The sequence below is a fragment of the Salvelinus namaycush genome, chromosome 22 (genome assembly GCF_016432855.1).
Source record: "Salvelinus namaycush isolate Seneca chromosome 22, SaNama_1.0, whole genome shotgun sequence".
Taxonomy (NCBI): Eukaryota; Metazoa; Chordata; class Actinopteri; order Salmoniformes; family Salmonidae; genus Salvelinus; species Salvelinus namaycush.
In genome coordinates, this window is record NC_052328.1 from 31,568,821 (window position 1) to 31,640,909 (window position 72,089).

Sequence of the window (72,089 nt, forward strand, 5' to 3'; positions counted from 1 at the left end):
ACCACCACCACCACCACCACCCCCACCATAACCACCATCACCCCCGCCATCACCACTAACACCCCCACCATCACCACTAACACCACCACCATCACCACTAACACCACCACCAACTCATAATAGCTGATGAAGGGGACATTGTTATTATCATAATAGCTGATGAATTAGATTATTTTATCATAATAGCTGATGAAGGAGATAGTGTTATCATGATATCTGATGAAGGTGATAGTATTATCATGATAACTGATGAAGGGGATAGTCTGATGAAGGAGATAGTATTATCATGATAGCTGATGAAGGGGATAGTATTATCATGATAGTCTGATGAAGAGGATAGTATTATTATCATGATAGCTGATGAAGGGGATAGTATTATCATGATAGCTGATGAAGGGGATATTGTTATTATCATGATAGTCCGATGAAGGAGATAGTATTATCATGATAGCTGATGAAGGGGATATTGTTATTATCATGATAGCTAATGAAGGGGATAGTCTGATGAAGGAGGTAGTATTATCATGATAGCTGATGATGAGGATAGTATTATCATGATAGTGTTATTGTTATTATCATGATAGTCCGATGAAGGAGATAGTAGTATTATCATGATAGTCCGATGAAGGAGATAGTATTATCATGATAGCTGATGAATGGGATAGTATTACTATCACTATAGCTGATGAAGGGGATAGTATTATCATGATAGCTGATGAAGGGGATATTGTTATTATCATGATAGCTGATGAAGGGGATAGTCTGATGAAGGAGATAGTAGTATCATGATAGCTGATGATGGGGATAGTATTATCATGATAGTCTGATGAAGAGGATAGTATTATTATCATGATAGCTGATGAAGGGGATATTGTTATTATCATAATAGCTGATGAAGGAGAAAGTATTATCATGATAGCTGATGAAGGGGATAGTATTATCATGATAGCTGATGAAGGGGATATTGTTATTATCATGATAGCTGATGAAGGAGATAGTTTTATCATGATAGCTGATGAAGGGGATAGTATTATGCTACTTTAGTTGAACCTTAGTCCAACACCACTCCAGGACATAGAAAACCCTCTCACAGATTATATGTAGTGGGAGAATAACAGTAAAGTGGTTTAAACAGTAACATTATATCTTACAGATTATATGTAGTGGGAGAATAACAGTAAAGTGGTTTTAAACAGTAACCTTATATCTTACAGATTATATGTAGTGGGAGAATAACAGTAAAGTGGTTTAAAACAGTAACATTATATTTTACAGATTATATGTAGTGGGAGAATAACAGTAAAGTGGTTTTAAACAGTAACCTTATATCTTACAGATTATATGTAGTGGGAGAATAACAGTAAAGTGGTTTTAAACAGTAACCTTATATCTTACAGATTATATGTAGTGGGAGAATAACAGTAAAGTGGTTTTAAACAGTAACATTATATTTTACAGATCATGAACATTCCAAACAAGCCACCAGTCTGATCACCTTCTGTCCAGGAATACCATCCAGACCTGGGAAGCCAGAAACACCCTGGTCACCCTGAGGGAGAAATATAACACACACGCACAATTAGGATTAGGCATGCACGCGCACACACACGAAAGCGCGCACACACACACACACACAGTAAAAGGGTTGGCCTTAAGACATCTCTAAAACAGCAAAACAGTGCTCTGTGGTAGCTAATACAGTTAGGATGGAAACCACACCAACCACACAGAGTAGGCCAAGTCACACCACCATCAATCTCAATATGAATGTTATGACACTTGATATAGACTTTGCATGTCATGTGCAGTGTTGAGTAACGCAGACCAGCTTTAGCCAATTCTCAAACCTTATCAAGTATAGGACAATGTTTGGGTGGGCCGCGCCTTTTAAGTGTTATGTCATTAGATTGGATCGAGTTTCATAGGCAAATATGTCCCTGTGTGTGTGGTGCGTGGTGTGTGTGTGTGGTGTGTGTGTGTGTGGTGTGTGTGTGTGTGTGTGTGTGTGGTGTGTGCTGTGTGGTGTGTGTGTGTGTGTGGTGTGTGTGTGTGTGGTGTGTGTGTGTGTGTGGTGTGTGTGGTGTGTGCTGTGTGGTGTGTGTGATGTGTGTGTGTGTGGTGTGTGCTGTGTGGTGTGTGCTGTGTGGTGCGTGCTGTGTGGTGTGTGGTGTGTGCTGTGTGGTGTGTGTGATGTGTGTGTGTGTGGTGTGTGCTGTGTGGTGTGTGCTGTGTGGTGTGTGTGATGTGTGTGGTGTGTGGTGTGTGCTGTGTGGTGTGTGGTGTGTGTGTGTGGTGTGTGTGTATGGTGTGTGTGTGTGTGGTGTGTATGGTGTGTGTGTATTCTTCAACGTCTAAGGGCCCTAGAGGAGGGTTTAGAGGGTGATGATGCTTTAGAGTGGTCCTGGTGAACTGAAGGTACTAGACCATGTTCAGACCCAGCTGACAGGACACTCTCTGACTCTCTGTTATGTTTAAAGGGTTTATCATGTTCAAACACATATGTAAGTTGTGAAATATCTCATATATGGTATATTGTATAAATATAAAATATTTCCATGGTAACATACTGTACCTTCTGGCTTGAGTTTCCAGGGAACCCATCTTTCCCGGTCTCTCCCTGCAAAGGAAGACATGATACAGTCAGTAGCTGCTGCTCCCTTATTGGTCATTTAGTTAGTGACTGCTTGTCTTATTGGCTGTACAGTCAGTGGCTGGTCTATAATTGTCTGTACAGTCAGTGGCTGGTCTCTAATTGGCTATACAGTCAGTGGCTGGTCTATAATTGGCTGTATAGTCAGTAGCTGGTCACTAATTGGCTATACACTCAGTGGCTGGTCTCTAATTGGCTATACAGTCAGTGGCTGGTCTCTAATTGGCTGTACAGTCAGTGGCTGGTCTCTAATTGGCTGGCCAGTCAGTCACTGGTCTCTAATTGGCTGGCCAGTCAGTCACTGGTCTCTAATTGGCTGGCCAGTCAGTCGCTGGTCTCTAATTGGCTGGCCAGTCAGTCGCTGGTCTCTAATTGGCTGGCCAGTCAGTCGCTGGTCTCTAATTGGCTGTACAGTCAGTGGCCGGTCTCTAATTGGCTGTACAGTCAGTGGCTGGTCTCTAATTGGCTGGCCAGTCAGTCGCTGGTCTCTAATTGGCTGGCTAGTCAGTCGCTGGTCTCTAATTGGCTGTACAGTCAGGGGCTGGTCTCTAATTGGCTGTACAGTCAGTGGCTGGTCTCTAATTGGCTGTACAGTCAGTGGCTGTTCTTTTAGTAGCAGCTTGTCTCTCCCACGTCTATGGCAAGTAAGTATGGTTAAAATGGTACTTTTTCGAAAAATTCCCTGAACAAGTCACAGACATGGCTATAATATTTTCCTGAATGTTGCAGCCAAGGAATGGTGGTATGATTGGGACAACATGAATAGGCCTTGATTAAGCTTAGTTTGTAGCAATAGTTCCTTAATTGGACTAATTATTGTCATATTGATACAGCATACCACCCTGCATCCCACTGCTGCTTGCCTCTGAAGCTAAGCAGGGTCAGTCCCTGGATGGGAGACCAGATGCTGCTGGATGTGATGTTGGAGGGCCAGTAGGAGGCACTCTGGTCTAAAACATAAATGCAAATGTCCCAGGGCAGTGATTAGGGACATTGCCCTGTGTAGGTTTCTGTCTTCCTGATGGGATGTTAAACGGGTGTCCTGCCTCTCTGTGGTCAATAAAGATGCCATGGCACTTATTGTAAGAGTAGGGGTGTTATCCCCGGTGTCCTGGCTAAATTCCCAGTCTGGCCACCTAATCATCCCCAGCTTCCAATTGGCTCATTCATCCTCACTCCTCTCCCTTGTAACTATTCCCCAGGTCTTTGCTGTAAATGTGGTAAAATAAATTCATGTTTATTTGGTTGACATAGAACTACAATGGTTAAATGTCACAATTTTTTACATATTCTAATGAGACCATGTTGAAGCAGCTAGCAGAAATGATGTTTCCCCTCGTCAAACAAGGCCCTAACACAGTGAAACAGGGTTACTGTAGATCTGGGACTTGTAGCTTGCCAATTATCGGGTAATACTATCCACCTCTCTCTCTGCAGCTGTTGGAGCGCTGTGTTGAATACAACAGGCTCAGAACAGGTGTAAGGGAAGCAGGATGGGACCCTAGCTTAGCTCAGTGAACTGCTGGACCTCCTAAATCCTCTGGCTAATGTGTGAATAAGACACTGACGGCCACTGACTGTAGCCTACATTAGTATAAGGACATGCCCAGGGCCATAATGGTTATAATAACTTTGAGAAAATATCCAAATAATGTTTGTTTTTTACATTTTTAGAGTGTGTCCAAGCTAAAATCCTTAATTGCTACATTTTTGTACATATACATTAATGATATTGTATATACCTATAGATTCTAGAAGAACAGAACTCATAAATTAATCATACTGTATACACCCATAGATTTTTGAAGAACTTATAAATGCCTCATGAGCTTAGTTCAGCTGTCATACCCCATCAGAACCCAAAATATAACATGTGTAAACAAAGTAAATGTAAACAAACACTGTATAGTGTCAAAACATGGTTAAAAAACATGGTTACTTTTCTGGGGCGGTGGTTAGAGAGTTGGGCTAGTAACCGAAAGGTTGCTGGATCGAATCCCTGAGCTGACAAGGTAAAAATCTGTTGTTCTGCCCCTGAACAAGGCAGTTAACCCACTGTTCCCCGGTAGGCTGCCATTCTAAGTAAGAATTTGTTCTTAACTTACTTGCAACGTTAAATAATGGTTAAATAATTTTTCCCAATTTTCTATTATCCAGGCCCATCCCTCAATTGCTTACCAAAATAGAAACAGGCTTGTTATTGTTTCAATTGAGGACTGTAGCTTTAAAGTAACTGTCCAGGGAAAATCTCACTTTAAAAGCTAGACTCAGCAAAATGACGTTGCCACGAGCAGCACTGCAGATATTGAGATGAGTGAGATGCAAGACTTCGCTCTCACACAGTCACACACAGTATCTGCGCACGTGCATGGGTTCGCTTCACGCTTTGCAGCGTGGTATCCAGGGCGCCAAAACAGCGAAGAAGTTGAGCCATGCGCTTTCATGGTTGTTGCAGAAACTGACCCTCTATGCTGTTTACTTTCTGTATGTATGTTGTATTGCTGAGTCTACCTTTAAAAGCTTATTATAGCTCACACACAAATAATGTTGTTGACTCGTCCTATACTCGTATTTGTGGTCAAAGCAAATAAGTGAAGAAGAAAATACTTTAAAAATCCCACCTCAAACTATTATCTCAAACAGACCATTTAAAAAATGCTTGCCATTTCCTCACAGAAGGTCACGTCATGTTTTTGGCAGACATGTCTCATTGTCTGAGCTGGCCAATCAGCTGTTTACTTGTCATTTATTTTTTTATTGAATGGTACATATCCACACCATGTTGTTGTTGGGGTACGCCCACACCATTGTAACACAGAAAATATGTTTTTTAACATACTAAATAAGGAAAACTATTTCACTCATATTGTTAATTATATGTAATGGCTCATAGAAATCTGGAAACACTGGACAGTTACTTTAAGAACATGTCCATGTGGCCTACTAGTGATGTAGGAGATAGACAGTAGCCTATGGAATCTATAGGATAACTAGTGATGTAGGAGATAGACAGTAGCCTATGGAATCTATAGGATAACCAGTGATGTTGGAGATAGACAGTAGCCTATGGAATCTATAGGATAACCAGTTATGTAGGAGATAGACAGTAGCCTATGGAATCTATAGGATAACTAGTGATGTAGGAGATAGACAGTAGCCTATGGAATCTATAGGATAACTAGTGATGTAGGAGATAGACAGTAGCCTATGGAATCTATAGGATAACTAGTGATGTAGGAGATAGACAGTAGCCTATGGAATCTATAGGATAACCAGTGATGTAGGAGATAGACAGTAGCCTATGGAATCTATAGGATAACTAGTGATGTAGGAGATAGACAGTAGCCTATGGAATCTATAGAATAACTAGTGATGTAGGAGATAGACAGTAGCCTATGGAATCTATATGATAACTACTGATGTAGGAGATAGACAGTAGCCTATGGAATCTATAGACTAACCAGTGATGTAGGATATAGACAGTAGCCTATGGAATCTATAGGATAACTAGTGATGTAGGAGATAGACAGTAGCCTATGGAATCTATAGGATAACTAGTGATGTAGGAGATAGACAGTAGCCTATGGAATATATAGGATAACCAGTTATGTAGGAGATAGACAGTAGCCTATGGAACCTATAGGATAACCAGTGATGTAGGAGATAGACAGTAGCCTTTGGAACCTATAGGATAACCAGTTATGTAGGAGATAGACAGTAGCCTATGGAATCTATAGGATAACTAGTGATGTAGGAGATAGACAGTAGCCTATGGAATCTATAGGATAACTAGTGATGTAGGAGATAGACAGTAGCCTATGGAATCTATAGGATAGCTAGTGATGTAGGAGATAGACAGTAGCCTATGGAATCTATAGGATAACTAGTGATGTAGGAGATAGACAGTAGCCTATGGAATCTATAGGATAACCAGTTATGTAGGAGATAGACAGTAGCCTATGGAATCTATAGGATAACCAGTGATGTAGGAGATAGACAGTAGCCTATGGAATCTATAGAATAACCAGTGATGTAGGAGATAGACAGTAGCCTATGGAATCTATAGGATAATCAGTGATGTAGGAGATAGACAGTAACCTATGGAATCTATATGATAACCAGTGATGTAGGAGATAGACAGTAGCCTATGGAATCTATAGGATAACCAGTTGTGTAGGAGATAGACAGTAGCCTATGTAATCGATAGGATAACCAGTGATGTAGGAGATAGACAGTAGCCTATGGAATCTATAGGATAACCAGTTGTGTAGGAGATAGACAGTAGCCTATGTAATCGATAGGATAACCAGTGATGTAGGAGATAGACAGTAGCCTATGGAATCTATATGATAACCAGCGATGTAGGAGATAGACAATAGCCTATGGATTCTATAGGATAACCAGTGATGTCGGAGATAGACAGTAGCCTATGGAATCTATAGGATAACCAGTGATGTAGGAGATAGAACCCTATAGTCTACTGGTATAGGAATGTTCAACATCCCTTTAGACAAAGCAGAGTCACCCCAGTAACACTATGTATTGTGTACTGCATGAACTGCAGGTATGTATAACTGATGTTGGGGATAGATAATAGCCTATAGCTATTATGTTCTACCTGATCATTAATAGCACCCACATGGTGTCCCAGATCTCAATCAGTCCCTGATTAGGGTGAGCAGTGGAACTGGCTTCAAGGTATAGTTTGGAATATAAGGTGCCTATAGGGATGTTTGCATTCTCTTTAGAACAAGTGGACTCTTCCCCAGGGCTGTTATGAGGCTTAGGTCCAACGCTCAGCAGAGCATTAAACCCCAATCTGTAGCAGAATCACAGGGTTAAAGGTTACCCCGGTGCCTGTAACTCTACATCCACTCCCTGTGTGAACTGAAACATTGTCCTGTGGCATTCTCCTTCATTCTTCCCCTCTGACTGTCTGTCTGCTGCCATGTCAAGGAAGGGCAGATCATTAGTCAAATGTCTTTCACACCGATGCACGCACACACACACCACACACACCACACACACACACACACACACACACACACACACACACACACACACACACACACACACACACACACACACACACACACACACACACACACACACACACACACACACACACACACACACACACACACACACACACACACGTCCTCCTCTAAGTGACAACATGTTCTCCTCTGTTAAATCCATTAGAGTTAATTATGGCACACTTCAACAGGGTAATTAGTATATGTTGGGGCTCCAACGTGCATAATTGAGCTTATCTCTAACTAGCTGAATGTTTGCTGTGTGATCATGTATTGCCAGTGGTGACATTGGTTTTCACCATCTACAAAATTAGACATGGAAAGCAAAGCTAGATTCGGTGGTGAAGGTTGCTGACGAGCCCTTCACAAGTATCGCGTTACTCAGAACCCACGCTGTTCTCGGGGCAGGTCTGCCAGTTTTCACTAGCAGAAGGGACTTTCGTAACAGGTTAGGAGAATGAGGTTCAGGTTAGGAACAGGGTTAGGGATAGGGTTAGGGATAGGGATAGGGTTAGGGATAGGGATAGGGTTAGGAACAGGGTTAGGGATAGGGTTAGGGATAGGGATAGGGTTAGGAATAGGGATAGGGATAGGGATAGGGTTAGGGATAGGGTTAGGGATAGGGTTAGGGATAGGGATAGGGTTAGGAACAGGGTTAGGGATAGGGTTAGGGATAGGGTTAGGAACAGGGTTAGGGATAGGGTTAGGGATAGGGTTAGGAACAGGGATAGGGATAGGGATAGGGTTAGGGATAGGGATAGGGTTAGGGATAGGGATAGGGTTAGGGATAGGGTTAGGGATAGGGTTAGGGATAGGGTTAGGGATAGGGTTAGGGATAGGGATAGGGTTAGGGATATGGATAGGGTTAGGGATAGGGATAGGGATAGGGATAGGGATAGGGATAGGGATAGGGATAGGGATAGGGTTAGGAACAGGGTTAGGGATAGGGATAGGGTTCGGGATAGGGTTAGGGATAGGGTTAGGGATAGGGTTAGGAACAGGGTTCGGGATAGGGATAGGGTTAGGGACAGGGTTAGGGATAGGGTTCGGGATAGGGTTAGGGTTAGGGTTAGGGATAGGGTTAGGGATAGGGATAGGGTTAGGGATAGGGTTAGGGACAGGGTTCGGGACAGGGTTAGGGATAGGGTTAGGGATAGGGTTAGGAACAGGGTTAGGGATAGGGTTAGGGATAGGGTTAGGGATAGGGTTAGGGATAGGGATAGGGTTAGGGACAGGGTTAGGGATAGGGTTAGGGATAGGGTTAGGGTTAGGGTTAGGGTTAGGGATAGGGTTAGGGATAGGGATAGGGATAGGGTTAGGGATAGGGTTAGGGACAGGGTTAGGGATAGGGTTCGGGATAGGGTTAGGGTTAGCTAAAATGCATCAACAAAAAAATTACGTGACTGGAACATATCTAGCTACAACCAGGCCTGCCCTGAGAACACCCTCCGTTTCCACTAATGTGATTCTTCTAAAAAACAACACTGTATCTCTGACCATGTTTACTGTCTGACAATGTGGTGGCTAAACATTTAGGAATCTTTGAAGTTCGTTGTTAGCATCTGAAAGAGAACGCTGTCTGTTGCTTTGACCCGCGTTCGGAAAGTATTCAGACCCCTTCAATTTTTCCACTGCTGTGTCACGTTACAGCCTTATTCTAAAATGTATTAAATCGTTTTTTTCATCAATCTACACACACAATACCCCATAACGACAAAAAAAGCAGGTTTTTAGAAATGTTTGCAAATATAAAAAAATATGAACTAGTGGTTAGACCGTTGGACTAGTAACCGAAAGGTTGCAAGTTCAAATCCCCGAGCTGACAAGGTACAAATCTGTCATTCTGCCCCTGAACAGGCAATTAACCCACTGTTCCTAGGCCGTCATTGAAAATAAGAATTTGTTCTTAATTAACTGACTTGCCTAGTTAAATAAAGGTAAAATTAAAAATAAAAAAAAATTAAAATGTACATAAGTATTCAGACCCTTTACTCAGTACTTCCCCAGATCTGTGCCTCGACACAATTCTGTCTCAGAGCTCTAAGGACAATTCCTTCCACCTCATGGCTTGGTTTTTGCTCTGACATGCACTGTCAACTGTGTGATTTTCCAAATCATGTCCAATCAATTGAATTGACCACAGGTGGACTCCAATCAAGTTGTAAAAACATGGGTGATCAATGGAAACAAGATGCACCTGAGCTCAATTTTCAGTCTCATATCAAAGGATCTGAATACTTATGTAAATAAGGTATTTCTGTTGTTTAGATGTAGTAAATGTGCAAACATTTCTAAAAACGTGTTTTCGCTTTGTCATTATGGGGTATTGTGTGTAGATTGATGAGGATTTTTATTTATTTAATCCTTTTATGGATTGAAAATGTGGAAAAAGTGAAGGGGTCTGAATTCTTTCCGAATGCACTCTATTTTCTATTGCGAAAGGCGAGCATCATAATATAAATGGATAAATAGAGACATTTATCTTTGGTAGTAAAACCATAAGCCCATTAACGTAGTATGTTTTTAATGCCTTAAGGGATTTTGTGGGCATCCTCCTGGGTTTATGTGCTGTCATTACTCCTCGGGAAGAAAACCTTAGAACACCACTGGATATCAAACACATTTCATACCCTCTTTCATCAAGGATATCATTTTATTTTCCTTCATCCATCCATCCATCCATCCATCCATCCATCCATCCATCCATCCATCCATCCATCCATCCATCCATCCATCCATCCATCCATCCATCCATCCATCCATCCATCCATCCATCCATCCATAATATGATTTTTACTGGACTGTGGCACTAAGTTACAGAAGCTCTTCAATAAATGCATAACATTCACTGAGTCTCATGCTTAATTCCCATTGGAAGTCCACTTCTACGAATGACTTTTACCCGACAGCCGACTCATTCAAGGTTTTACAGTATTACCTTAACTGAGCGTTAAGCAGGGGGATAAATGGGTCATATGGAACTGAATTACTGTACAGCTCAAATGAAGTAGAGAAGCATAGCCACTTCTTGAAGACTCCAACTGGACATGTACATACAATAGATGAATGTGTGCTAGAGGATAGCAATAGCAGAATGATTACTTTTTATAGAAAGAGGGAACAGAAATGATCATCACCATTCCAACCTTTTAATGCACCCTGTCACAATACAGAGGCGGATGCAAGATGCAAGCAACGATGGTTTAATGAATACAGTTTACAGCATCAACAGGACAGACAGAATATACTCAGACGGAATCCAACCCAGGGCCTAGGGCGCATCCTCTGATGATAGCGTGCTGAGAAATCCAAGGGAGTGTGTCCGGCTGGGTAGGAAGGAGCACCGCAGATAATCCACACAAGGGCGGCGAGAGAATGAGCACTGACACACGACACAACCTCAGGGAAGAAACAACGATCTGACAACAAGAAACACAGGTTACAGAACATATAAAGGGGAAGATAATTAATTCCAGCTGGCGCAGACAATCAGGCCAAGATTGGGAACCACGCCCACACAAACACGGGAGAGAGAGAGAGAGAGAGAGAGAGAGAGAGAGAGAGCGAAGAGAGAGTGAGGCAGTGGATTCATGAACCGTGACAATACCCCCCCCCCTAGGAACGCCTCTTGGCGTTCCCAGGCAAATTTACCTGTCGATTGAAATCATCGATAAGGGAGTGATCCAGAATGTCCCTAGCGGGTACCCAACTTCTCTCCTCCGGACCGTACCCCTCCCAGTCTACCAGGTACTGGAATCCGCGTCCCCTCCTTCTCGAGTTCAAAATCCGATTGACCGAAAAGGTGGTCTCCCCATCAACAAGTCGTGGCGGCGGGGGAACCGGGACCGGCGGGTTAATGCGTGCCTGAAACACCGGTTTTATCTTGGACACATGGAAGGTAGGATGAATTCTCCTATACGCCGGAGGAAGCTTGAGCCGGACCGCCACCGGACTAATGATCCTGGTGACCTTGAACGGCCCGATAAATTTGGGGGCAAGTTTGTTAGAAACGGATCGGAGTGGAATGTTCCTCGTAGAAAGCCACACTCTTTGTCCAACGACGTATACCGGAGGCTTCGACCGGTGGCGATCGGCCTTAGCCTTGGTGCGCGCCCCCACCCGGAGGAGAGTCTCACGGGCTCTGCTCCATGCGTGACGGCACCTCTGGATGAAAGCGTGAGCGGAGGGAACAGTGACCTCGGACTCTGTACTGGGAAAGATAGGTGGCTGGTACCCTAAACTACACTCAAACGGAGAGAGACCCGTGGCTGCCACTGGCAACGAATTGTGAGCGTACTCAACCATAGAGAGTTGTTGACTCCAGGAAGAGGGGTTCTTAGAAACCAAACATCGCAACACTCTCTCCAAATCTTGGTTGGCCCTCTCCGTTTGACCGTTGCTCTGGGGATGAAACCCTGAAGAAAGACTGACACTCGCTCCCAGTAACCTACAAAACTCCTGCCAAAACTTGGACACAAATTGGGGCCCCCGGTCAGAAACTACGTCCATCGGCAGGCCATGTAAGCGAAAGACATGATCCACGACCGTTACCGCTGTTTCCTTGGCAGATGGTAATTTAGGCAAGGGAATAAAATGAGCCGCCTTCGAGAACCGGTCCACCACGGTCAAAACAACCGTCCTGCCCTGGGAGGGCGGGAGACCGGTAACAAAATCTAGCGCGATGTGGGACCAGGGTCTCGAAGGGACCGACAGCGGTTGGAGTAACCCATCTGGGGGTCGATTAGAACTCTTCCCAGTGGCACAAACCGAGCAAGCCAAGACAAAACTGTGAATGTCACGAGCCATCAGCGGCCACCAAAAGCGTTGCTTCACTAAAAAGCTAGTACGGCTAACTCCTGGATGACACGCTACGTTGGAGCAATGCCCCCACCGAATAACATCGGACCGACATCCCTCCGGCACAAACAACCGATTAGGCGGACAACCGGGCGGAGGCGTTACCCCTTCTAAGGCCGTTCTGACCCTCGATTCAACCTCCCATATAAGTGTGGAGACCACTAGGGTCCTGGGTAGGATGCACTCGGGAGTGGATGGGCGTTCGGAATGGTCAAAAATGCGAGAAAGGGAATCGGGTTTGACGTTCTTGGAACCCGGGCGATACGAGAGAGAGAAGTCAAAACGTCCGAAAAAGAGTGCCCACCGCGCCTGCCTGGAGTTGAGTCTCTTGGCTGTTCTGATATATTCCAAATTCTTGTGATCGGTCCAAACTATAAAAGGTACCCCCGAACCCTCTAACCAATGGCGCCACTCCTCCAGTGCTAACTTTACTGCCAACAACTCTCTGTTGCCAATGTCGTAGTTGCGTTCCGCAGGTGATAACCGATGGGAAAGGAACGCGCAAGGGTGCATCTTGTTGTCAGAAGCGGCACGTTGGGAAAGTACCGCACCTACCCCCACCTCTGAAGCGTCCACCTCCACCACGAACTGACGCGAGGGATCGGGAGCTATGAGGATGGGGGCCGAAACAAAGCGGCTCTTGAGTTTGACGAATGCAGCCTCGGCTGTATCGGTCCACCTGAACGTCACTCTGGGGGAGGTTAAGGCGGTAAGGGAAGCGACTATCTGGCTAAAGTTGCGAACAAAACGCCGGTAGAAATTGGCGAATCCCAGAAACCTCTGTAGGGCCTTACGGGAATCTGGGCTTGGCCACTCCACCACAGCCTTAATCTTGTCAGGATCCATGCGAATACCTTCAGTCGAGACGATGTAACCTAGGAATGGAACGGATTGTGCATGAAAAATGCATTTCTCCGCCTTGACAAAAAGTCCATTCTCCAACAACCTCTGGAGCACTCGTCTGACGTGCTGACCATGTTCCTGGAGAGAAGAAGAAAAAATCAGTATGTCATCCAGGTAAACATATATGAACTGATCAATCATATCTCTCAGCACGTCATTGACGAGTGCCTGGAAAACCGCTGGGGAGTTGGATAGCCCGAAAGGCATGACCAAATATTCGAAATGCCCTCTGGGGGTGTTAAACGCTGTTTTCCATTCGTCCCCCCTCCTTATGCGAACCAAATGATAAGCATTACGTAAATCCAACTTAGTGAACACAGATGCTCCCTGTAACCTTTCAAAGGCTGAGGACATCAACGGTAAGGGATAGGTATTCTTCACTGTGATGTTATTCAACCCACGGTAATCAATGCAAGGACGCAGAGATCCGTCCTTCTTCCCCACAAAGAAGAACCCCGCCCCCGCTGGAGAAGAGGAAGGACGAATGAATCCAGATGCCAGAGAATCAGAGATGTATCTCTCCATAGCCTCCCTCTCAGGAACAGAGAGAGAATATAACTTACCCTTAGGCGGAGACTCACCTGGCAATAATTCTATTGCACAGTCATAGGGACGATGCGGAGGAAGAGAAGCAGCACGGGACTTGCTGAACACCTCCTTCAGGTCGAGGTATTCAACGGGCACGTTAGACAAATCCACTGCCTCCTCTAGAAACACAGAGTCAGACACAGATGAACAAGCCGACACTAAACAGGACTCAAGACACTTGTTACTCCATATGGATATAGAGTTCTGACCCCAGTCAACTCTGGGGTTGTGTTGGGTGAGCCAAGGGTGGCCGAGAACTAATGGTGCCAGAGGTGAGTCCATGAGTAGAAATGATAATGTCTCAGTGTGATTGCCGGAAGTGATGAGTGTGATAGGTTCAGTGGTGTGAGAAATGTTGGGGAGTTCTTGACCATTGAGAGCGTTGACAGATATCTTGTGCGTGAGTGAGGTGATAGGAATCTGGAGTTTGTGAGCGAGCTTGAAGTCCATGAAATTACCCTCTGCTCCTGAGTCCAGTAAGGCTTGGGTGTCGTGCGTGTGGGTGGCCCATCTTAGTCTTACCGGGAGGAGGGTGGATGATGAGGTCTTCTCTATGGTGACACCACCCGATAGTAGCCTCATACTTACTACCGGGCCTGATCTTTTACCGGGCAGGAGTGGATAAAGTGGCCCGCTCTACCACAGTAGAGACAGAGTCCTTGGGATCTCCGCCTCTCCCTCTCTTCCCGGGAGAGGCGAGCTCTCCCCAGCTGCATGGGTTCGTGAGCGGAGGCTGAACTGGCCGTGTTCCCGCCGCTGGCATGCCAGCCCTCCGTGTCGTTATACGGTCTGTTAGGGCATGCTCGGCGGCCAATACGACTCAGACGAGCGTCGACCCTCAAGGCTAGTTCCACTAGTCCATTTAAACTCCTGGGAAGGTCCAGAACATAAATCTCCTTCTGGATCCGGTCCTCCAGCCCATGCAGGAACATGTCCCACTGCGCCTCCTCGTTCCACTGACACTCTGCGGCCAGAGTGCGGAATTGGATGGAGTATTCCGATACTGAACGGTCTCCTTGGCGAAGGTCAGCGAGTAGTCTGGCCGCCTCCCTACCCGCCACGGCCCGATCGAAGACTCTTCTCATCTCCTCGGAGAGTGTCTGGAAAGAGGTGCAGCATGGGTCCTGGTTCGCCCACACCGCCGTTCCCCAAAGAGCCGCTTTGCCGGATAGCAGTGTGAGTACGAATGCTACCTTAGACTGTTCCTGGTTGAAGGTCCGTGGCTGCAACGAGAAATGCATGGAACATCTCGTAAGAAAAGCTCTACAATAGTCCGGATCACCTGAATAACCCTCTGGTGTCGGTAGCCGTGGCTCTAGCTGATAATCCAGCTCTGGCGGGGCGTGTGGAACTGCCGGTGTAGGTGGCGCAGCGAGACCCCTCAGATGTTGTAATTGTTGGGTCAGCTGGGATACCTGCGTCGCCATGGCTTGTACTGCCCGACCTGTGCTGGAGATGTTCTCCTCTTGTTGATCCATTCTCGTGATACTGCGGGAAATGAATTCGGTCAGACTCGTTGAACTCGCTGCATCCATGGTCTGGTCAGATCGTTCTGTCACAATACAGAGGCGGATGCAAGATGCAAGCAACGATGGTTTAATGAATACAGTTTACAGCATCAACAGGACAGACAGAATATACTCAGACGGAATCCAACCCAGGGCCTAGGGCGCATCCTCTGATGATAGCGTGCTGAGAAATCCAAGGGAGTGTGTCCGGCTGGGTAGGAAGGAGCACCGCAGATAATCCACACAAGGGCGGCGAGAGAATGAGCACTGACACACGACACAACCTCAGGGAAGAAACAACGATCTGACAACAAGAAACACAGGTTACAGAACATATAAAGGGGAAGATAATTAATTCCAGCTGGCGCAGACAATCAGGCCAAGATTGGGAACCACGCCCACACAAACACGGGAGAGAGAGAGAGAGAGAGAGAGAGAGAGAGAGAGCGAAGAGAGAGTGAGGCAGTGGATTCATGAACCGTGACACACCCCTTACGTAGTTGTTGGCAATTTAGCTTGGCTTTTACAGAGATGAATACAGAAGCTCCAATACTATTGAGACTTTAGAGCATTTAAACAGAATCATAATGAGAACTGTGGGTTAATTGTTATGACCTTACAAGGAAAACGTTGTGGGGAAATTGGGGATTACTTTGTGGTTGTGTTACTTCAAGAGAAGAGAAAGTATTAATCCAGCACTGTGGTGAAAGTTGGATGGAGGATCCTAATCCCGTTCACAGGGATTAAACAGCTGTGGTCATCCAGGGTTCTTCAGAAAATTAAACACATCAATCCTGGTATTATAAGAAGGCAGCTTCCTTGAAAGGAAATCCGTTTTTCCTAATGGCCTTGTATTATATTATAGGATTTACAGCCCTAGTACTATGTTATACGATGTATTAACACATTCACAGCTCCTAGGTGGAATAAAATCTAAACATTGACGTAGTCATGAAATGATATATTTTTATTATTCCTTTACAATACCCAGAATGTGTTTAGCACCGTACTACAGATGTATTCCATTCCTACCTGCTTGCCTTCTCAACGAGCTGTCACTAATTTAATTTAGTCCCACAATGCACTTCTTCTAAAAGTGATAATAATGCCAGGAATCCTATTCGGGGCAGTTGATTGGTTGTCACAGAGTCGCTGAACCCAGCTTGTCTGTCAAAATGTATAACTTCAACAGAGGTACAGTAATTAAATGACCCTTTCAGAAAATGACACGTCTTTGTATTGGATTCACAGTTTAATAGAACAAGTAAATGGTGTGCTCACAGGAATCTATTCACCTCAGTATGATACATTTGGAGTTTTCCCTACAATTTTTTGAGGCAACTAGTTACTTTGAACCTGGGAAAAAAAATGAATTATGACTTTAAAGATATTTATTTTGTGCTACTTTTAATATGATTTAATGGTAGCTAAAGTGCCAAGACTAGTTCAATAAGGATATATGGACTGAGGTGTTATCTTTGGTCCTAGTAGACCACTATAACAAACTTAATGCCACTTCTACACCAGGAACATACTAATTATAACAGAGAGTTTCACAAATAACACAATTCCCCCTCCTCTCGGTCGGTCCTACAGGTAGAATGATTTAAAGCTTGTGTAGCTGTTGTACTTTCTCTGAATTCCTAAGTGGTTTTAAGGGAAAAACAGAAGGTCTGCATCCCAAATGGCCCCCTAGTCTCTATATAGTGCATTTCTTTTGACCAGGGCCTATAAGATATCCCATAGGGCTCTGCTCCAAAGTAGGACACTATATTGGGAATATGTTGCCATTTAGGACACAGCCAAGTTCCTACTTGCTCTGAAAAATTACTTTACCCAAACTACACCACTCTATGGTAATTGGGTCAATGACCACAAAGACCATCTGGTCCTAATAGGCAAATCACCACCTGTTCAGAGTAATGAATTCCTATCATTCTTCATTCCCAAACACACTGGCTATTCTCTCTCTCTCTCTCTGTCAAACACACTGGTTCTTCTTCTCTCTCTCTCTCTGTCAAACACACTGGCTCTTCTCTCTCTTTCTGTCAAACACACTGGTTCTTCTCCCTCTTTCTGTCAAACACACTGACTCTTCTGCTCTCTCTCTCTCTCTCTGTCAAACACACTGACTCTTCTCTCTCTCTCTCTCTGTCAAACACACTGGTTCTTCTTCTCTCTCTTTCTGTCAAACACACTGGTTCTTCTTCTCTCTCTCTTTCTGTCAAACACACTGGTTCTTCTTCTCTCTCTCTTTCTGTCAAACACGCTGGTTCTTCTTCTCTCTCTCTTTCTGTCAAACACATTGGTTCTTCTTCTCTCTCTCTTTCTGTCAAACACACTGGTTCTTCTTCTCTCTCTCTTTCTGTCAAACACATTGGTTCTTCTTCTCTCTCTCTTTCTGTCAAACACACTGGTTCTTCTCTCTCTCTTTCTGTCAAACACACTGGTTCTTATTCTCTCTCTCTTTCTGTCAAACACACTGACTCTTCTCTCTCTCTCAGTCAAACACACTGACTCTTCTCTCTATCTCAGTCAAACACACTGGCTCTGCTCTCTCTCTTTCTGTCAAACACACTGGTTCTTCTCTCTTTCTGTCAAACACACTGGTTCTTCTCTCTCTCTATCTCAGTCAAACACACTGGCTCTGCTCTCTCTCTTTCTGTCAAACACACTGGTTCTTCTCTCTTTCTGTCAAACACACTGGTTCTTCTCTCTCTCTCTCTCTGTCAAACACACTGGTTCTTCTCTCTTTCTGTCAAACACACTGACTCTTCTCTCTCTCTTTCTGTCAAACACACTGGTTCTTCTCTCTCTCTCTTTCTGTCAAACACACTGACTCTTCTCTCTCTCTCTTTCTGTCAAACACACTGACTCTTCTCTCTCTCTCTTTCTGTCAAACACACTGACTCTTCTCTCTCTCTTTCTGTCAAACACACTGGTTCTTCTCTCTCTCTCTTTCTGTCAAACACACTGACTCTTCTCTCTCTCTCTTTCTGTCAAACACACTGGTTCTTCTCTCTCTCTTTCTGTCAAACACACTGACTCTTCTCTCTCTCTTTCTGTCAAACACACTGGTTCTTCTCTCTCTCTCTTTCTGTCAAACACACTGGTTCTTCTTCTCTCTCTCTTTCTGTCAAACACACTGACTCTTCTCTCTCTCTTTCTGTCAAACACACTGGTTCTTCTCTCTCTCTCTTTCTGTCAAACACACTGACTCTTCTCTCTCTCTCTTTCTGTCAAACACACTGACTCTTCTCTCTCTCTTTCTGTCAAACACACTGGTTCTTCTCTCTCTCTCTTTCTGTCAAACACACTGACTCTTCTCTCTCTCTTTCTGTCAAACACACTGGTTCTTCTCTCTCTCTCTTTCTGTCAAACACACTGACTCTTCTCTCTCTCTCTTTCTGTCAAACACACTGACTCTTCTCTCTCTCTTTCTGTCAAACACACTGGTTCTTCTCTCTCTCTCTTTCTGTCAAACACACTGACTCTTCTCTCTCTCTTTCTGTCAAACACACTGGTTCTTCTCTCTCTCTCTTTCTGTCAAACACACTGACTCTTCTCTCTCTCTCTTTCTGTCAAACACACTGACTCTTCTCTCTCTCTCTTTCTGTCAAACACACTGGTTCTTCTTCTCTCTCTCTTTCTGTCAAACACGCTGGTTCTTCTCTCTCTCTCTTTCTGTCAAACACACTGACTCTTCTCTCTCTCTTTCTGTCAAACACGCTGGTTCTTCTCTCTCTCTCTCTCTGTCAAACACACTGGTTCTTCTTCTCTCTCTCTTTCTGTCAAACACACTGGTTCTTCTCTCTCTCTCTTTCTGTCAAACACGCTGGTTCTTCTCTCTCTCTCTCTCTGTCAAACACACTGACTCTTCTCTCTCTCTTTCTGTCAAACACACTGGTTCTTCTCTCTCTCTCTTTCTGTCAAACACACTGGTTCTTCTCTCTCTCTTTCTGTCAGTCCCTTTGGCCCTCAGCCCTCCATTTGTGCATTCACACGCGCATCCGCCATATACACAAGTGTCCCTATGCTGAGGGAGTGAAAATGATGGAGGGTGTATTAGACCCTCCGATAGCCACTTCAACGGCTTCAGAGCGATGTGGAATCCCATAATGCACCACATTATTTTTGAATTCGCACAATTTCACGCAAAACAATGGAGAGGCGTAATGGAGAGCCACCTGTACTTGTTTCTGTCTGATTTCAAGGCTTGAAACACGTAGCAAATTAAATGTTTAACTTATACTGACGGTTATATATTGTAAAACGACAGGGGGAATCTGAATGCTCGTTCTATTACTTTAGTTTTAGTTGATTCATTCTACCATTTAAAAAAAACAATCACACCAAATGTGAAAATCCATACATAGACATTAGTAAATTCAGTCTGGGACATATTTCCATTGTTAAATCACGGAGGATAACACGCAATACAGTCTGGGACATATTTCCATTGTTAAATCACGGAGGATAACATGCAATACAGTCTGGGACTTATTTCCTTATTTCTGTCTCCGTCTGTGTCTGTCTTTTCTCTCTCTGTCTTTTCTCCATCTCTGTCTGTCTCCATCTCTGTCTGTCTTTTCTCTGTCTCTGTCTGTCTCCATCTCTGTCGGTTTTTTCTCTGTCTCCGTCTTTGTCTCTCTCCCTGAAATATGTGACTAAGGAAGCACAACAGCTTTATCTCTGTTAGAATTGTAACTGAATTCTACAGGTACAATATCTGTGTACACATGCACAGTCATGATGGTATTTATTGAGCCAGATAGATATTCAACATCTCCTTTACCTTGTCTCCTTGATCTCCTTTCTGTCCTGGAAGTCCTGCCAAGCCTGGTAGACCTTGATCACCCTACAAAGAACAAGAACATTTAATTGATGTAATTTACCTGAACTAGCTTGCTAATGACTGTCCGTCCACACATTAAAAACTCCCCAAAGACATGAGCAATTCCCCAAGGTACCGCTCTGTCTGAAGTCGGCTTTCAGAACACTTCCATGGACATTAGTGGAACCACCTCTGGAGACGGCGGCCATGCCTCAAACGAAGCAACTACATATTTGTGCCAAATTACTGCTAATAAGCTATTATTTCCTGCCTTTGGTTGGCATCCAAGAAAACGCATTGGCATAAATGTGCTTTAATTGGTTATTTATTTTCTTGTTTAATACGTTTGGTGGCAGCAGTGGGATATTTGAATTTGGAATTCTGAATGCATGGTTCCATTAGAACAGAACAGAACACTCCAACCCATTAGGATTCTAATTGCTGTTTGGACAGATTGTAACTGAGGATTGCTCAACTCCGATCTCCTATATCGAAGTTGAGTTGAGTATTGATAAGTGGTCGCACGATTTGCTAGCAACAACATTGAGTTGCCATCAGTCGATACTTGAAATTCTGAAAACGCTTACCTGTACCTATTTTTGTCCTGTACAACAAGAGGTCCTTCTGAAGGGTGCTGAAATTAATACTTTTAATTTTAAAAAATTATCGAAAACAACAACCAACTTCTACCTAGTTTGTGTTGCTCAACTCAGCACGAATGGACTTGTGACATTTTAATGTTAGATTACATAGTACGTCAAGGCCGCTACATCTTCCGTCAGGCAACACAAATGAGTAAAAAGTCGGGGGTTCCATTCAATAAGGGTTTTTATTAAAAGTGTGAAGGACAGTACAGGACAAACATAGGTACAGGTAAGTTTTCAGATTAACATTTTTTACAAGCATCGACTGATGTTGACTCAATGTTGTTGCTAGCAAACCGCGTGACCAGTTATCAATACTCAACTCCGCCTCGATATAAGAGAACGGATATAAGAGAACGGATATAAGAGAATGGATATAAGAGAACGGATATAAGAGAACGGATATAAGAGAACGGATATAAGAGAACGGATATAAGAGAACGGAAATAAGAGAACGGAAATAAGAGAACGGATATAAGAGAACGGATATCCGTTCGAACGGATATAAGAGAACGGATATAAGAGAACGGAAATAAGAGAACGGATATAAGAGAACGGATATAAGAGAACGGATATAAGAGAACGGATATAAGAGAACGGATGTAAGAGAACGGATATAAGAGAACGGGTATAAGAGAACGGATATAAGAGAACGGAGTTGAGCGTTCCTCAACTTGACTGATTGTACCACAGAATGAAATAGAAAACCAAGATGGCTGCCTTTATCAACACATTCTAGAGTCAATAAGGTTAATACCATAGATCACTCCAGTAATATGTATGGTTACGTCCGTAATGGCACCCTATTCCCTATTGGCCTTGGTCAAAAGTAGTGCACAAATACAGAGAATAGAGTGCTGTTTGGGACGCAGGATATTTCTATGGACTGTACCTTTCCTGCTGAACATTGACATCTGCCACTGCTGGAATGCTGGACCCGCTGGACCTGGGCTGGCTGGACGGGCTGGGAGAGCATCTGGGGGAGCTGGCCTGCTCCAGCTGTATCCAAGGGATTGGGAGTCACCCCTCCAGCACCAGGGCCCTCCCTGCTAGGCTCACACTGTAGGATCAATACAAAGATATACAGTGGCTTGCAAAAGTATTCACCCCCCTTGGGATTTTTACTGTTTTGTTGCCTTACAACCTGGAATTAAAATAGATTTTTTGGGGGTTTGTATCATTTGATTTACACAACATGCCTACCACTTTGAAGATGCAAAATATGTTTTATTGTGAAACAAACAAGAAATAAGGCAGAAAACTTGAGCATGCATAACTATTCATCCCCCCAAAGTCAATACAGTGTAGAGCCACCTTTTGCAGCAATTACAGCTGCAAGTCTCTTGGGGTGTGTCTCTATAAGCTTGGCACATCTAGCCACTGGGATTTTTGCCCATTCTTCAAGGCAAAACTGCTCCAGCACATTCAAGTTGGATGGGTTCCGTTGGTGTACAAAGTCATACCACAGATTCTCAATTGGATTGAGGTCTGGGCTTTGACAAGGACATTCCAAGACATTTAAATGTTTCCCCTTAAATCACTCAAGTGTTGCTTTAGCAGTATGCTTAAGGTCATTGTCCTGCTGGAAGGTGAACCTCCGCCCCAGTCACAAATCTCTGGAAGACGGAAACAGGTTTCCCTCAATAATTTCCCTGTATTTAGCGCCATCCATCATTCCTTCATATCTGACCAGTTTCCCAGGTCCTGCCGATGAAAACATCCCCACAGCATGATGCTGCCACTACCATGCTTCACTGTGGGGATGGTATTCTCGGGGTGATGAGAGGTGTTGGGTTTGCTCCAGACATAGCGTTTTCCTTGATGGCCAAAAAGCTACATTTTAGTCTCGACTGACCAGAGTACCTTCTTCCATATGTTTGGGGAGTGTCCCACGTGCCTTTTGGCGAACACCAAACGTGCTTCCTTATTTTTTTCTTTAAGCAATGTCTTTTTTCTGGCCACTCTTCCGTAAAGCCCAGCTCTGTGGAATGTACGGCTTAAAGTGGTCCTATGGATAGATACTCCGATCTCCTTTGTGGAGCTTTGCAGCTCCTTCAGGGTTATCTTTGGTGTCTTTGTTGCCTCTCTGATTAATGCTCTCCTTGCCTGGTCTGGGAGTTTTGGTGGGTGTCCCTCTCTTGGCAGGTTGTTGTGGTGCCATATTCTTTCAATTTTTTTATAATGGATTTTTATAACCGAACCCTGATCTGTACTTCTCCACAACTTTGTCCCTGACCTGTTTGGAGCTCCCTGGTCTTCATGGTGCCGCTTGCTTGGTGGTGCATCTTGTTTAGTGGTGTTGCAGATTCTGGGGCCTTTCAGAACAGGTATATCAGTGTATATATACTGAGATCATGTGACAGATCATGTGGCACTTGCACACAGGTGGACTTAATTTATTACGTTAATTAGTTCTGAAGGTAACTGGTTGCACCAGCTCTTATTTAGGGGCTTCCATAGCAAAGGGGGTGAATACATATGCACGCACCACTTTTCCATTACATTTTTTTTTTTGATTTCACTTCACCAATTTGGACTATTTTGTATATGTCCACTGCATACAAACTGTTAAGACACATTACGCTGCTATTTAAGGGCCAGTTTCCTGGAACCACATTAAGCCTAATCATTTCATGTTGTTTTCAATTATGTTTTCTAGTTCACTTGAAATTGAGTCCAGGGCTAGACAGAATTTTGGTCTAGAAAGCAATGTAAAATCTCCAATGAAAGTGCTATTTAGTTTAGGAGTAGGCTTAATTTGGGTATAGGAAACCAGACAATTATAATACAACACATGTTGAAATGCAGTTCTGATATGCAATAGTCTGAAATGTAATAACAGTCCAGTACCGTATTTATAATCAGTTCATGTCCAATGATTCATTGACCCAATGAGAACCTTAATTACTGTGGAACTAGATGACTGTCCCAGGGGAACGAGGAAAGGACAATACTTAAGGTTTTGAATGCCAATACATTATTTCCTACCATATTGACTGAGCCCCAGTACTGAAACTCAATGCACACTGAGATAACATCCTGGTTATGGATATATATTATAACTGCCATAGGCCAAAGGTGAGAGGTCACTGAAACACACTATTTCCAACCATATAGATGACATGTGACCTAGCACATTGAATCAACATAACCCAACACTCACTGAGATGACAACATGGTTATGAATACATATAGGCCTAACTGTCAAAATGTCAAAGGTCACTTCTCCTTTTAAACACAGTTAGCAGTCCAAATTGCACACGTTTTCCTATGGGCTCTGGTCAAACGTAGTGCACTATACTGGGAATAGGGTGCTATTTGGGATTCATCCACAGTCTGTAAGGTCACTCTCCACTGACCTGGTCTGCAATATGAGCTAACAGAAGAATATCTATCTATCAATCTATCAATCAATCAAATGTATTTATAAATCCCGTTTTACATCAGCAGCTGTCACAAAGATATTGCACAGTAACCTGGATAAGATGTCCCTTATGGAAGAAACATAATACAGTTGGGTATTTTTCAAGAAGGACAAACACAACTCAACCAGATTATATTACCTACTGCCCTTAAATTCAAATCTCGACCAAGAAGCCAGTTCCACTGCTTTAAAAACATATATTTCCCTCTAATCAGGGACTGATTTAGACCTGGGAAACCAGGTGGGTGCAATTAATTATCAGGTAGAACAGAAACTAGAAGTACTCCAGAACTCGTAGGGTAAGAATGTAATACCCCTGCTCTACTGTATATCAAGCCACGTCGAAGGTCTCATGTATGTCCTAAAATGTGCACCATACATTAAAGAAAAATAAAATATACATGTAAAATATCTTACCGTAGATCCTGCCTGCTCACAGCAGTTCTCCATCTCAGCCAGGTATGGGTCACAGTAGATCAGGATATGTTGCAGTTCGATCTGGAGAGAAAGACATCTGTTAGGGACATTATGATGATTCAGATATAGAGAAAAACTAACTTTTTTAAATGCTAACAATATATATTTTGAAAAATTAAACATGTTTCTTTGCCTGATACTAAGCAACCCCAGCACACCAAAATTGCTTCTGGGAAAGTTCCCAGAACGTTCGTTTGGTCGCTACAAATGTTCTTTTAGAATGCTTGTATAAAACATTTGCCTGATGTTTCAAGAACATTCAAGAACTGTTCTTTAAAAGGTTCCCAGAATGTTTCATTAGGTTGTGGGAACAGTCTGGTGAGAACTTTTGGGGACATCACAAAATATATGTTCCCCAAACACAAAAACTGTCCAGTTGTGCGGAAGATTCTAGAAAACATTAGATATTACAAGTACGTTCCCAGAACACATTTCATCTGTTCTTTAAAGGTTCCAAGAATATTTCATTATGTTGTGGTAACATTGGCTGGACAAGAGATATGGTCCCAAAACACAAAAACTGTTCAGTTATGCGAACATTCAGTTATCAGTTAAATAAAATGTTATTTGTCACATGCGCCGAGAAATGCTTTCTTACAAGCCCTTAACCAACAATACGGTAGCAGAGAGAACAGTCTATGACAGAGAGAGGAACCATGCAAAATCTTTTCAGTCTCCTGAAGAGGAATAGGAGTTGGTGTGAACGGGGGCATAGTCGGCCCTCCTTTTCTTGTAGTCCAGGATCAGCTCTTTTGTCTTGTTGAGGGAGAGGTTGTTGTCCTGGCACCACACTGCCAGGTGTCTGACCTCCTCCCTATTGACTGACTCGTCGTCAGTGACCAGGCCAACCACCGTCATGCTGTCTGCAAACGTAATGACCCAATCAAATCAAATTGTATTTGTCACATGCGCTGAATACAACAGGTGTAGACCTTTCTGTGAAATGCTTAATTACAAGCCCTTAACCAACAATGCAGTTCAAGAAATAGAGTTAAGAAAATATTTTCTAACTAAACTAAAGTAAAAATAAAAAGTAACACAATAAAATACAATACCAAGGCTATATACAGGGGGTACCGGTATTGAGTCAATGTGTGGGGGTACAGGTTAGTCAAGGTAATTTGTACTTGTAGGTAAGGGTAAATTACTATGCATAGATAATAAACAGTGAGTAGCAGCAGCAGCGTTAAAACAAAGGCGGGGGGGCATTTGATTAATTGTTCAGAAGTGTTATGGCTTGGGGGTAGAAGCTGTTAAGGAGCCTTTTGGGCCTAGACTTGGCGCTCCAGTACCGCTTGCCGTGTGGTAGCAGAGAGAACAGTCTATGACTTGGGTGACTGGGGACTTGACAATTTTTGGGCCTTCCTCTGACAGCGCTTAGTATATAGGTGCTGGATAGCAGGAAGCTAGGCCCCATTGATGTACTGGGCCATACGCACTACCCTCTGTAGCGCCTTATGGTTGGATGCCGAGCAGTTGCCACACTAGGCGGTGATGCAACCGGTGAGGATGCTCTCGATGGTGCAGCTGTATACGTTTTTTGAGGATCTGGGGACCGATTTCAAATCTTTTCCGTCTCCTGAGGGGGAAAAGGTGTTGTCGTGCCCTCTTCACGACTGTTGTGGTGTGTTTGGACCATGATTTGGAAGGTAACACTTTACATCATTTGTTGGTGATGTGGACACCAGGGAACTTCAAATTCTTGACCCGCTCCACTACAGCCCCGTCGATGTGAATGGGAGATGTGTTGTTGCCTACCCTTACCACCTGGGGGCGGCCTGTCAGGAAGTCCAGGATCCAGTTGCAGAGAGAGGTGTTTAGTCCCAGGGTCCTTAGCTTAGTGATGAGCTTTGTGGGAACTATGGTGTTGAACACTGAGCTGTAGTCAATGAACAACATTTGCACATAGGTGTTCCTTTTCTCCAGGTGGGAAAGGGCGGTGTGGAGTGCGATTGAGATTGCGTCATCTGTGGATCTGTTGGGGCTGTACGCGAATTGGAGTGGGTCTAGGATTTCCGGGATGATGGTGTTGATGTGAGCCATGACCAGCCTTTCAAAACAATTCATGGCTATCGACGTGAGTGCTACAGGGCAGTAGTCATTTAGGCAGATAACCTTCACATTCTTGGGCACTATGGTGGTCTGCTTCAAACATGTAGGTATTACAGACTCGGTCAGGGAGAGGTTGAAAATGTCAGTGAAGACACTTGCCAGTTGGTCTGTGCATGCTCTGAGTACACGTCATGGTAATCCGTCTGGCCCCCTGGCCTTTCGATGTGAGCAAGACCTGTTTAAGGGTCTTGCTCACATCGGCTATGGACAACGTGATCACACAGTTGTCCAGAACAGCTGGTGCTCTCATGCATGCTTCAGTGTTGCTTGCCTTGAAGCGAGCATAAAAGGCTTTTAGCTAGTCTGGTAGGCTCGTGTCACTGGGCAGCTCGTGGCTGGGTTTCCCTTTGTAGTCCGTAATAGTTTGCAATCTCTGCCACATCCAACAAGCATCAGAGCCGGTGTAGTAGCATTCAATCTTAGTCCTGTATTCACGATTTGCCTGTTTGATGGTTCGTCTGAGGGCAAAGCAGGATTTCTCATAAGCGTCTGGATTAGTGTCCCGCTCCTTGAAAGCAGCAGCTTTAGCCTTTAGCTCATGGGGATGTTGTCTGTAATCCATGGCTTTTGGTTGGGATATGTATGTACTGACACTGTGGGGACGACGTCGTTGATGCACTTATTGAGGAATCCGGTGACTGAGATGGTATACTCCTCAATGCCATTGGATGAATCCCGGAACATATTCCAGTCTGTGCTAGCAAAACAGTCCTGTAGCGTAGCATCTGCATCATCTGACCACTTCTGTATTGAGCAAGTCACTGGTACTTCCTGCTTTAGGTTTTGCTTGTAAGCAGGAATCAGGAGGATAGAATTATGGTCAGATTTGCCAAATGGGGCGAGGCAGAGCTTTGTATACGTCTCTGTGTGTGGAGTAAAGGTGGTCTAGAGTATTTTTTCCTCGGATTGCACATGTGACATAATGGTAGAAATGAGGTAAAACGGATTTAAGATTGCCTACATTAAAGTCCCCGGCCACTAGGAGCGCCACTTCTAGATGAGCATTTTCTTGTTTGCTTATAGCCTTATACAGTTTGTTGAGTGCGTCTTAGTGCCAGCATTGGTTTGTTGTGGTAAATAGATAGCTACGGAAAATATAGATGAAAACTCTCTTGGTAGATAGTGTGGTCTACAGCTTATCATTAGGTACTCTCCCTCAGGCGAGCAATACCTTGAGACTTCTTTAACCACCCCATTTTACCAGACGTATCTGTTCTATCCTGACGATGCATGGAAAACCCAACCCTGTATAAAATCTGTGTCGTGGTCCAGCCACGACTCGGTGAAACATAAGATATTACAGTTTTTAATGTCCCGTTGGTAGGATAGTCTCGAGCGGAGATTATCCCGTTTATTTTCCAGTGACTGCATGTTGGACAACAGAATGGATGGTAGAGGCGGGTTAATCACTCGCCGACAAATTTTCACAAGGCACCCCGATTTCCGCCCCCTGTATTTCCGTCTTTTCTTCACGCGAATGACAGGGATTTGGGCCCGGTATCGGAGAAGCAGTATATCCTTCGCGTCAGACTTATTAAAGAAAAAATCTTCGTCCAGTTCAAGTTAGGAAATCACTGTTCTGATATCCAGAAGCTCTTTTCAGTCATAAGAGACGTTAGCAGCAACATTATGTGCAAAATAAGTTACAAACAACGCGAAAAAACACACAAAATAGCACAGTTGGTTAGAAGCCTGTAAAATGGCAGCCATCCCCTCCGGCGCCATTCCCATGATGATGGTTTTGTAATCGTGCATGGCCATACAGTCTTGGGTGAACAGGGAGTACAGGAGGGGACTAAGCATGCACCTCTGAGGGTTCCCCGTGTTGAGGATCAGTGTGGCAGATGTGTTGTTGCCTACCCTTACCACCTGGGATCATCCTTGTAACATCAGGTGAATGTGTTTTGTACCCTAAAATAAATATTGTAGAATCATCCACATAACTGGACAGTTTTGGTGTTTTGGGAACATATATTTTGTGATGTACCCACAATGATCCCACCAGACTGTTCCCACAACCTAATGAAACAATCTGGGAACCTTTAACGAACAGATTAAATGTGTTGTAGGAATGCTCTCGCAACATCAGGCAAATGTTAAACATTCATCACCATGAATGGACCGTTTTTATGTAACAAGAACATTTGCAACAACCTAACGAATGTTCTGGGAACTTTCACAGAACCAATTTTGGTTTGCTGGGAAAACATTACTGGTACACTGTGTTATTACATTACCTGGAAGCCTAATGAGAACTACTGGGGAATGTTCTGTGATGATTGTTACAGGTGTTGTGCACAAAATATATGAATGTTAGGAGAATATTCCAACGATAATTCATTTAAAATATTATTGAAAAATAAAATATTTTGTTGTCAAAAGGGATGTTATCATCCTACTGTTAGATAAAACCCTAACTAGAACTTAATGGGAATCTTAGCTAATGTTCTGGGAATGTTCCCGGTTTGCTGGGACCCTTCTAGACATTGCCCTTGAGGGCAACCATATATAATTACTGTATGTTTAAAACTATCATGTCGATCTCATGGACTGTCAGTCATTTCATCCGTCTATGAATTTCAGCACGGTTATATTTCCAGATTGTGGCTTTAGGCCTAAACGTACATCTACAGGCCGTCCATCCTCCACCCGGGTTGTAATCAGTGTATATCCGCTGGGGTCGATTTCATCCTTCTCGTCTGTCAGCCTCCTCTCTATTAGTTTACAGTCCATGTAAACGGAGACGATGCTGCTCTGGACCGCCACACCCAGCTTGTGCCACTGGCGGTCAAACAGGGTGTGCAGGTCTCGGCTCTTAAAGGTGTAGTGGAGGCTGTTCTTCAGAAGGCCCCGGGCTGAGAACTCCACTGCTCGTTTAGCACCGTCCAACACTACAGACACCTGAAGGTAGAGCCGGAGGAGATTGTAAGACATTATATCGTCTCATAACAAGTTATAAAGCTTTATACCTGCCGGTAAAGTGTTACCTTCCATTCATTACCATCAGGGTCATACAGGCATCAGTCATGGCATGAAAACGTTGATCAATGAACCAATGGTTAACCAACCGACAGACCGACCTACTGACCACACGGCCAACCGACTTGACTGACCTACCGGCCAACCGACCTACCAGCCAACCAGCCGATGGACCGACCGACCTGCCGGGCGAACTGGCAGAGTGAGTGAGCGATCGACTGATCAGTCAATCAACCAACCAATAAATCAATATAGATCCAAACCCACTTCAATGCTATACATCCAGACATCATGAATATCCTTATAGTGGACACTCTGACCTACCTGGGTACCTCCCGTCTGGTCGAATATCTGCCACAGATACCAGCGGTCTTTCTTTGTGGTTTTCCTCAGCCGGAAGGTGGTCACTAGAGAGTATTCACTGGACAGACCATTGGGGAACACCAATCTGAAAGACAAAATGTACCTTGTTCGAGCTGCATATTGTCAAATTGAATCGCAAAACTATATGAAACTTAACAATGGGCCTAACAGTCAAAACATTGTTTCAGAACTTTCAGTCTTGGTTGGAAGAGCATTAATAGCTAACGTATAATATTTGACCCATAAAATTATCATTTGCTAAATGGACTGTCAAAAATAAATATTCAAAATGAATATGAATAATCATGCTGGATATCTTATAGCTTTCTATGACTGTGTAGTAAGCAAACCAATCAACTTGAATCACTTGACAACGTTCTTCTATAGCCCCCTAGTGCACAATGGCCGCTTACATAAAAAGCTAGAGTTTTATGCCAAACATGATTCATCCAGACAGATTACATTTATTTCAGCATCCCTGTCATTCCAAATCGAATAATAATTTATTCAAACTTCAATTCAATTCCTCTTACTTCACAAACAGGTCTGGACTAGAAAACACAAGACCGTGGCTGACTACAGTATATAGCTTAGAAAGAAAACATTGTTATAAAGAGAAAAATGTAAAAAGGTAAGAAAGAAGAAAAGACAATAGGTTTGTTAACCCAGACGTTCCAGTTCAACTGATACACCGTGTTGGCAGAACATCTCCAGCACATTGTGAAGACTGAATGTAATGGGGATGGTACCACCAAAATAGACCTCATTCATTATAGAAACACTAACACTATTCCTCTTCCATATCTTCACTGATACTTCTCCTATTTCCATCCTGTTGAATAAACACTTTAACCCCTCAAACTGAGCCTGGGACTCACGTTCAGATTAGACTATTGTAATGCATTAACAGCTAAAAGTGAAGCACCAGAAACACAATCATTCAGGTTTAGCTTAAATCACAATGATGCAATGATAAGGCCATTCAAAGACATGAGGAGAGAGAAAGAGAGAGAGAAGGAGGGAGCAACAGAGAGAGCGGGATACAGACAGAGAGAGAGAGATCAAGGAAGGGAGGGAGAGAGAGAGTGGTGGGAAGGAAAGAGAGAGAGGGGGTCTGGGGAGCGAGAGAGAGAGGAGAAGAGAGAGACGGGAAGAATGAGAGAGGGGGAGAGCGATAGAGGTGGGGGGAGATAGAGAGAGAGAGGAGAGAGGAGAGAGAGAGAGGTGACAAAAGAGTAAGAGAGAGACTAAGCTCACTTCAGATAGGCTGAAATGAGTTCTCCTCTTCATAGATCATGTCCTATTCTCCCAGAGCCATACCCCTCCTGCCTTGTGTGTCCCTTGAATTCTCACAGAACATTGACACAGCATATGATTAAAATATATATGCAGCGAGGTTAAAGCCACAGAAAGATCAAATGCTTTCTGAGGGTAGGCGAGAGAAAGAGAGAGACTGGGAAGGTGAATCGTCGCCTTGGGGCAAAAAGAGAACATTTATATTGCAATTCAATGGAGAGAGACGAGCAGGACTATTCATAAAAATAGAGGTTTATTCCCTGAGATTCCACCTAAAGAAATTATTTGGAATTCCTGCATAAAACAGCAGAGATGCCATCTGGGCACATAATTCCACGTCTATTCCACGTTGGTGAAAACAATACTGATTCAACCAATGTGTTCCCAGTGGGATAGTTATGTCTCCAGAATAAGGAGAGAGATACATTAAAGGAATTAGACTAATTCGACCAAGAGAGGGGACTAAAACATGTACTTTTCATTTCCATCGAACCTTTAATATCACAGGTTAGGTCTCACTGAGCTGCAATCTGTTCTACCGGGAAGAGCTGTTCTTCAGGGTACTGTGCCTTGCAAACCTTGGATTTGGTTTGTGAACAGCGTTTGCTTTTCCCCCCAAACACATTTAAAGTCCTCTCCTTTCTGAGTGCCAGTCCAGTGGTGCCTATCTATGAATCCTCTGAGGTCAAAACTAGGACCCTTCGTTTTAACTTCTGGTCTAGAAGTGCTTCATTTGATGAATATTGCTAATTCACCCACAGAAAGATTGTCCGTTAAAAACATTGATTTAAAAAAAAATACTCTCTTACTGCTGTGGGGTTGTGGGGAGAAATAAGATACCACTTTAGTGACAAAACTTTCTGAAAACTATTTTATTTGCCCTCTTCTTTCACTCTTTGACAAAGTGAGTCTGACAGAAATCTAATCATGGATGCCAAAATGACATCGTCAGCTCGTGTTCAAGAAACACAAACAAGAAGCACAACCAGATGAAGCTCGGAAGGGATATGTTACCTAGGTGATGCAGAGACTATGAATATGTTACCTCGGTGATGCATAGACTATGAATATGCAAACAATCAAAGAAAGTGTGAATGCAAGCACTTTCTTTCAGACTCTAAAGTGTGTGGGTGGAATAGAGAGAGAGAACAAAGAATAGAAAGAGAGAACAGAGAGAGCGAGAGAATAACCCCAGTTGGAAACAATGAATTTGCAATTTCACTGACGTGTTCATTGGTATCATGAGACAGAATATTGAGAGAGATAAAAAGAAAGTTAAAAAGAAAGATAGAAATTGTACTTACATTACAGGGTAGAATTCAGTAACACACTGAGACTTACATTACAGGGTAGAATACAGTAACACACTGAGACTTACATTACAGGGTAGAATACAGTAACACACTGAGACTTACATTACAGGATAAAATACAGTAACACACTGAGACTTACATTATAGGATAGAATACAGTAACACACTGATACTTACATTATAGGATAGAATACAGTAACACACTGAGACTTACATTATAGGATAGAATACAGTAACACACTGATACTTACATTATAGGATAGAATACAGTAACACACTGAGACTTACATTACAGGGTAGAATACAGTAACACACTGAGACTTACATTATAGGATAGAATACAGTAACACACTGAGACTTACATTATAGGGTAGAATACAGTAACACACTGAGACTTACATTACATGGTAGAATACAGTAACACACTGAGACTGACATTACAGGATAAAATACAGTAACACATTGAGACTTATATTACAGGGTAGATTACAGTAACACAATGAGACGTATATTACAGGGTAGAATACAGTAAAACATTGAGACTTATATTACAGGGTAGAATACAGTAACACACTGAGACTTACATTACAGGGTAGAATACAGTAACACATTGAGACTTACATTAGAGGGTAGAATACAGTAACACATTGAGACTTATATTACAGGGTAGAGTACAGTAACACACATACTCATATTACAGGATATAATACAATAACATTCTGAGACTTACATTACAGGATAGAGTACAGTAATACACATACTTACATTACAGGGTAGAATACAGTAACACATTGAGACGTACATTACAGGATAGAGTACAGTAACACACATCCTTACATTACAGGGTAGAATACAGTAACACACTGAGACTTACATTACAGGGTAGAATACAGTAACACACTGAGACTTACATTACAGGATAGAGTACAGTAACACACATACTTACATTACAGGGTAGAATACAGTAACACACTGAGACTTACATTACAGGGTAGAATACAGTAACATTCTGAGACTTACATTACAGGATAGAGTACAGTAACACACATACTTACATTACAGGGTAGAATACAGTAACACACTGAGACTTACATTACAGGGTAGAATACAGTAACACACTGAGACGTATATTACAGGGTAGAATACAGTAACACACTGAGACTTATATTACAGGGTAGAATACAGTAACACACTGAGACTTACATTATAGGATAGAATACAGTAACACACTGAGACTTATATTATAGGATAGAATACAATAACACACATACTTATATTACAGGATAGAATACAGTAACATTCTGAGACTTACATTACAGGCTTGAGTACAGTAACATAAATACTTATATTATAGGATAGAATACAGTAACACACATACTTATATTACAGGATAGAATACAGTAACATTCTGAGACTTACATTACAGGCTTGAGTACAGTAGCACACACACTTATATTATAGGATAGAATACAGTAACACACTGATACTTACATTATAGGATAGAATACAGTAACACACTGAGACTTACATTACAGGGTAGAATACAGTAACACACTGAGACTTACATTATAGGATAGAATACAGTAACACACTGAGACTTACATTATAGGGTAGAATACAGTAACACACTGAGACTTACATTACATGGTAGAATACAGTAACACACTGAGACTGACATTACAGGATAAAATACAGTAACACTTTGAGACTTATATTACAGGGTAGATTACAGTAACACAATGAGACGTATATTACAGGGTAGAATACAGTAAAACATTGAGACTTATATTACAGGGTAGAATACAGTAACACACTGAGACTTACATTACAGGGTAGAATACAGTAACACATTGAGACTTACATTAGAGGGTAGAATACAGTAACACATTGAGACTTATATTACAGGGTAGAGTACAGTAACACACATACTCATATTACAGGATATAATACAATAACATTCTGAGACTTACATTACAGGATAGAGTACAGTAATACACATACTTACATTACAGGGTAGAATACAGTAACACATTGAGACGTACATTACAGGATAGAGTACAGTAACACACATCCTTACATTACAGGGTAGAATACAGTAACACACTGAGACTTACATTACAGGGTAGAATACAGTAACACACTGAGACTTACATTACAGGATAGAGTACAGTAACACACATACTTACATTACAGGGTAGAATACAGTAACACACTGAGACTTACATTACAGGGTAGAATACAGTAACATTCTGAGACTTACATTACAGGATAGAGTACAGTAACACACATACTTACATTACAGGGTAGAATACAGTAACACACTGAGACTTACATTACAGGGTAGAATACAGTAACACACTGAGACGTATATTACAGGGTAGAATACAGTAACACACTGAGACTTATATTACAGGGTAGAATACAGTAACACACTGAGACTTACATTATAGGATAGAATACAGTAACACACTGAGACTTATATTATAGGATAGAATACAATAACACACATACTTATATTACAGGATAGAATACAGTAACATTCTGAGACTTACATTACAGGCTTGAGTACAGTAACATAAATACTTATATTATAGGATAGAATACAGTAACACACATACTTATATTACAGGATAGAATACAGTAACATTCTGAGACTTACATTACAGGCTTGAGTACAGTAGCACACACACTTATATTATAGGATAGAATACAGTAACATTCTGAGACTTACATTACAGGCTGGAATACAGCAACACACATACTTATATTATAGGATAGAATACAGTAACATTCTGAGACTTACATTACAGGCTAGAATACAGTAACACACATACTTATATTATAGGATAGAATACAGTAACATTCTGAGACTTACATTACAGGCTAGAATACAGTAACACACAGATATAGAAATGCAACACCTCCAAACACACTCATGAATAGACAACAACACAACCATCCAGCAGCAACATCCATAACTGACATAGCACCAACATACAAAATAGTGTGTGCACCACAGACAGACAGCACCACAGACAGACAGCACCACAGACCGACAGCACCACAGACAGAGAGCACCACAGACAGACAGCCCCACAGACAGACAGCACCACAGACAGACAGCACCACAGACAGACAGCAGCCCAGACAGACAGCACCACAGACAGAGAGCACCACAGACAGACAGCCCCACAGACAGACAGCAGCCCAGACAGACAGCACCACAGACAGAGAGCACCACAGGCAGACAGACAGCACCACAGACAGACAGCACCACAGACAGACAGCACCACAGACAGACAACACCACAGACAGACAGCACCACAGGCAGACAGACAGCACCACAGACAGACAGCACCACAGACAGACAGCACCACAGACAGCCAGCACCACAGGCAGACAGACAGCACCACAGACAGACAGCACCACAGACAGAGAGCACCACAGCCAGACAGCACCACAGACAGACAGCACCACAGACAGAGAGCACCACAGCCAGACAGCACCACAGACAGACAGCACCACAGACAGACAGCACCACAGGCAGACAGACAGCACAACATGTTTTTATTTTATTTCACCATTATTTAACCAGGTAGGCAAGTTGAGAACAAGTTCTCATTTACAATTGCGACCTGGCCAAGATAAAGCAAAGCAGTTTGACACATACAACAACACAGAGTTACACATGGAGTAAAACAAACATACAATCAATAATACAGTAGAAAAATAAGTCTATATACAATGTGAGCAAATGAGGTGAGATAAGGGAGGTAAAGGCAAAAAAAGGCCATGGTGGCGAAGTAAATACAATATTGCAAGTAAAACACTGGAATGGTAGATTTGCAGTGGAAGAATGTGCAAAGTAGAAATAGAAATAATGGGGTACAAAGGAGCAAAATAAATAAATACAGTAGGGGAAGAGGTAGTTGTTTGGGCTAAATTATAGATGGGCTAACATACAGGCAGACAGACAGCACAACATACAGGCAGACAGACAGACAGCACCACAGACAGACAGACAGCACAACATACAGGCAGACAGAGAGCATCACAGGCACCACCACAGACATACAGACAGACAGACAGCACCACAGACAGACATACAGCATCACAGACACCACAGCATCACAGCATCACAGTCTGTCTGTCTGTCTGTCTGTCTGTCTGTCTGTCTGTCTGTCTGTCTGTCTGTCTGTCTGTCTGTCTGTCTGTCTGTCTGTCTGTCTGTCTGTCTGTCTGTCTGTCTGTCTGTCTGTCTGTCTGTCTGTCTCTTTCCTCCTCTTCCCCTCCCCTCCCTCTCTCACTCTCCCCTTCTCTCTCTGTTTCTCTGCCTTCCTTCACTATGATCTCCATCCAACAGGTTCAGGCACAGCAGGCCAGCCCAGGCCATAGAGGAGGAAGAGGATATACAGGGACTGGCTGGAGAAACATGTTGCCTCAGTGATTCCTCTCACTGACCAGAGAGGACAGGACAGTGTGTGTGAGTGTGTGTGTTTACAGTTGTGTACTGCACTGTAAAACACAAAGAATATCCTGTGTCTTGTCTTCCCCAGGAGGATGACAGGTCAGGTTGTTCTTTAGCAAAGCCAAAACCATACGGATGGAACAATGGATATTGTGAAAAGCACTGGTCTTCCTAAACCAGCTGGGGAAACCGTCCCACTGCTGCCACTAAATGTGTGGTGTATCGTCCATCCATCTCATATACATCTCGTTGTTACACACTTTAATTTGATAAGATCCTTTATAATGTGCATACTGCTTATCATTCCAGTTCTACAGATGATTCCAAATGAGTCTCTGCAGTAAAAACCAAACAGGTATGTCAGTTACATTTGAGTCATTTAGCAGACACTCTTAACCAGAGAGACTTACAGTAGCAAGTGCATACATTTTCATCCATACTGGTCACCCGTGGGATTCTAAAACCCAACCCTGGCATTGCAAGCACCACGCTCTACCAACTGAGCCACACAGGACTGTCACGTAGCAGAGCAAGTAGAAGTGAAGAAGAGTATAGAGTATATATACCACGGTAGAATCATATACCTGTATATACACCACGGTAGCATCATATACCTGTATATATACCACAGTAGAATCATATACCTGTATATAAACCACGGTAGAATCATATACCTGTATATATACCACGGTAGAATCATATACCTGTATATATACCACGGTAGAATCATATACCTGTATATATACCACGGTAGATTCATATACCTGTATATATACCACGGTAGAATAGTATACCTGTATATATACCACGGTAGCATCATATACCTGTATATATATACCAAGGTAGAATCATATACCTGTATATACACCACGGTAGCATCATATACCTGTATATATACCACGGTAGAATAGTATACCTGTATATACACCACGGTAGAATCATATACCTGTATATACACCACGGTAGCATGATATACCTGTATATACACCACGGTAGCATCATATACCTGTATATACACCACGGTAGAATCATATACCTGTATATATACCACGGTAGCAACATATACCTGTATATATACCACGGTAGCATCATATACCTGTATATACACCACGGTAGCACCATATACCTGTATATATACCACGGTAGCATCATATACCTGTATATATATACCAAGGTAGAATCATATACCTGTATATACACCACGGTAGCATCATATACCTGTATATATACCACGGTAGAATAGTATACCTGTATATACACCACGGTAGAATCATATACCTGTATATACACCACGGTAGCATGATATACCTGTATATACACCACGGTAGCATCATATACCTGTATATACACCACGGTAGAATCATATACCTGTATATATACCACGGTAGCATCATATACCTGTATATACACCACGGTAGCATCATATACCTGTACATATACCACGGTAGCATCATATACCTGTATATATACCACGGTAGCATCATATACCTGTATATACACCACGGTAGCATCATATACCTGTATATACACCACGGTAGCATCATATACCTGTATATACACCACGGTAGCAACATATACCTGTATATATACCACGGTAGCATCATATACCTGTATATACACCACGGTAGCACCATATACCTGTATATATACCACGGTAGCATCATACACCTGTATATATACCACGGTAGCATCATATACCTGTATATACACCACGGTAGAATCATATACCTGTATATATACCACGGTAGCATCATATACCTGTATATACACCACGGTAGAATCATATACCTGTATATACACCACGGTAGCATCATATACCTGTATATATACCAAGGTAGCACCATATACCTGTATATATACCACGGTAGCAACATATACCTGTATATATACCACGGTAGCATCATATACCTGTATATACACCACGGTAGCACCATATACCTGTATATATACCACGGTAGCATCATACACCTGTATATATACCACGGTAGCATCATATACCTGTATATATACCACGGTAGCATCATATACCTGTATATATACCACGGTAGCATCATATACCTGTATATATATACCAAGGTAGCATCATATACCTGTATATACACCACGGTAGCATCATATACCTGTATATATACCACGGTAGAATAGTATACCTGTATATACACCACGGTAGCATCATATACCTGTATATACACCACTGTAGCATGATATACCTGTATATACACCACGGTAGAATCATATACCTGTATATATACCACGGTAGCATCATATACCTGTATATACACCACGGTAGCATCATATACCTGTACATATACCACGGTAGCATCATATACCTGTATATATACCACGGTAGCATCATATACCTGTATATACACCACGGTAGCATCATATACCTGTATATACACCACGGTAGAATCATATACCTGTATATATACCACGGTAGCATCATATACCTGTATATACACCACGGTAGCATCATATACCTGTATATACACCACGGTAGCATCATATACCTGTATATATACCACGGTAGCATCATATACCTGTATATACACCACGGTAGAATCATATACCTGTATATACACCACGGTAGCATCATATACCTGTATATATACCACGGTAGCATCATATACCTGTATATATACCACGGTAGCACCATATACCTGTATATATACCACGGTAGCAACATATACCTGTATATATACCACGGTAGCATCATATACCTGTATATATACCACGGTAGCATCATATACCTGTATATACACCACGGTAGCACCATATACCTGTATATATACCACGGTAGCATCATACACCTGTATATATACCACGGTAGCACCATATACCTGTATATATACCACGGTAGCAACATATACCTGTATATATACCACGGTAGCACCATATACCTGTATATATACCACGGTAGCACCATATACCTGTATATATACCATGGTAGCACCATATACCTGTATATATACCACGGTAGCATCATATACCTGTATATATACCACGGTAGCATCATACACCTGTATATATACCACGGTAGCACCATATACCTGTATATATACCACGGTAGCAACATATACCTGTATATATACCACGGTAGCACCATATACCTGTATATATACCACGGTAGCACCATATACCTGTATATATACCATGGTAGCACCATATACCTGTATATATACCACGGTAGCATCATATACCTGTATATATACCACGGTAGCATCATATACCTGTATAGGGCTATCTTTACCCTTGAGTAAAAAAATTGTCCTCCCTCAAATCAGAATGTATATCAATATTCTGTACAAATTATTCTACACGTCTCGCAGTAGCAGATTCCATCTCGGTTTACCCTTGTTAGCCAAAGCAAAAGGAATTATCTGTGTAGGCTGGATCAGGGTTCACCCCATGTAATTTCTTTCTCCCTACCTCTTTCCCTCTCCCTCCCTCTCTTTTTTCTTCCTCTCTCCCTCCCTCTCTCTCTTTCTTCATCTCTCTTTCTGCTATCTCTCTCTGGTATCTCTCTCTCTCTTTCTGGTCTCTCTCTCTCTTTCTGGTCTCTCTCTCTCTTTCTGGTCTCCCTCTCTCTGGTCTCTCTCTCTGGTCTCTCTCTCTCTCTTTATGGTCTCCCTCTTTCTGGTCTCTCTCTTTCGGGTCTCTCTCTCTCTATCTCTCGCTCTCTGGTCTCTCTCACTCTCTCTTTCTGGTCTCTCTCTCTCTCTCTCTCTGGTATCTCTTTCTGTCTCTCTCTGGTCTCTCTCTCTCTCTCTTTCTGCTATCTCTCTCTGGTCTCTCTCTCTCTTTCTGGTCTCTCTCTCCCTCGATGACACGATATGTCATCCTGCATTGAGCAGGGGTGAAAACACAGTTTATTCCACATATCAGCTGAACAGGAGGCAGCAAACCTACACCCTGAGAAAATATTTGTTTGCTGCAACGGAAATCCGATATCATCCTGGCTTGTTTTCAAATCTCAGGCCAGTCCAGGCGGTCTATGCCATGTGGAGGACTGATTTATGTGAGTGAGTTTGTCCATTTAATAGGTGGATAAACTCTCTAAACAACTCTGTGAATGTTGTGCAGTATGTCTCTCCTTCAGAGTCTACAGAGATCCATTGGAACAAGCTGGGCAAACAGAACCAAATCAGGTGGTTCGTTTGATGTATATTCTCTCATGATAGACTATAAACACGGGCACGTCCATGACCACACCTCTGGTTCTCACATAATACAAACCACCAACATTTATTTATCTTTGATTTACAGTAGCTCAGGTAAAGCACAATGCATCCATTAGTATAACCACTAGTACACTTAATATAGTAAAAGTCCATTAGTACATTCATGTAAGCCTACTCTTGTGTCTCTATAGTATATCTCCTAAAGCCAGAGCCTGTTCCAATAAAGTGTTCAGTCACACAGCCTCTACTCTGACTGGCAATTCCAATTATCTCAAGTAAAGAACACTACGCAGCCATTAGCTTGATCATTAGTACACAACCTACAGATGTTGGATCTTAATTTGATCACCCTGTTGCAGGAGAACTAGAACGTGTAGTGTATTTGATATTTTAAAAGGATTCTGAAGTTTGAAATTTCCACTTTGAAATTTCAGACTTGATTTTATATCACAAAAATGTATCAACCCCTAAAAAAACATCCCTTCATTATAATCCACAATATAATGATTCAGATGTTCTTGTTGCTGCAGGATTCTTCTCCTGCTGTAGCAAACTGGCTCAAATGAAGATCCTACACCTGTGCTGTACTGTATGCCTTTAAGCCAGAGCTTAATGGAAACCGCTCCAACAGAGCACAGCCACATGGCCTGAGGGATCAGGACTTCAGTCAATTCCAAAACAAAGCAACATGATCACACACTGACTGACAGACTCGTACAGTAACTGGTGTCCAAATAGACCTGGCCAGACTACCCTCTAGTCACACCCAAGATGTCCCAGCAGGCCCAACTCAACTCACTCTGTGTGTCTCCCTCCTCCAGCTATCAGTGAGCAGGTAGTTTCAATGAAAGGAGAGGGAACAGAGGAAACACACAGACTTGCCGATCAGCGACTAGAGAGATAACGCCCATTTCGTGGATACTAGCAATGCTTTGGCGGACAACAAAACTGCTGTCATGCATACTGTTTGAAGGATACACCCATAAGGGGAGATCTGAATGACTCGATCGGTGATTATCTCAACAAGTGCGAGGCCAGTGTAATGAAACTACCCCCCAGTCACACCCAAGTGTCCCCCTGGCCCAGCCTGGCACTACTCACTCTGTTGGCTTGATGAGGGGGCTGCTCCCCAGCCGGAATGATGGCCGCTCCTCTGTCACTGCCCCCTTTCTCAGGAGAAACTTTTCTGTCAGATCAAAACCTGAAAAAAAAGAGACAACAGGATGAGAAGGGCTGGTTTAAACTCAAGAAGTCTGCTTCACTGACATAGATGTATCGTAGTCCTGACCTGGAATAAAAAGGCTTTCTCTGGAGATGATCTGTGCTCAGCATACTGGTACTAGGTATTACAAGGTGTTGTTTTAAACTCCAGTACGGTAATACAACAATATGGATGGAGTCAGGACTTTCTAGATTTACATCAAACTACTGTCCAGTTTGATCCATTTCTATAGTACAATGTAGTTAATTTATGCATAATTACTTCAAAGACAATAGATTTGACCATCAGTGCTCCCTCAAACAAATTGGTGCATGGCACCTCTGTTAGCGCAGGCTCAATTACAGAGTATTTCTGTTCTGTGTTACATAACCTGTGAACATATTCATGTTTTTCACGACACGTCTGAGACAAGAACGTTATTACCCCCCTGGATCAGAGCCAAACAGAGTGAGTGCGTCCTAAATGGCACCATATTCCCAATATAGTGCACTACTTTTGACCAGAGCCCTATGAGCCCTGTTCAAAATTAGTGTACATATTGGGAATAGGGTGCCATTTGGTATGTAACCATTGAGAGAGAGATGGATTTATTTCAATTGAGGGAGGTGTACACCATAACACTGTAATTCTTACCGGTGAATTCTGGCTGTGGACCATTTAAACTGTAGGAAAACCGGTCCTTGTCTACTTTCAATGGAGGACATCTAGAGTTGTCTAGAAAACAGGAATCATATCATCAGCCATACAAGGTTCATATTCATTGAAGTAAAAATTAAGATGCAGACAGCAAACAAGTGCAGAAAACCTTCTCAACACTTCAGTCATCAAAGACTAAAACTTTGAGATCTGAGGTCCGACAGCGAGATTGATGATTTGGCACATAACCATTGGTTGATGTGCACAGCAGGACTGCAATATAGTTAGCCTGTGACGTGACCAGTGTCTTTCCATGTGGATGGGCACTTCAGTCACTCACCACATCAGTGAGAATGTCTTGTTAGCCACCACTATCCACCCATTCACTAGGATTCACCTTGCATCCCAAATGGTACCCTATTCCTTATATAGTGCACTACTTTTGACCAGTGCCCTATGGGGAACAGGGTGCCATTTGGGCCGCAGACTCACACAGCCCAGACAGGGATGTAGAAGTGTTGTTAATTAGAGGTGGTGAAAGAGGCCTAACTCTAACTTTTTCTATGTAGTCATGTTTTCTCTTGGAGACTGGGGCGCGGCTACAGGGTCGTGTAGCAAAACGTTTCACAACGTCGTGCAATGGAAAACACTAACGGGTGTTTCTTATTAGACAAGTTCAAATAATACCACTTCCCAGTTTGTCTTTTTGTGACGGTTTTCTTCAGTTTCGTGCCAACTGAACATGACCCTATACTGTAACTAAAACTGAACATGACCCTATACTGTAACTAAAACTGAACATGACCCTATACTGTAACTAAAACTGCAAACAAATGACTTGCCATGTTCCTGTCTGCAAAATCTGGCCATGATCATCTACTGTGACAACACCAATGTTAGCCCAACGTTATTGGAAGGGCATGCTAGTACTACTCAAAAGTCAACTAAAACGGGTAGCAATAACCTGTAATGCAGTTATCTTTTAGCTATATGTATTTCAAGGGATGTAAACAATAGCATACTGCCTGTTTCAGACGATATCTTGAGCACAACCACATAGCCTAGCCTAGTGCGTGCTATGAAATATAAATTCCAAAAATGTGTGTACCACATAGCTCCCAAAATGTCTTCCCACTGTAAACTAAGCCTAAGGAGAGTGTCTGTGAGATCAAAGTCATCTTGGTGTTGGTGACAGTGTCCTTACATGCCACAGGAGGTTGGTGGCTCATTGGTAGCCTAGCGGTTAGAGTGTTGGGCCAGTAACTGAAAGTCACTATTTCAAATACCCAAGCCGACAAGGGGAAAAATATGCCGATATACCCTTGAGCAAGGCACTGATCCCTAATTTGCTCCAAGGGCGCCATAATACTATGACTGACCCTGTAAAACAACACATTTCACTGGACCTATCTGGTGTATCTGACAATAAAACATATTTTGTTGTTATGGAATGGTGTCTAACTCATCAATCACAGGGTTTCCATGGTTTCCATGTGTTTGATACCATTCCATTCACTCCATTCCAGCCATTATTATGAGCTGTCCTCCCCTCAGCAGCCTCCTGTGTTAGATACATACCTATTCTTTCGTTCACTGCCATTCCAACAGTGCAAGGAATGGTATGTACGATCCAGAGGAAAGCTGCCCATTTTAGCAAGCAACTCATGTCTTCTCTGATGCAAGAGAAAATAGTTCTTCAAAACCTAAAATAAAATACAAGTTAGTTATTCAAATAGTAGGCCTACATCTTACAGTAAAATATGAATGCATTACATACATTTGTTTTGAAATTAATTAAATTAATCAAGTCTGTGAAGTATTAGTAATCTATTACACAGAAAACTGTAAAATGAGATGCGCCTTTTCTACCCCATAACGAAAAGTGTGTACTGAAAACGTAATGTGTGTCGTATCACAGTTGAAAATAACCAATGTTCCGCTGCAGACCTCAACTGAAGGCGTAAGAGCAAGGTGCGAAAGGTCCACTGCAAGAGTTGCTGCGTTATTATGGCGCAATCATATCACCAGGAAAATAGGCTAAACAGTAGAGTCAAACTAGAGTATACCAAACTGAAACAAATAGAATGGGGTCGGCTATGTAGAAATAGTCTAAATTATGAATTTGAACCTGAACATAACTGTCCCGGGTCAGTATGACACAGATCACGTTCATAGTGAGATGAGATCACGCGCATGATGCCAACTGACAAAATACAACTTCGATGGAGAGATGCCAAATTCCTCAAACGTGCCAATCTCACAATTCAAACCAGTGATAATGTCTGTCGGACATTGAAAAGCGCCACAGCTATAACTCAGATTGTTTGGAACTAGCGGACGAGACACTCCGTGATAGTCTATTCCATTTATGCGGTATTCATATTTTGAGAAAGGCTCCTCAATCATTGGATATACTTACCAAATTACGCGTAATTATGCATTCCGTTCACTGCAGCTTAATACGGTTCTTGCGAGCATATGGAAAAACTGCATGCTACACAAGCGTTACATACAGTATAGCCTATTTACACGAACATAACGGAATGTTCCTAAATCATTTCGAGTGACTGAAGGCGTCCCGTAAAGCCAGACAAGTTCCAGAACATGAACTAAAGCTGTGAGCAAAACCACTAAGTGCCAAACTACGACAATGCTAGACGCACTAACTAAGGACCCCTACTTATAAGTTCGTATCGATACATGACATTACAGAGCAGGATTTCAAGCAGACATTATTATTCAACCTGTAAATTATGAATATCAAACCAAACCGGTCTACTTACAATTGGTGAGAAAGTTTCCTCCAGCATAAAAACGCATTAATTCATGAACGTTTATGAACGCATGTTTGGCAAAATAGTCGGTTGCTATTCCAAAGTAGACTTGTAAAGAAATAAAAGTGAGAATGGGATCTCTTACTAGATCCTCGTGTCCTTATTAGTCGCACCGACTGACTGACCCTCCCACTCTCTCATTAGGCTACTGAAATGCATGGAGGACCCCAAGTCCGCCACCGGTGGAGCGTTACATTGGAAACGCTACACAATTTGGATGAGAAAATCATATTTATGCTTATTTAGTGATGAGATTATTGTTGTATGACTGAGAACATCACATACAGTCGGCAGTACATCTTTACTGTGAAAATAAACTGGTGCTCAAATTATGGAATGTAGTAATTCAATTATTTTATTTATTTTTTCTGTTTTCTTTTATCCACATTGTGTTAAATTAGAATTGGGAGCAAAACATTTCCTATGCCAACAATAATGTTCATAATGTATGGATTAAATACTGATGTATTGATCGAGAACATGAACTGGTGATGAAATACAGTACTTTGCAAGCTATAACCTCCAACTCAATGTTGCCTGATAGTCAATATTATGGGTTTTCTTGATGAGTTTGATCACCACCTTGAATTGTACCTGGGCTTTGCTACATAGTTCCATAGGAGTTGGGGTCTATTTTAGTCTCAGACTCAAATGCCACAACAAAATGTTTTGCAATCTCCTTGAGGAGAATCTCCTTATGGTGCTGACGGGCTCATGTAGTTTTACACCAAGTTAGAATGAACCCTATGGTGCTGACGGGCTCATGTAGAGTTTTACACCAAGTTAGAATGAACCCTATGGTGCTGACGGGCTCATGTAGAGTTTTACACCAAGTTAGAATGAACCCTATGGAGCTGACGGGCTCATGTAGAGTTTTACACCAAGTTAGAATGAACCCTATGGAGCTGACGGGCTCATGTAGTTTTACACCAAGTTAGAATGAACCCTATGGAGCTGACGGGCTCATGTAGTTTTACACCAAGTTAGAATGAACCCTATGGAGCTGACGGGCTCATGTAGAGTTTTACACCAAGTTAGAATGAACCCTATGGAGCTGACGGGCTCATGTAGTTTTACACCAAGTTAGAATGAACCCTATGGAGCTGACGGGCTCATGTAGAGTTTTACACCAAGTTAGAATGAACCCTATGGAGCTGACAGGCTCATGTAGTTTTACACCAAGTTAGAATGAACCCTATGGAGCTGACAGACTCATGTAGAGTTTTACACCAAGTTAGAATGAACCCTATGGAGCTGACGGGCTCATGTAGTTTTACACCAAGTTAGAATGAACCCTATGGAGCTGACAGGCTCATGTAGAGTTTTACACCAAGTTAGAATGCACCCTATGGTGCTGACGGGCTCATGTAGAGTTTTACACCAAGTTAGAATGAGCCCTATGGTGCTGACGGGCTCATGTAGTTTTACACCAAGTTAGAATGAACCCTATGGTGCTGACGGGCTCATGTAGTTTTACACCAAGTTAGAATGAACCCTATGGAGCTGACAGGCTCATGTAGAGTTTTACACCAAGTTAGAATGAACCCTATGGTGCTGACGGGCTCATGTAGTTTTACACCAAGTTAGAATGAACCCTATGGTGCTGACGGGCTCATGTAGTTTTACACCAAGTTAGAATGAACCCTATGGTGCTGACGGGCTCATGTAGTTTTACACCAAGTTAGAATGAACCCTATGGAGCTGACGGGCTCATGTAGAGTTTTACACCAAGTTAGAATGAACCCTATGGAGCTGACGGGCTCATGTAGAGTTTTACACCAAGTTAGAATGAACCCTATGGAGCTGACGGGCTCATGTAGTTTTACACCAAGTTAGAATGAACCCTATGGAGCTGACAGGCTCATGTAGAGTTTTACACCAAGTTAGAATGAACCCTATGGTGCTGACGGGCTCATGTAGTTTTACACCAAGTTAGAATGAACCCTATGGAGCTGACAGGCTCATGTAGAGTTTTACACCAAGTTAGAATGAACCCTATGGTGCTGACGGGCTCATGTAGTTTTACACCAAGTTAGAATGAACCCTATGGAGCTGACGGGCTCATGTAGAGTTTTACACCAAGTTAGAATGAACCCTATGGTGCTGACAGGCTCATGTAGAGTTTTACACCAAGTTAGAATGAACCCTATGGAGCTGACGGGCTCATGTAGTTTTACACCAAGTTAGAATGAACCCTATGGAGCTGACGGGCTCATGTAGAGTTTTACACCAAGTTAGAATGAACCCTATGGTGCTGACGGGCTCATGTAGAGTTTTACACCAAGTTAGAATGAACCCTATGGAGCTGACGGGCTCATGTAGTTTTACACCAAGTTAGAATGAACCCTATGGAGCTGACAGACTCATGTAGAGTTTTACACCAAGTTAGAATGAACCCTATGGAGCTGACAGGCTCATGTAGTTTTACACCAAGTTAGAATGAACCCTATGGAGCTGACAGGCTCATGTAGAGTTTTACACCAAGTTAGAATGAACCCTATGGAGCTGACGGGCTCATGTAGTTTTACACCAAGTTAGAATGAACCCTATGGAGCTGACGGGCTCATGTAGTTTTACACCAAGTTAGAATGAACCCTATGGAGCTGACAGACTCATGTAGAGTTTTACACCAAGTTAGAATGAACCCTATGGTGCTGACAGGCTCATGTAGTTTTACACCAAGTTAGAATGAACCCTATGGAGCTGACAGACTCATGTAGAGTTTTACACCAAGTTAGAATGAACCCTATGGTGCTGACGGGCTCATGTAGTTTTACACCAAGTTAGAATGAACCCTATGGAGCTGACAGGCTCATGTAGTTTTACACCAAGTTAGAATGAACCCTATGGAGCTGACAGGCTCATGTAGAGTTTTACACCAAGTTAGAATGAACCCTATGGAGCTGACAGGCTCATGTAGTTTTACACCAAGTTAGAATGAACCCTATGGAGCTGACAGGCTCATGTAGTTTTACACCAAGTTAGAATGAACCCTATGGAGCTGACAGACTCATGTAGAGTTTTACACCAAGTTAGAATGAACCCTATGGTGCTGACGGGCTCATGTAGAGTTTTACACCAAGTTAGAATGAACCCTATGGAGCTGACGGGCTCATGTAGAGTTTTACACCAAGTTAGAATGAACCCTATGGTGCTGACAGGCTCATGTAGAGTTTTACACCAAGTTAGAATGAACCCTATGGAGCTGACGGGCTCATGTAGAGTTTTACACCAAGTTAGAATGAACCCTATGGTGCTGACGGGCTCATGTAGAGTTTTACACCAAGTTAGAATGAACCCTATGGAGCTGACAGGCTCATGTAGTTTTACACCAAGTTAGAATGAACCCTATGGAGCTGACAGACTCATGTAGAGTTTTACACCAAGTTAGAATGAACCCTATGGAGCTGACGGGCTCATGTAGTTTTACACCAAGTTAGAATGAACCCTATGGAGCTGACAGGCTCATGTAGAGTTTTACACCAAGTTAGAATGAACCCTATGGTGCTGACAGGCTCATGTAGAGTTTTACACCAAGTTAGAATGAACCCTATGGAGCTTGAGATGAGTTCATCCAAAATCTTTTCACAAGGAGCATAAGGAATAGTTATTTAAGATATATCTTTAATATATACTGAACAAAAATATAAACGCAACATACAACAATACCAACGATTTTACTGAGTTACAGTTCATATAAGGAAATCATTCAATAGAGGAAAAAAATATTAGGGCTTAATCTATGGACTTCATATAACTGGGCAGGGGCGCAGCCATGGTTGGGCCTGGGAGGGCATAGGCCCACCCACTGGGGAGCCAGGTCCACCCACTGGGGAGCCAGGCCCAGCCAATCAGAATGAGTTTTTCCCCACAAAAAGCCTTTATTACAGACAGAAATACTCCTCAGTTTCATCCGCTGTCCGGGTGGCTGGTCTCAGACGATCCTGGAAGTGAAGAAGCCAGATGTTGAAGTCCTGTGCTGGTGTCGTTACACGTGATCTGCGGTTGTGAGGCCAGTTGGACGAACTGCCAAATTCTCTAAAACGACGTTGGAGGCGGCCCATGGTAGAGAAATTAACATTCACCTATCTGGCAACAGCTCTGGTGGACATTCCTGAAGTCAGCATGCCAATTGCACACTCCCTCAAAACTTGAGATGTCTGTGGCATTGTGTTGTGTGACCAAATTGCACATTTTTGAGTGGCCTTTTATTGTTTCCAGCACAAGGTGCACCTGTGTAATGATCATGCTGTTTAATCAGCTCCTTGATATACCACACATGTCAGTTCGATAGATTATCTTGGAAAAGGAGAAATGCTCACTAGCCAGAATGTAAACAAATGTGTGCCCAAAATTTGAGAGAAATAAGCTTTTTTGGCGTATGGAACATTTCTGGGATCTTTTATTTCAGCTCATGAAACTTGGGAACAACACTTTACATGTTGTGTTTATATTTTTGCTCAGTATAGTTTTAAAGTAATAAGTAGGCCTATCTTTATTCTGAGATATTGTCAGCCTAATAGAAGCAAAGCCCAAGGTGAAGTGGAGTTGAAGTGGAGGGCCAGCAGCGTCACAGTGATAATGGACATCTAGCCTTATTGTAACTTCATGGTTTATTCACAACTGATCTAAGAATGAAGAAAAGCCTGTGATACCTTTTCATCTGCAGTCGCTCCATTGACCCCATACAACTTCAACACATTCTGTAAAAGACATAACGTGTGAGTACAGAGATTATGCTAATTGCATGATAAATATATGATGGAAAAACGACATGGAATTCCTGAAAAATACATTGTTAAATCTAAACTGGTATTTTATTCCTTCTCTCCAGTCTCCACCATAGCTATTGGTAAAGAAGAGATTACATATTCAAAGAGATATTCATATACACTATATATACAAAAGTATGTGGACATGCCATCAAATTAGTGGATTTGGCTATTTCAGCCACACCCGTTGCTGACAGATGTATTAAATGAAGAACATAGCCATGCAATCTCCATAGACAAACATTGGCAGTATAATGGCCTTACTGAAGAGCTCAGTGACTTTCAACGTGGCACTGTCATAGGATGCAACCTTTCCAGAAAGACAGTTCGTAAAATTTGCCCCAGTCAACTCTAAGTGCTGTTATTGTGAAGTGGAAACGTCTAGGAGCAACAATGGCTCAGCCGCGAAGTGGTAGGCCACACAAGCTCACAGAACGGGACCGCCAAGTGCTGAAACACGTAGTGCATAAAAATCGTCCGTCCTCGGTTGCAACACTCATTACCAAGATCGAAACTGCCTCTGGAAGCTGTTCATTGGGAGCTTCATGAAATGGGTTTCCATGGCACACACAAGCCTAAGATCATAAATGTGCAATGCCAAGCGTTGGATGGAGTGATGTAAAGCGCTCCGCCATTGGACTCTGGAGCAGTGGAAATGTGTTCTCTGGAGTGATGAATCACTCTTCACCATCTAGCAGTCCGACGGACAAATCTGGGTTTGGCAGATGCCAGGAGAACGCTACCTACCCCAATGCGTAGTGCCAACTGTAAGGTTTGGTGGAGGAGGAATAATGGTCTGGGGCTGTTTTTCATGGTTCGGGCTAGACCCCTTAGTTCCAGTGAAGTGAAAACTTAACGGTTCAGCATACAATGACATTCTAGACAATTCTGTGCTTCTAACTTTGTGGCAACAGTTTGGTAAAGTCCCTTTCCTGTTTCAGCAAAGCGAGGTCCATACAGAAATGTTTTTTTGAGATCGGTGTGGAAGAACTTGACTGGCCTGCAGAGAGCCCTGACCTCAACCCTATCGAACACATTTGAGATGAATTGGAACGCCGACTGCGAGCCAGGCCTAATCACCCAACATCAGTGCCTGACCTCACTAATGTTCCTGTGGCTGAATGGAAGCAAGTCCCCACAGTAATGTTCCAACAGCTAGTGGAAAGCCTTCCCAGAAGAGTGGAGGCTGTTATAACAACAAAGGGGGAACCAACTCCATATTAATGCCTATGATTTTGGAATGAGATGTTTGACGAGCAGCTGTCCACATACTTTTGGTCATGTAGTATGTATGTTTAAACAGTAATACATGGTTAGAGTAAAAATAGTTTCACGAACTTCAGCAACAGATAAAGAACTCCACCTCCACACAAATAAGTCATGCCATTGAAGTAAACTCTAGCTACCTCCCTTACCTTCCTTGGTACCTCCCTTCTTACCAGCCGCCATTTATGAAGTATTTATATTATTCTAGTCTGTTCTATGCTGTTCTATTCTATTGTGTCCTATTCTGTTCTGTTCCATTCGGTTCTATTTAATTCTATTCTGTTCTGTTCTATTTGGTTCTCTTCAATTCTATTTTGTTCTATTCTGTTCTGTTCTATTCTATTTTGTTCTGTTCTGTTCTATTCTATTATTTTCTATTGTGTTCTATGATATTCTAAACTATTCTGTTCTAGCTGATTTGTTAATTCCTTACTTTCAGTTTCTGTGTGTATGTGTGTTGAATGCTTCATGTTGAATTAAACAAACACTAATCCATTTTATCTAGGGACTCTGATGCCTGACATGTCTTTAAAACAATCAGTAGGCATGGATCTGGGACATCATCCAATCAGTAGGCATGGATCGGGGACATCATCCAATCAGTAGGCATGGATCTGGGACATCATCCAGTCAGTAGAAATGGATCTGGGACATCATCCAATCAGTAGGCATGGATCTGGGACATCATCCAATCAGTATGCATGGATCTGGGACATCATCCAATCAGTAGGAACGGATCTGGGACATCATCCAATCAGTAGGCATGGATCTGGGACATCATCCAATCAGTAGGCATGGATCTGGGACATCATCCAATCAGTAGGCATGGATCTGGGACATCATCCAATCAGTAGGCATGGATCTGGGACATCATCCAATCAGTAGGCATGGATCTGGAACATCATCCAATCAGTAGGCATGGATCTGGGACATCATCCAATCAGTAGGCATGGATCTGGGACATCATCCAATCAGTAGGAATGGATCTGGGACATCATCCAATCAGTAGGCATGGATCTGGGACATCATCCAATCAGTAGGCATGGATCTGAGACATCATCCAATCAGTAGGCATGGATCTGGAACATCATCCAATCAGTAGGCATGGAGCTGGGACATCATCCAATCAGTAGGCATGGATCTGGAACATCATCCAATCAGTAGGCATGGAGCTGGGACATCATCCAATCAGTAGGCATGGATCTGGGACATCATCCAATCAGTAGGCATGGATCTGGGACATCATCCAATCAGTAGGCATGGATCTGGGACATCATCCAATCAGTAGGCATGGATCAGGGACATCATCCAATCAGTAGGCATGGATCTGGGACATCATCCAATCAGTAGGCATGGATCTGGGACATCACTGTGTATGATTAGTTTAATACTTCAAAGAGGCCTGAAAATGGGTGTTTTCTAAGCAAACACATTAGCATGGCTGCATTGTGTGGTGGTCCACCTGCATTTAAGCATTGGTGTACCGTACACTGTGCCTATATGAGCTCTCATTGTGCCTTTCAGGTTATTATTGCCTTGTGGCTGATGTTCAACACCTGCCTTTTAACTGGATATGAAATGCATAGGAACATCTGTATCTATAGATGATGTATTAAATCCTGTATTCTAAAAATATCATACAGTCTGCTTGTATACCCAGTAAAATGTTGTTTAGTCACTCACATGGAAGCTCAACCCGTATTGCCCTGGGCCCTGCATGCGACAAAACAAATGGTTTTAGTGATAAAATGATTTGGTAAAAAGCATACTTTGTCTCAGCAATGCAAATGCAGACATGAGTTATGTTGAGGTCACTGCTGCCTGCCATTGTGCAAAGAGAAAAAGGTAATGGGATAGCCTAACCTCAAAAATCCTAAACAAGATCAATTCATTTTACTGTTGGGGGAGAGTGCCCATACGGACATTTATTGAATAAAAGCTCAATACATAGAAACAAAGATAAAGTAAAGAAGAAAACCGATGCCAGAGATGTTTTGTTAGCTTAGAGTCCACTGTCTCTGTTGTCTGTTTCGATGCAGCCAACTTCAAATGAAGAATGCCGTCAGTGTGCTTAATCAATGCAGTAGAACACAACATTAAATTCAATGTGTGTGTGTGTGTGACAGGTTTCTGCAGTACAGTGGTTCATCAATTCCTTATTCCTGAACCTAATGTCTCCTTTGGAACAATGGTCTTTACTTGAGGAGAATCCTGATAGGTTGATGTTCGTCCTCAAGGAGTCACAATGAACAACCAAGGTTGATATTGTCCTGTCAGGGCTGAGGGATGTCCTAAAATGTACACAGGAAGGGATATTTATAACTTTATGAATACCTCTATGTTAAAGGAATAGTTCATTCAATTCACACATGATATGTTTGTTTCTTTACCTTATATCAGTCTATGGTTTAGTCCAGGACAGAGGGCAATCCACTCTTTGGGTTTCATTCACTTTTCTGTAATGGACACCTGTTAAGAATGAAATCGTGACTTATCATGGAGAACAATTTAAATCTAATGAAAAACATGAGCTGGCGCACACCCAGAGAAAATAATTTTATGTAGAGGTGCTGACTAATAGTGAATAAACTATAAAAATCTACAGTGCCTCGAAAGTATTCACCCCCTTGGGATTTTTCCTATTTTCTTGCCTTACAAACCCAGGTTTAATTCCAGGTTGTATCATTTGATTTACACAACATGCCTAAACAGGTTTCCCTCAAGAATTTCCCTGTATTTAGCGCCTTCCATGATTCCTTCAATTCTTAAGTTTCCCAGTCCCTGCCGATTAAAAAAATCCCCAAAGCACGATGCTGCCACCACCATGCTTCACTTTGGGGATTGTGTTCTCGGGGTGACGAGAGGTGTTGGGTTTGTGCCAAACATAGCGTTTTCCTTGATGGCCAAAAAGCTCCGTTTTAGTCTCATCTGACAGAGTACCTTTTTCCATATGTTTGGGGAGTCTCCCATGCCTTTTGGTGAACACCAAATGTGTTTGCTTATTTTTTTCTTTAAGCAATGGCTTTTTTCTGGCCACTCTTCCGTAAAGCCCAGCTCTGTGGAGTGTACGGCTTAAAGTGGTCCTATGGACAGATACTCCAATCTCTCGGGCTTTGGAGCTTTGCAGCTCCTTCAGGGTTATCTTTGGTCTCTTTGTTGCCTCTGATTAATGCACTCCTTGCCTGGTCCGTGAGTTTTGGTGGGCGGCCCTTTCTTGGCAGGTTTGTTGTGTTGCCATATTCTTTCCATTTTTTAATAATGGATTTAATGGTGCTCCGTGGGATGTTCAAAGTTTAGGATATTTTTTTATAACCCAACCCTGATCTCTACTTCTCCACAACTTTGTCCCTGACCTGTTTGGAGCTCTCCTTGGTCTTCATGGTGTCACTTGCTGTAACGGTTGTCCTCCTCCTCTTCGGAAGAAGAAGAGGAGGAGTAGGGATTGGACCAAAGTGCAGCGTGATACTTTGACATAACGAAGTTTATTAAAGTAAAGACGAAAACCCTTCAACAAACTACAAAATAACAAAACGACATAGACAGACCTGAACATGGAACTTACATAAATACACGAAGAACTCACGAACAGGAATAGACTACATCAAACGAACGAACAAACCGAAACAGTCCCGTGTGGTGCAACATACACAGACACGGAAGACAATCACCCACAAACAAACAGTGTGAACAGCCAACCTTTATATGGTTCTCAATCAGAGGAAACGTCAAACACCTGTCCCTGATTGAGAACCATATAAGGCTAATTACAAGTGACCTAAACATAGAAACACAAAACATAGAATGCCCACCCCAACTCACGCCCTGACCAACTAAACACATACAAAATAACAGAAAACAGGTCAGGAACGTGACACTTGCTTGGTGGTGCCTCTTGCTTAGTGGTGTTGCAGACTCTGGGGCCTTTAAGAACAGGTGTATATATACTGAGAACATGTGACAGATCATGTGCCACTTAGATTGCACACAGGTGGACTTTATTTAACTAATTATGTGACTTCTGAAGGTAATTGGTTGCACCAGATCTTATTTAGGGTGTTCATAGCAAAGGGGGTGAATACATATGCACGCACCACTTTTCTGTTTTTTATATATTAGAATTTTTTGAAACAAGTCATTTTTTACATTTCACTTCACCAATTTGGACTATTTTGTGTATGTCCATTACATGAAATCCAAATAAAAATCCATTTAAATTACAGGTTGTAATGCAACAAAATAGGAAAAACGCCAAGCGAGGTGAATACTTTTGCAAGGCACTGTAGTGGGTAAATCACCAACGTTTCGGCGTCACTGTGCCTTCTTCAGGGTGACAATTTAAATCTAACACAGTTGAATTTTCAAAGCCGAAAATGTCTGTGGGAAAATGTCTGTGGGAAAATGTCTGTCTATCACTTACAGCTTTGAATCAAATCAGTGCTCTAACGTTGTAACCTCATCTAGCATTTGACCCCTAGTGTAGCTAGCAACCGACATTCATTTAGTTTAATGTGTCAGAAGTCATTATCAGATCGTGTATCTCTCCATCGTGATCGTTTTCCCACGGAGCACTGGAGGTGGCTGATCTCTATAGAAACTGTTGGAACGATGTTCAAGATGGCTGTCAGTTAGGTAAGATGATGCAAAGAGCAAAGCTCTGCGTGACTGACATTAAAAACAACATGTGTCTCTGTGCTGTTCATCTGTCTTCCCAAGAACTAACGGTACGTAAGCCTTGTCTGAGCCGGAATGGACCGCAGGGCAGGAGCCTGTCTCCTGTTTCTGTAGCATTACGCAGCTTGGACAAGACACTAATAATAACACAGGTGGAAAAACCCTGTCAATAAACTGATACAACTGCTAAAAGATTGGAACTACTTTAGGCAGAGCTTGTTGTGAATCACTGATTGTATAACTCACTCTTAACTCTCATTGAACCTAATTCTGAATTAAAAGGTCTCCAAAAGGGTTAATATTTGATTTGACAGTTAGCAGTTACATTCACCTCAATGAACTGTACATGTTTTGTCTGGGTTAGAAATCCTATGACAATAAACAACGTCTTATTTTCCTGGAACTTTCCTGCTGGGATGCAGCTATGCAGCAGTGTCCAACTTCAACAAGCTCATCAAATATGAAATGTATGATGGAAAGTGGGCTCTGCATTATTCAAGAGGGCCATCACATGCCTTCTCCAATTTCAAGTCTATTTCACTTGTCCTCTCCATTTTGACTGCTTATTTACCAATTCCATTCAGGTCTATACTCTTAGAAAAGAGGGTTCCAAAATGGTTATTTGGCTGTCTCCATAGGAGAACCCTTTTTGGTTCCAGGTAGAACTCTTTTGGGTCCCATGTAGAACCCTACGTGAAAAGGGTTTTACATGAAATCGAGAAGGGTTCTACCTGGAACCAAAAAGGGTTCTTCAAAGGTTTCTCCTATGGGGAGAGACGAACAACCATTTTAGGTTCTAGATGGTCGACACTCTCAGAAAAAAGGTGCTAAAACATAAACGGTATAGTAAAGTAAAATGTAATTGGATAATTGTATTCCTTTCCAGTAAAATAAATAAACAGATACCACAGCTGTTCTGTAACCCAGCAGTGAAGGGCTCCGTCTCAATCATCTCTCCTTCCTCACAAGTGTGCACTTGTTCACTACTTCCCAACAAATCTAAAAGCATTGGATTAGCGGAGACATGGGTGAGCATGAGTTCCCACCATATTTCATATACCACCAGTCATTTCCTTTCAAGCCAGCAAAGGGTAGATAACAAGTGCAGCTTTTGGAGTAAGAAGAGATAATTGGGACTTTGCCATGCAACTGTTACTTTAAATGTTCAACTGTTACTTTAAATGTTCAACTGTTACTTTAAATGTCCAACTGTTACTTTAAATGTCCAACTGTTACTTTAAATGTCCAACTGTTACTTTAAATGTCCAACTGTTACTTTAAATGTTCAACTGTTACTTTAAATGTCCAACTGTTACTTTAAATGTCCAACTGTTACTTTAAATGTCCAACTGCTTCTTTCACAGACTGTAAAGTTTAAAAAGTAACTAACTTACATCAATAATGTTGTACATTTCCATTGACATGCAGCAGACATCCCCATTCAGTCACTCTCATCCTGTTTAATTACTTTTCTCCATTTCTCCGTACGTGCCAAGTCGAGGCTTACAATAAGAATAAAAACGAATGCAATTTGATTTAATGAGCATAATTACTCATGTGAAAGGTGTAAGTTAATAGAATTTCTCGAGGAGATAATGTAAAAGAAGAGAGCTGACATTTTAGTGTCCTCTTACCAGCATGGAGGATATGACCGGAATGATTAACTGTAATGTAGCAGGAGTGATCTCAGACTTTTATCAATCTGAATTATCGCGCAACTGAAGGCAATATACAACTTCTCTGATAGAAAAGTGGCATCGATATTAGTCAGAAACATTTATTCTAGTGTCCAAAAAAAAAGTGTAAATAGTATAATTTTAGTTATAAAGTCAGTCTCGTTCAAAACTGAGTTGTGTAAGTGAGTTCGTCATGACTTAGGTTTTGGGTTAGGTTTTTGATTTCGACAATGCTTACTTGATCACTAGCATAGGATTCACATCTGCACTCTATCCAATCTTACCCAGAACACACAGACAGTGAGATAGACCCGCCCAGCACCGCAGCGGGTCAGACTTTTTACTACACAAGACAACACACCACACATTTTTTTACTTGAGAAATAGTGCACCAAACACCTTAGCTACTGAACATATACAACTAAATCCTCCTCAGCTAAAACTTCAAAAGTAATTACACATTTCTTGAGTTATCTTAAATTCATTCTGACTACTTTGAGGAAGTGACATTGGCTTTGTTCCTATGGTGTCTCATGGGGGACACACATCAATAACTGCCACATCAAACCACACCCCCAAGACTGAAATCAAATGTTTCTTAATGAGCAAGAGAGAAACACATGCAGAGTCGGTACATTCAGTCCAATGATGTATACTGTATAATCCCTGAATTGCCGCTGCTATATATTAGCCAATGAGAGGCTTTGAAACAACCAGCCATATTGGAACTCGATAAGCAGTCCTCGATAAGAATTAATGGAATTCTACAGTATTTCAATTAAATGGTTCAAGAACAAAATGACATGTATTTAAGTATTGTTTTGTTGTAGTGGGGACATTTAAAAAAACATGTTTATCTCCCATAATATAATTTAAAAGGATGCATGAAAGTGTCTGTAATAGAATAAACCGGAAGTTACTTTTCATAGCAGATTAGGAAAACATCTTTGCTAACCCTAACCCTTTTCCTAACCTTAACCTAATTCTCCTCACCTGCTACAAAAGAAAATCACTTCTGTTCATGGCTGTATGGAAGTGGCATGTTTTTAAAGGGATACTACAACATTTTTCAACGTCATATTCATCTCCAGCACCACCACGACATCAACATATGTTAAAATGACGTGTTTCTATGATTTGAGTAAACAAGATAGAGGAAGATAAGTGTTTCCAATGACATCATTGGTGTGCATCATGTCATTTTGACCAGTTGTGAGAAGGCATGGCCTACTAATTGGTTGGTGATATCATTGGAAACATATATTGATTTGTACAAACAATAGAAACGTGCCATTGTCACATATGTTAATGTTGGAGTGGTGCTGGAGATGATGAATATGACATCATAAGGGCCCTAGGGCATAAATTTAGATAGATATCGCCTCATTGTATCTGTCCCATTATGGCGTCTGTGAGAGCATGGGCAGCGCCATTGAGGCCCCTCCATTTTGAAGTAGTCAATTTTCTTCTTCTAGTACCTCTATGAGTTGGCAAACAAACTGAAAGGGTGCACACTGCCACCTAGAGTGTGTTGTTTGAACAGTTATAAAGCCAAGGTTAGCGATTCACTGCCATCTACAGATTCACTGCCATCAACAGATTCACTGTCATCTACAGTTATGGATTGTTTACTCACAAGTATAATTTATTTGCTGATCCTTCCTGGTGAACTGGGTGGAATTATGTGATTCTTCCTCGACCCATAGGAAGTCCCACCCAGTTGACTACTTCAACATGGTGAAAGTCCTCAATGGCGCTGCCCATACTACAACAGGCGTTTGAGTCCTATATCAATCTCTGTGGTCTGGGCCTACTGCTTGCCTCCATTTTTTTTCAAACAAACTGACTAATTGTTTGTTACAAAGTACAAACCTGTACAGTATATCTTTTGTTATCCGTAGTCCTAATTGTAAACGACCCAAACTGTTGTTATGGAAGATTTGACACTGTCGATTTTAAAGACGAATGTAAACAAATATGTAAGAGCATCCCCAAATCCTCTCCTGTCCAGATAACAGAGAACGAGGTGGCCTCATGCTTGTCAAATGTTAAGCCACACAAAGCACCAGGCCCAGACGGACTACAAGAGAAAGTACTGAAGTTCTGCGCCGACCAGCTCAAGGGAGTCTTCACACGACTGTTCTCCTCCTGCTGAGCACCTGGACAGTGCCAAACTCCTGGAAGGTGTCGACCATAAGAAGCAGTGGTGTAAAGAACTTAAGTAAAAATACTTTAAAGTACTATTTAAGTAGTTTTTGGGGTATCTGAAATTTACTTTACTATTTACAGTTGAAGTCAGAAGTTTACATATACTTAGGTTGGAGTAATGAGATGAAGATCACTAATGAGATCCAAGGAATGATTTGAAACCACAATTAACATGAATAAGACAAATGATAACGAAGTGAGGTATCACAATGGAGGTATCACAGCTGACTTAGGAAACAATGTGAGCCTTTTCAAGTACGCGGATGACATGGCTCTGGTAGGACTCTTTATAAAAGATGCTACATCAGATGTGGACAGCTATTTTAAACAGACCAATAACCTTCAAGAATGGTGCCGGTCAAGTGCCCTCCACATCAATGTGGAAAAGACAAAGGATCTGATCGCCAATTGAAACAACTTACCAGTGTCCCAACCACTCTCTCTGAACGACCAACCAGTGGAGGTGGTTGAGTGTTTCAGATACTTAGGGACACAAATTGCTAACAACCTGAGTTTTACAGAGAATTCAGACTGTATTTTTTAAAAAGCAAGCCAGTACCTGTTTTTAATTAGGAAATTGAAGGGGTTTGTGGTCAGCCAGGATGTTCTGGAGAGGGTGAACAGCAGCTTGGTGGAGAGCATCCCCACGTTCAATATGACAGTCTGGTATGGTAATCTGAGCGCGAGGAGCAAAACCAAACTGACAAGAATAGTAAACACAGCCAGCAAAGTAATTGGTCGACCACAGGCACATTTGAGCAGTCTGTTCCACAAGACAAACAAAAAGAACACACTGGCTGTCGTTGGCGACTATCTCACCCTCTACCCCTCCGCTTGAGAGACTTCAGAACGCCCATGGCCAAGAAGAATGTGTTCAAACATTCATTTGTTCCTTGTGCTGTTGGACTACGAAATGCAAAGTAAATTGTATCTGTATATGTACATATCTATCTAGTGCAGTTGGGACAGTGGTCGGCTGTGAGTGAATGTATTCATGTCCTCTATGTTGTTAGTGGATGCAACATGATGGACTGACTGGTTTAAATGTGTCTGATGTGAGAATGTGTATGTGATCCTTTTAATGGAAGGTGATTCCAAAGAAAAAATCTCCATCCTGGATGGACAATACATTTTATTTTATTCTATTCTATGTATATCTTATTAACTATGTTATCCCTAGTCCTAATTCAAACATGTATATCTCATTAACTATGTTATCCCTAATCCTAATTCAAACATGTATATCTCATTAACTATGTTATGCCCAGTCCTAATTCAAACATGTATAGCTCATTAACTATGTTATCCCTAATCCTAATATGTATATTTTATTAACTATGTTATGCCCAGTCCTAATTCAAACATGTATAGCTCATTAACTATGTTATGCCTAGTTCTAATTTAAACATGTACAGTTGAAGTAGGAAGTTTACATACACTTAGGTTGGAGTCATTAAAACTCGTTTTTCAACCACTCCACAAATTTCTTGTTAACAAACTATAGTTTTGGCAAGTCGGTTAGGACATCTACTTTGTGCATGACAGATCAGCCAAGACCTCAGAAAAAAAATTGTAGACCTCCACAAGTCTGGTTCATCCTTGGGAGCAATTTCCAAACGCCTGAAGGTACCAGGTTCATTTGTACAAACAATAGTACGCAAGTATAAACACCATGGGACCACACAGCCGTCATACCGCTCAGGAAAGAGATGCTTTCTGTCTACCAGAGATGAACGTACTTTGGTGCGAATAGTGCAAATAAATCCCAGAACAACAGCAAAGGACCTTGTGAAGATGCTGGAGGAAACAGGTACAAAAGTATCTATATCCACAGTAAAATAAGTTCTATATCGACATAACCCGAAAGGCCGCTCAGCAAGAAAGAAGCCACTGCTCCAAAACCGCCATAAAAAAGCCAGACTACGGTTTGCAACTGCACATGGGGACAAAGATCGTACTTTTTGGAGAAATGTCCTCTGGTCTGATGAAACAAAAATAGAACTGTTTGGCCATAATGACCATCGTTATGCTTGGAGGAAAAAGGGGGATGCTTGCAAGCCGAAGAACACCATCCCAACAGTGAAGCACAGGGGTGGCAGCATCATGTTGTGGGGGTGCTTTGCTGCAGGAGGGACTGGTGCAATTCACAAAATAGATGGCATCATAAGGCAGGAAAATTATGTGGATATATTGAAGCAACGTCTCAAGACATCAGTCAGGAAGTTAAAGCTCGGTCGCAAATGGTTCTTCCAAATGGACAATGACCCCAAGCATACTTCCAAAGTTGTGGAAAAATGGCTTAAGGACAACAAAGTCAAGGTATTGGAGTGACCATCGCAAAGCCCTGACCTCAATCCTATAGAAAATTTGTGGGCAGAACTGAAAAAGCGTGTGCGAGCAAGGAGGCCTACAAACCTGATTCAGTTACACAAGCTCTGTCAGGAGGAATGGGCCAAAATTCACCCAACTTATTGTGGGAAGCTTGTGGAAGGCTACCCGAAATGTTTGACCAAAGTTAAACAATTTAATGGCAATGCTACCATATACTAATTGAGTGTATGTAAACTTCTGACCCACTGGGAATGTGATGAAAGAAATAAAAGCAGAAATAAATAATTCTCTCTACTATTATTCTGACATTTCACATTCTTAAAATAAAGTGGTGATCCTAACTGACCTAAGACAGGGAATTTTTACTAGGATTAAATGTCAGGAATTGTGAAACTGAGTTTAAATGTATTTGGCTAACGTGTATGTAAACTTCCGACTTCAACTGTATATGTCATTACCCCATTTAATACCACATTTTTTCCAGACATAAAAATATCGAAATCTTGTGTCATTATTAAGCCTTTGAAATAATCAATCAGAATTATTTTGAATATTCATGGAAAAGTAGGTGAAAAAGTGTATTTTATGGTCGGTCACAATTGTGACCGGTGGGATAATGTTTATGTATACTGAATTAACAAATTTAAACCTCTGTCACTGGCAGTCCCCAGCATTGCTACTAGAATGCCCCATCACATTCTAGTGTGACTATTTTACATATCAAAAACCCTTATACAACACCGATATGAATACTGAGAGCAAAAACAACAACCATTAATGTATTTCAACATTGTTATTTTATTGTAACAGACGTTGTAATATTGTTATTTTATTGTAAAAGACATTGTTATTTTATTGTAACATACATTGTAACATTGTTATTTTAGTGCAACATGTATTGAAACATTAATATTGTAACTTTATTGTAACATTTGAACTTGTACTTTAGTGCAATATTCATTGTAACATTGTCATTGTGACATTTTAGTGCAACCTTCACTAACAACTGTATAGCAGTCGTGTGCTTCATTCACACTGAACATAAAGGTAACATTTAGGATAGAGATAGCCTGTAGAATATGCATTCAAGTAGAGGCCTACACTGAACAAAAAAAATAAATATATATATTATACACATATATTATAGAGGTAGGCTTCAGAACCAAGTGCACAATTAGTTTGTGCATCACTATTTTGAACTACAATCAGTCAGACCTACTGTCATACAGGATGTCTTGAATCAATTGATCCGCTTTTGCAAAAACATTTCAGTCATTTTGATTGTCTTTTTCGTCAACTTTTCTTTTCTTCCTAGAGTCCGTTGTACTGTTTCTAATCCCCCTTTATCGACTTTTCTATTTTTCTTTTATTGGCTTTTTCAGCCCTTTTTCCATTCGCTCTTATCTCCTTTTCTACTGTCCATGGTATCTCTTGAAGCACTCAATGTGCAGTGGCGCTTGCATTTCTCACATGCATAGGTAGTGCGTTTGTCACAATGACGACTTCTATGGAACCGGTGCATCGTGTTGATTGGCCAGTGAGAAGCTTTATCATATCTTGCCTGATCTTCAACAGTAGCAGCCAGTAAAGATCTCCTTCCGTGGCTCAGTGGTTTCGTGCCAAACTTTTGCATAAGAGACTGTGCCACTATCCATGAGAAGGTGAGCAGGTTGATGGTCCCCTCCCATAACATCTCTGTAGAAGAAATGGCTGTTTACGAGTTCACTGTTGAGAGACCATGCAAAGATGGGCCACCACCACTTCTTAGACCTGATGGAGATATGGCACCTTGAAACCTGTAGGTTGTGAAGTTCAACACCACCCATGTGCTCATTGTATCGGTTGATGCATTTTGGTTGTGGGACTTTGCCAAAAGGCACGTCTCTCTTTGTTCCATCTCTTGACCGAGGTATCACTGTATTTCTCCTCCATGTTTTTTTCCACTGTGACAATGTTATTGTCTTTCTAACGGACCAACCTTGTCTCCTTGGGTCAGAACCTCAGAGGTTCCCCGGGGTAACTTCATGAAGTCCTTCTGTGGCTTGAATGGGACATCAAAAAGACGATTTTGCCTCATCGTTCCAGAGCTCCCATATTCTCTTTTTGTCATTTCATTGAGGAGTGCAAGCGAAGTGAAGAGGTTGTCATGAAGGAACTTGCAGCCTTGAGGCACCTGAGATTGCTCTGCAACACCAAGAACGACACTGGGTCCATGACCCAACCCAGTCTCAGGGAGGAGAGTGTGGGGTGGTGAGGAGTAGGTCATCATCACTGATAACGTTGTCCCTGTCATGATCAGTTTGCATAGGTTCAGCATATACGTTCAACAGCCTGGCTGGCAAATGGCCTGTCTCCCCCTCATAGTCAATATCTGACCCATCGCTATCACAATCGCTGAGGGATAACTGCAATGTTGCATGCCTTGTCTGAGCAGTCACCTAGATCCAACATATCCAGAACTTGACTCAAAGTGAAACTAAAAGAAAGAACAGAGTAGAAAGGTAGAACAAGAACTATGTCTGTGTATAAGTATGTGTACTGTATACCTGGATGCACTGTGTTATCCCGCCGGTCACTATTGTTGCCGTCAACATGTTTACTCATTCTAGTTTTTATTTACATTTATTTCACCTTTATTTAACCAGGTAGGCTAGTTGAGAACAAGTTCTCATTTACAACTGCGAACTGGCCAAGATAAAAAAAAGCAGTGTGACACAGACAACAAAACAGAGTTACACATGGAGTAAACAATAAACAAGCCAATAACACAATAAACAGGTCAATGACACAGTAGAAAAAAGAAAGTCTATATACAGTGTGCAAAATGCATGAGGAGGTAGGCTATAAATAGGCCACAGGAGCAAATAATTACAATTTAATTAAGATTAACACTGGAGTGATAAATGAGCAGATGATGACGTGCAAGTAGAGATACTGGTGTGCAAAAGAGCAGAAAAGTAAATGAAATAAAAACAGTATGGGGATGAGGTAGGTAGATTGGGTGGGCTATTTTACAGATGGACTATGTACAGCTGCAGCGATCGTTTAGCTGCTCCGATAGTTGGTGAGGGAAATAAAAGTCTCCAACTTCAGCGATTTTTGCAATTCGTTCCAGTCACTGGCAGCAGAGAACTGGAAGGAAAGGCGGCCAAATGAGGTGTTGGCTTTGGGGATGATCAGTGAGATATACCTGCTGGAACGTGTGCTACGGGTGGGTGTTGTTATCGTGACCAGTGAACTGAGATAAGGCAGAGCTTTACCTAGCATAGACTATGACCACACTGAACAAAATTTAGTAATTGCAAATGCATATATCAATACTAAACACCTTAAAGATGATGGGAACCAAACATCTTTGTCCTATCTTAATGTTAACATACTTTACTAACCTTTTGTTTGGGAGCTTTGATGTAGCCATCCTCTTCTCATGTTGCAACCAGGAAGTAAACAGCTCTGGTCATGTGACAATTTACACTAAACATGTGACACTGCACATCTTTCATTGAGACCCTTTATTATTTCAATATTTGCTGGAAATGCATTGATACATCATTCAGTAACATTTTTAGAGCCTTATAACTGGAAACGTTTTTTGATGGAATTAAATAGGTTAACTATGTTATCCCTAGTTCCAATTCAAACATTGTGTATTATAACGTGTAAAACAACAGACGGTAGAGTCTGTTAATCATGTAGCCTATTTAGAAATATTTCGCTTTGTTTAAAATGACGACCTGTTCTACTGGTGCACCGGTAAATTCATGGCTTTACCCACAGGTTTCACACCTTTTCTTATTTGCAGTGTAAATAAATAGCACTTATTTTTGCACCTGATGTACTGGCTTCGGCTCCACACCAACTAAATATTTTTTATTTAACCTTTATTTATAGGCAAGTCAGTTAACACATTCTGATTTACAATGACGGCCTACACCGTCCAAACCCGGACGACGCTGGGCCAATTGTGCGCAGCTCTATGAGACTCCCAGTCAAGGCAGATTGTGATACAGCCTGGATTCGAAACAGGGTGTCTGTAGTGACCCCTCTAGCACTGAGATGCAGTGCCTTAGACCGCTGAACCACTTGGGGGCCCCAGGCTACCGGGTTCGCTATCTTATCAGACTCTAAATGACCAGATCATTCATTACCAGAGTGAAAATTCAAATGTAGCTACACTGGAGTTTTGGACTAATCCAATTTAACACCCAATAGAAGTTTCTAATATTTAGTAATGGAATATCGGTGATTAAGAAATCAGGGTTTAAATGGGTGTCACTCAGCTAAAACTTGACAGATAAACTCTCTCGCCAAGACAGATAGATTTCCTTGATCGTTTTCAGTCCCAAATTAGTGCTACGTTCCAGCCTAGAACGCAGGGACACCATGAAGGGCAAGACATCCTTCAACAACATGAACATTCTAATCTGAAATGACTGGAGCGTCTCATTAAATGACCATGGTTTACGTCCCAATTGGCAGTGCACTAGCCTATACTTTTGCCCTCTGGCGCGGTTCAAAGATACTGCGTTTATTGGGATTAGGGTGACATTTTGAACGTTCTCCACAAAACTGGAATATTCATTGCACTCATGCTTTGCAAAAAATGGTCAGTGTTGTTTTTTTGTCTGTTTGAGCTGGGGAGGAAACATCCAAAATATTGATCCAACAAGCTCATTTAAAGAAGGCCGACTCAACAGTAAGTCTACTCTACCAGATGATCATTGTAGGGTATCTATCTGTCTGATGTGGTCTGTCTCTCTGTTGGCAACTTCGTATCCACTGTATCGCCCCTTCCGTGATGTCAATAGAAGCACATGGTCCGTGTTTGTTGCAGGAAGTGAAGATGGCGGACCAGTCGTTGCTATCTGTGTCTGCTCTCGGGTGGTCGATTTTCGCCCTTGTATTTTTGGTAAGCACACTCAAGTCGCTGCAGAATCTCGAAATATTACCCTGTATATGTACTGGATGACTTTCCTTTGGCCACAGTTGTCTTTGTCACGCTCAGTTCGCTACAGCTTTACGTAGCTAGCAATCTAGCTAGCTAACGTTAGCTAGTTTGACAGCTGTCATGGCTTAGTTGGCTAACGTTGTAGCTGTCTAGCTAACTCAGAGTTTAGCTAACCTGCCTCTAATAGCCTCGCTAATACCATATAAATAGCTAACTGTTGTAGCTAATTAATTCGTTTACAGTGTAATAGTGAATAATTGTTGTTGTCATGTTCGTATCTATTAGTTTTACCAAGCAACGATAGCTAGTATACAGTAGTTTGCATTAAGTTAGCTAGTTGCTAACAGGTAGCTATTGGATTATGCCTGCTTCTAAGTTAAATGTCAAAGTTTAACTTGAAGTATACTTCTCCTCCCTTATTTGTAAAGAAGAATTTAGCTAACTAACTACATGCATTATCAATTGTTAGTTAGTTGGCTAGTTAGCCTACACAATGTCACATGACTGCAGACAGCTACATTTACAGAGGGGCTGCTGAGCCTGCCTGCTACAGTAATTTCCGTTTTCATATCAGTCAGGAAGGCTTTGTACCTAGCTAGTGATTATAATAGCCAATATATCTTAGAGGAATTTGTTTTCTTTTAGCTAACATGCTGAAACACCAGATTGGTCTCTGAATTGCTCCCCTCTCTATTTAGTATGCAACGCAATCCTCTCAATGGGTCTTAGTTTAGATGCAAAGCTTGTGTCATTACCTGGCAAAACACGCAGGCATGTGCTAGTGTTAATTGATCCGGTCTCTGGATGGCATCCCTTCAGGATCTGAGCAGCCAATGGGCTTTAGCAGTGTCCTCACAGTTTAGGACTAGGCAACATGTGTGCCTGGAATACAACCTTGTGATTCTGGAGCTCCAGAACAATTGTGTGCCCTATGTGTGTCCCCCAAATAACATCCTGTTCCCTATGTGTGTCCCCCAAATAACATCCTGTGCCCTATGTGTGTCCCAAATAACATCCTGTTCCCTATGTGTGTCCCAAATAACATCCTGTTCCCTATGTGTGTCCCCCAAATAACATCCTGTTCCCTATGTGTGTCCCAAATAACATCCTGTTCCCTATGTGTGTCCCCCAAATAACATCCTGTGCCCTGTGTGTGTCCCAAATAACACCCTGTTCCCTGTGTGTCCCAAATAACATCCTGTTCCCTATGTGTGTGTCCCAAATATCATCCTGTGCCCTATGTGTGTGTCCCAAATAACACCCTGTTCCCTATGTGTGTCCCAAATAACATCCTGTTCCCTATGTGTGTCCCCCAAATAACATCCTGTTCCCTATGTGTGTGTCCCAAATAACATCCTGTTCCCTATGTGTGTCCCCCAAATAACACCCTGTGCCCTGTGTGTCCCAAATAACATCCTGTTCCCTATGTGTGTCCCAAATAACATCCTGTTCCCTATGTGTGTCCCCAATAACATCCTGTTCCCTATGTGTGTGTCCCAAATAACATCCTGTGCCCTATGTGTGTCCCCAATAACATCCTGTTCCCTATGTGTGTCCCCCAAATAACATCCTGTGCCCTGTGTGTCCCCAATAACATCCTGTTCCCTATGTGTGTCCCAAATAACATCCTGTGCCCTATGTGTGTCCCCCAAATAACATCCTGTTCCCTATGTGTGTGTCCCAAATAACATCCTGTGCCCTATGTGTGTCCCAAATAACATCCTGTGCCCTATGTGTGTGTCCCCCAAATAACATCCTGTGCCCTATGTGTGTGTCCCACAAATAACATCCTGTTCCCTAAGTGTGTCCCAAATAACACCCTGTTCCCTGTGTGTCCCAAATAACATCCTGTTCCCTATGTGTGTCCCCCAAATAACACCCTGTTCCCTATGTGTGTCCCAAATAACATCCTGTTCCCTCTGTGTGTCCCAAATAACATCCTGTGCCCTATGTGTGTCCCAAATAACATCCTGTGCCCTCTGTGTGTCCCAAATAACATCCTGTTCCCTATGTGTGTGTCCCAAATAACATCCTGTTCCCTATGTGTGTCCCAAATAACATCCTGTTCCCTATGTGTGTCCCAAATAACATCCTGTGCCCTATGTGTGTCCCCCAAATAACATCCTGTGCCCTATGTGTGTGTCCCAAATAACATCCTGTTCCCTATGTGTGTCCCAAATAACATCCTGTTCCCTATGTGTCCCAAATAACATCCTGTTCCCTGTGTGTGTCCCCCAAATAACATCCTGTGCCCTATGTGTGTGTCCCAAATAACATCCTGTGCCCTATGTGTGTGTCCCAAATAACATCCTGTTCCCTTTGTGTCCCAAATAACATCCTGTTCCCTATGTGTGTCCCAAATAACATCCTGTTCCCTATGTGTGTCCCCCAAATAACATCCTGTGCCCTATGTGTGTGTCCCAAATAACATCCTGTTCCCTGTGTGTCCCAAATAACATCCTGTTCCCTGTGTATGTCCCAAATAACATCCTGTTCCCTATGTGTGTCCCCCAAATAACATCCTGTTCCCTATGTGTGTCCCCCAAATAACATCCTGTGCCCTATGTGTGTGTCCCAAATAACATCCTGTTCCCTGTGTGTCCCAAATAACATCCTGTTCCCTATGTGTGTCCCAAATAACATCCTGTGCCCTATGTGTGTCCCCCAAATAACATCCTGTTCCCTATGTGTGTCCCCCAAATAACATCCTGTGCCCTATGTGTCCCAAATAACATCCTGTTCCCTATGTGTCCCAAATAACATCCTGTGCCCTATGTGTGTGTCCCCCAAATAACATCCTGTGCCCTATGTGTGTGTCCCCCAAATAACATCCTGTGCCCTATGTGTGTGTCCCAAATAACATCCTGTGCCCTATGTGTGTGTCCCAAATAACATCCTGTGCCCTATGTGTGTGTCCCAAATAACATCCTGTTCCCTGTGTGTGTGTCCCAAATAACATCCTGTTCCCTATATGTGTCCCAAATAACATCCTGTGCCCTATGTGTGTGTCCCCCAAATAACATCCTGTGCCCTATGTGTGTGTCCCAAATAACATCCTGTGCCCTGTGTGTGTCCCAAATAACATCCTGTGCCCTATGTGTGTGTCCCAAATAACATCCTGTGCCCTATGTGTGTCCCCCAAATAACATCCTGTTCCCTGTGTGTCCCAAATAACATCCTGTTCCCTATGTGTGTCCCAAATAACATCCTGTGCCCTATGTGTGTCCCCCAAATAACATCCTGTGCCCTATGTGTGTCCCAAATAACATCCTGTGCCCTATGTGTGTCCCCCAAATAACATCATGTTCCCTATGTGTGTGTCCCAAATAACAGCCTGTTCCCTATGTGTGTCCCAAATAACATCCTGTGCCCTATGTGTGTCCCCCAAATAACATCCTGTGCCCTATGTGTCCCCCAAATAACATCCTGTTCCCTATGTGTGTCCCAAATAACATCCTGTGCCCTATGTGTGTCCCCCAAATAACATCCTGTGCCCTATGTGTCCCCCAAATAACATCCTGTTCCCTGTGTGTCCCAAATAACATCCTGTGCCCTATGTGTGTGTGTCCCAAATAACATCCTGTGCCCTATGTGTCCCCCAAATAACATCCTGTTCCCTGTGTGTCCCAAATAACATCCTGTGCCCTGTGTGTGTCCCCCAAATAACATCCTGTTCCCTATGTGTGTTCCCCAAATAACATCCTGTTCCCTATGTGTGTCCCAAATAACATCCTGTTCCCTATGTGTGTGTTCCCAATAACATCCTGTTCCCTATGTGTGTCCCCCAAATAACATCCTGTTCCCTATGTGTGTGTCCCAAATAACATCCTGTTCCCTGTGTGTCCCAAATAACATCCTGTTCCCTGTGTGTCCCAAATAACATCCTGTTCCCT

General features: G+C 42.2%; 1 protein-coding gene across 1 annotated transcript; it reads right to left on the reverse strand.

Annotated features, from left to right (window-relative positions):
- Positions 1-15,827: 15,827 nt before the first annotated feature.
- LOC120017846 (collagen alpha-1(XIX) chain-like) lies at positions 15,828-45,156 on the reverse strand. Its single transcript, XM_038960811.1, has 9 exons — positions 45,069-45,156; positions 43,488-43,568; positions 42,734-42,833; positions 30,337-30,460; positions 29,659-29,934; positions 24,862-24,942; positions 21,913-22,019; positions 20,338-20,400; positions 15,828-15,846 (listed from the first exon to the last, which is right to left on the reverse strand). Exons 1-9 carry the CDS (start codon positions 45,154-45,156, stop codon positions 15,828-15,830), a joined length of 939 nt encoding a protein of 312 aa, XP_038816739.1.
- Between the last annotated feature and the right edge of the window lie 26,933 nt (positions 45,157-72,089).

Bases quoted from the DNA above. Each gene is read 5' to 3' on its own strand.
- LOC120017846 (XM_038960811.1), bottom strand. From the start codon at position 45,156: ATGAGTTGCTTGCTAAAATGGGCAGCTTTCCTCTGGATCGTACATACC. The intron at 22,020-24,861 runs GTAAGATATTTT...CCTTGGATACAG, and splicing joins GTGAGCAGGCAGGATCTACG to CTGGAGCAGGCCAGCTCCCC. The intron at 20,401-21,912 runs GTACAGTCCATA...TGTTCTTTGTAG, and splicing joins GTCAATGTTCAGCAGGAAAG to GGTGATCAAGGTCTACCAGG.